At 39.7% G+C, this 60,512-nt stretch overlaps 1 long non-coding RNA gene across 1 annotated transcript; it reads left to right on the top strand.

The window, feature by feature from the left end:
• The first annotated feature begins 49,173 nt into the window (after positions 1-49,173).
• LOC146362845 (uncharacterized) lies at positions 49,174-58,462 on the top strand. The gene is made up of 3 exons (XR_014799144.1): positions 49,174-49,292; positions 57,253-57,441; positions 58,256-58,462. It is a non-coding gene; the product is annotated as an uncharacterized LOC146362845 (long non-coding RNA).
• The last annotated feature ends 2,050 nt before the right edge of the window (positions 58,463-60,512 follow it).

Raw genomic sequence — 60,512 nt, 5'->3', positions numbered from 1 at the left:
TCCCAATATGTTTCCCCTTGTTTGCTTTAGCTGGGAGCGGAGTGAAACACTAGGACCTCGAGTAGCTTCACAGATGTTGCGGAGTATTTCTAGACGTGCCAGCGTACAGAAGCTTTATCAGCCAGTGAGACACATTACATTCACCTCAGGGAGTCTCTGACAATGATGATTAGAGGTAGTTTGATTGGAATAGGCTTTAATTTTTGAGGTTACAGAACATTCTCCTTAGTTTTCCTTTTTTTTAATAAAGTCAGTGTTAATTGGACCAGCTGTTCTCTGCAAATTGGTTTACTATGAAAATAGTTGTGCAATACAGTTTTATCCCTTTTTTAAAGTATTTACAACAATTCTCATTTCAGCGACACAGCCACCCTATACTGTATGGTAAAGAAACCATGATATTATAGCGAGAAACTCCGTGATCCAACAATCCCCTGAGACTAAGCACTTGGCAATAGTAAGGAGAGAAAAAACACAGTCTCCCTTTTAACAGGAAGAAACCTCAAGCCAAATCAGGCTCTGAGAGGGTGGCTGTTTGCCACGACCGGTTGGAGCTGTGGTTTGCTTTCACAGCTTTGACAAACTGTTTCTTACTAAGCGTCGGGTCCTTAATGGGATAGTTAAATTCCAAGTTGTTCCAGCTTGTATTCACAACTTGTATTCACAGTGTTAGCCATTACTCTTATCTGTAATGATAATATTTTACTAATCAAAATCTTTGCAGAGACCTGGAAACATCTGTACGAACAGACTTGAACAAGAAAAACACAAGCAGTGAGAAAATGAGTCTTTATTTGAAACCTTTTTTTTTTTTTAAAGGCAGATAAGAAAAATAAACTACCAAAGTTTACCCACATTTCTAACCAAACTTGGAAATACTTTTAACAGTTTTCCTGGTTCCTGCGTGCCTTTTCACTAGCATTTCTGGCTACGCAGTTGAATTGAAGTGCTCAGACACTCGTCTTGTGTGTAAATGTCTGCTAACATGGAAGCTTATGACTGGTTGATCATCACTGCATCACTGATTTGCTGAACATGGCACAGATTTTCAGAAATGTCAGATATGACTCTATTTTGGTGCACGTTCTTTCAGTTATAACAATAAATTCTTTATTTTTGGTGCTTCTGTGACTGTTCATTTTACCATAGCCAAAAAATACACGAATGTAATCACACCACGCAATAAACCTATATTATCCCTTAAATAATCTAAATCGGTGAGCATCACATCAGAATCGCTTAGTCTGATATTCCTCTGTGAGTTGCGGTGATGTTTTTTGGTCCTTGGAAGCAACGCACGCGACTTTTGTGTGACCTCACCACTCCAGAGGTCAAAACCATCAGCGGTGTCAGAGGAAAACCAGACACCCAGCGAAGGTGTTAATGACTCCCTTAGCCGCAAACTCAGCACAGTGTGAGCATGCTGGGTGTCTGCACTGACTCTGGAGGACAACCCTCAACAGAGAGGGTTTCTTATGAGGTGGCAGTGTGTGTGTGTGTGTGTGTTTTCCTCGGTGTTAATGTGTTAACGCGCTTATCTGATTTAATAAACACTTGCACCGCCACAGCCCCGCTCATTTTCATGCTAAAACTTTTTTCTGACACACATGTACACACACACACAACTCTGAGCAGTGCGTAGTGCAGGTCCTAATGTCTGGGCCTCTAGGCACAGCACCGGACTCCCTTCCTCCCTGCCAGCTGCCAGCGCATGACCCCCTGATACATCCTCCTCCACATGGCCCACACAGCTGGTGCAGAGCCTGCACAATGTAGGCTGCTCCCTTGCTTTCCCACATACACACAAGCATGCGCGTGGGCAGAAACAAACACATATGTTGGTATATTCAGATAGACACAAACACACTTTCAAACACACAAAAATGCACTCACAGATTGAAAGAAACAACATTTAAACATGAATTTTTCTCAACCCAAAATCCACTAGCTTTCTCTCCCACCCACACACACACACACACACACACATAAAGATATATTCCCCTTTTAAGATTTACCAGGCACATCTTAAACCACTTACTGTCTCCCTCTCTATTTTGCGTTTGCCAAATAAAGGTGTAGAGGGTAGAGAGCGGTGCACTGGGCGCCACGCTATTGTTCCATCGGCTCTGTTTAAATACTCACACAACTCTCCTGTGTATGTCCCCCTGTCCTCTACTCAGTTCTGTCTGTCGTGTTATAAGGTGTAGGGTTTTCCATGAGAGAATGACAAATAGTTGGCCACGAAGTTGATGGGAAAAACATTGGAGGGTGATTTGAGGCAGATGATTGATTTTAAAGAGAAGCTGGGTTTTGGAAAGTGCTTTGAGTGTATTATGCTGTCAGTGGCTTTTTGAGGTTTGTTCATCACTACTGCAGAATTCAAGTAGAGTTACAACATAAAGGAGAACAAAAAGATGTGGGAAAATTCAACAATATACGCTATATGGACAAAACACATTCTGCCTACAGGACCATTGAAACCCAGGCTGTGAAGCTCCCGCCACACAGTTTTTGTGTTGATGTTAATGCCAGAGGAGCTTTGGAGCTCTGCAGTTATTGAGCCAGCAGAGCGATGACATCTCCTCAGCACTTGGAGACTGTAACTTTACGTGGCCTGAAAATTCATGGTTGAGTTGCTGTGGTTCCTAAATGCTTCCACTTTGCAATAATCCCATAAACAGCTGATTGTGGACTATCGTGGAGGGAAGAAATTTCACAAGCTGACTTCTTACAACTGTGCCATCCTGTTACAGTAAGATGCTTGAATACAGTGAGCTTATTAGAACAATCTATTATTTCCAAAATGTCTCTAAAGGGTGGACTGCATGCCTAGTTGTATGATTTTAAACTTTGTGGCAATGAGACTGAAAACACCTGAATTCAAAGATTAAATGGTGTGTCCCGATACCTTTGTCCATATAGTGTTCTTTATTTAAAGGCACACATTTTACTGTTGTCATATTGTTATTTGCAGCATCAGTCCTCAGTCTGTGGCCAGTTTAAAGCAAATGCCTGAATTTCTTTCTCAGAAGGGCTATTTTTCTTCGTGCAAATACACACACACACACACACACACATGCAATCCATCCCTGCCTCTTCTCTTGACACTATACAGAGTGGAAATTGGACGATCTGTTGGCATCATCAGCGGTACTTGTCTCTTTGTCTCACTTGGTCTCCAGGCTGAGCACTGAGCAGGTACAATTTTGGATGAAACTTGAATGATAACAGCTACAAAAGAAACTTATTCCAGTAAGAAACTGCTGTAGTGCCACTTCACTGAGCCTTTTTTATCATACTGTGTCCTTGCCTCAAACCAGCTGTGGCACAGTACCTTCTCTATTATAGAGCAGGTAGGATTCAGATTTCTAAACAAAGGACATTTGCTGGTCTTGACCTCATTTTGTTTGAGTTAAGGGCAATGCTGCTACTCTTTCTCACTTAAAGCATAAAACGAAATATGTGTCTGTGTTTCAAAGCAATTTTTATGTTTCTTTTTTTTTCATTCAGAGAAATGTTATTTGTGCACTGCAGCGCAGTCTAGTCTGTTCTTTTCAGTCGGGGCTAAAAAGTAAGGGATGTTTGCTTATGGAACAGGGCGGCCTCAGGGCAGGTTATCACAGTCCTGACTTGCAGCACGCCTGGTGGGCGTCAAAATGGTACCAGCAGGCTGAGCTGATGAAAACCAGACAGTCTGGAGCTGAAAAGTACAGCGCTAGTGGAATGAAGGGATGGAGAAAAAAGATATACAATGCAGTGCATCACAGAAAGGAGTGTTGGAATAGATAAGACCAATGGGTTTGGTAAAAGGAAATATGAGAAGCTGTGTGATAAGCATGTGGTGACTCGGAGTGAGGTAGACGAGTTGAATGGTGTTGGGAAGCAAGGCACAGTAGATCTAACAGGAAAAGAGTGTATATTTCACGGATTACCTCCGAGCTTTTAAAACGTCATAACAATTTACACACAAATTAAACAGAAAGAGTCATCAAACTTTTTTTTATTTCTTACTTATTTGAACTCCAAATGAAGAAAAGCAGCTTGAGCTTTACAAAAAATAATTTTCCTGTTTCCCTCATCACAATCAAGTATCAGCAAGAAGAGCGAAACATGCAGCTATGCTTAATTGTCCAATTTGTTGCTGCAGTATGCTGCTATTTGCGCAAACACTCTTAGCTAATGACTGGCTATGTTTACATCTCGATTCATTTGAGTGAAGCAATGTTTTCTGGGGAAAAAAATACATCTTACGATTAGACTTTGGAGCCACAGCATCCTTCTCTACTAGTTTCAGTGAATAGATTTCATGCACAATGAGCTGGAATGTTTATAAAGTTTAGAAAATTCTGACAGGTAAATTAAATACAGCAGAACCCCTCCCTAAGAAGTCTTTCAGCAGTGTATGCAAATATGAACAAAAATGCACATGGTTATCGCTGGTCCTGAAACAAGGGTGTGCTTCATCTGTGAGCAAAGGGGGAAGCAGCTGCAGTGTGATAAAATGCAGGTGTATTTAGGCGGCTGCTGGCTATCAGGCAGAGAGGTGGTGCAGACACACAGCACTGACAGGAAGGCAGGGACGACAAAGTGCTGTTGATAAGGAATGGAGACAGAGGATCATATGAGGGGTGTCTGGATTCAAGCCTGCTTGACTCTGTAAATACACACATGCAGATATACTGTATATACACATGGAGGTGTTTCCATCACTTCAAAGGATGTTGAACTGATTTACATTCATATCCTGGAGACCAAATACTTACCTAAATCTAACTTTAAACCAACCATGAACTTAGACTGCACCACAAAATTCAATTATTTCTTCTCTATGGGCTTGCTTTTTGTGTAAAACACTCATGAAAATATATTTTGTCCCCACAACATAACATTGTTTTTTTTTTTTTTTTTTTTAAATGCATGTCTTCTTTTCTTACAGACACAGTGCATTCAGAAAGCTCCACTTATTCCACAATTTGTCAGCCAGTTACAGCCTTAATCCAAAATGTGTTTAATCCTTTTTTCACCTTGGAATTCTCCACATAATTCCTTATAATAACAAAATGAAAAAAGTTTGCTTGAAATTCTTTTACATTTATTATAATATTAGGGGTGCAACAATACTCGTATCGATATTGAACCGTTCGATACAGTGCTTTCGGTTCGGTACGCATATGTATCGAACAATACAAAATTTTTAATTTATTTTATCAACTTTCCTTCTGACGATGCTGTCTGTGTTGAGCGCTCAGTGGATCTGCGCTCGACAGTGCAGCCTAGGCGGAGTAGTTGAACGCAGATTCACTGAGCGCAGGGCAAGCTAGCGAGACAGAAGTTAAGCTCTCGTTGCAACATGGCAAATTGAACCTCCCTCCCCCACCCTCATTCAGATCTGGCCTTTGGAACTATTTTGGTCTTCATGTGACATATGACCCTGAAGGTAAGCGCGTCATGGACAAAAGTAAAACAGTATGTTGGATGTGCACCGCAATGCTCAATTACATTGGTGGGAACTAGTGCGTTAGCGCAGTTAGCTCGTTAACGTGTTGGCCGTCCAGCCCCACGCACGGGGCGATCCGCGGTAGCTCGTTAACGGAGATTTGCGTTGTGGCGTTAACGTCATTTCAACGAGATTAACGCTGACAGCACTAGTGGGAACACAATGAATATGACTGCACATTCACGCCGACATCATCCTAGTGCAAAGACAAGTGGAAGCAGACAAAAACAACAAGCAGGCATGCTACAAACTTTACCCGAGTCATTTAGACAGCCATTAGCACATGATTCTCCTTATGGGGACCTGATATGTTTAATATGCTCCTGAGAGTATAGCCCAGAAGAAGCGTATAGTATAGCTTTTATTTTGGAAAGAGCCATTTCTCTGTAATAAACTCTCTTTTCCAAAGATGAGTGATTTCTCGATCAGATAGATTTATTTTTTTATTACTTTGTTGTTTCAGCAACATTAAATTTAAAAACTGTACTTTTGAGTTAAAATATATATTTATAATTTTAATAAATGACAAATTAAAAAGGCATGAACATTTTTTTATATCGAAAAAATATCGAACCGTGACACCAAAGTATCGAACCGAACCATGAATTTTGTGTATCGTTGCACCCCTAATATATCTCTCTCTCTCTCTATATATATATACAGGGCTCTAGAATGCGACCAATTTGGTCGCAAATGCGACCAAATTTTTCAGTGGTGCTGTGGAGGTATGTAATAACGACAGGAGAGGTCTCAGTGTCTCACTCCAACTTTATTCACTGACTTTCAGAACCTCACATAAAGTAAGCGCCAAAATCTCCACCCCAGCACTTCCCTTCAACTTGGGTGTGAGTGGAGCCACCTGGTGGTCCGCCACAGTGCGACTAAAAAAAAATATTTGGTTGCACCTGTGCGACCAACTGTTCGGGTAGCAAAAAAAAAAAAAATCTGCAACCTTCCTGTGGTCAACAACAGACACTCATTTTGCCCCTATCGTGGACTAAACCAATCAGAGATAGTAAGGGGCGGGACCTCTCTGATTGGCCGTGGTCCAGTTGAAAGTGCAGGTGGAAGTGGGAGGTGAGTAGCTTGAATAAAGCGATATCAATTCATTAAATCCTGAATCGACTTTTAAATATAACTGTGTTTTGGCAGAAACGCCAGATTCTCAGATTAAAGCTCACAAAACCATTTCAACAACAACCAAACAGCAGATGAGAGCAGGTACACGGATTCCACACAAAGACGTAAACACGGAGCGGAACCGACGCATCAGAATCAACTTTGTCTTTCTCGGCTTTCTCACCCGACGGCCCGTAGACGGACACGCTGTCGGAGCTTAGCGATTCTGATGCGTCCGGTCCGCGCTGTGATTACGTCTTTTTGCGCTGATTCTGAGCTGCAGGTTTTGTCTCTCTCCAACCAAAATTCACCGAGCTGAATTTTGCTGTTTTGCTTCCACGACTATTAAAATCACACTTCATGCACAGCTAGCTCTCTCTCTATCTCTCTCTGTACTTCAAGAACAGTTTCCCGTCTCCAATCTCTGTTTTCTGTATTATTCATTCGCTTATTACCCACCAGTCTACCGTTGTTTACAGCGCTGTCTTTTTCTTTTCTTTTTCTTTTTTTCACTTAAATGACCTCGGACAAGAAAGCCTATTTTTTCTGTTGTTCAATACTGAAGAAATTTAAACTTTATATGCAGAATATTGCAGAATATTTTTAAGGTTATCTGCTATAAAAAGCCAGACCAGGAAAATCTCCTTCATGTTTTTCTGTGTTTTATTCTCAGTTACTTTCACACAAAGGCATCTGCTGTGATGTTCACAATTCTGATGAAGTCAGTACTGATAAATGATCAGAATTATAATATTTCTGTCTGTCTGAGGCTAAGTTGAATCGAATCGGGACTTTGAAAACTGGAATCGAATGGATTATAGAAATCAGTGATGATACCCAGCCCTAGTGAGCAGCCTAGGCACGACAGAAGTGGATGTAGCTGTAATAGGAAAAGAACTATTGCTAACTTTTCTGTTAAGGCCTGATCCTTCTGAAATTCATAGCCAGTGCTCTGACACGGTGTCATCAATCTTTGAATGCTGAAAAAGCACAGTGTATCCAGAAAAACACATTATATTATATAAATTATTATAAAATTTGTGTGCGCCTAACTTTTGTGCCGTACGCCCATGGCAAAAAGTTAGTCTAGAGCCCTGTATGTATGTATATATATATATATATATCACATACATAAGTCTTCACAGCCTTTGTTGAATACTTGGTTGAAGCAGCTTTTGCAGCCTCAAGTATTTTTTGAGTTTGACACTACATGTAACCTTTGCCCCAGTCCAGAGCACAATGCAGCAGGTTATCATCAAGGATGTCTCTGTACAGAGATACATTCATCTTTTCCTAAATCCTGACTAGTCTCCCAGTTCCTGCTACTGAAAAACATTCCCACAGGCTGATGCCATCACCACCATGCTTCACTGTAGGAACGGCACTGTCCAGGTGCATTCCTTCAGAAATGACGCTTGGCATTTAGGCGGATGTCTTCAGTCATTGTTTCATTAGAGTATTTAGTTTCTTAAGGTCTAAGAGTCCGTCAGATGCCTTTTGGCAAACTCCACGTGGGCTGTCATTTGACTTTAACTTTGACTTTGACTGAGGAGTGCTTTCCATCTGGGCACTCTACCATACAGGCCTGATTGGCAGAGAGCTGCAGAACATTTTGTCCTTCTGAAAGGTTCAGGTTCTTGGTCACCTCTCTTACTAAAGCCCTTATGAATGATGGAGCCCACTGTTCTCACACCTTGGCACCTTCAATGCTGCTGAAATTTTTCTATACCTTTCCCCAACTTGGTGTGTTGACTATCCTTTCTTGGAATACTACAAACAATTCCTTGGACTTCATGGCTTGGTTTGTGCTCTGATATGCACCGTCAGCTATGAAAACCTTTATAAACAGGTGTGTGCCTTTCTAAATCATGCCCAATCAACCAAATTTACCACAGGTGGACTCCAATCCAGTTGTAGAAACATCTGACAGATGATCAGCGGAAGTAGGATGCACCTGAGCTCAATTTTGAGTGCCTTGAATTTGAATTTGTGGACTTATGTACATCTTACATATTTTTGCTTTTTTATTAAATAAATTTGCAAGAATTTCAAGCAAACTTTTTTCACTCTGTCATTATGGAGTGTGTAGAATTTTTAGGTGAAAACTCTATTTAATCTATTTTGGAATAAGGCTGTAACATGGAACAAGTGAAGCACTGTGAATACTTTCCGGATGCACTGTAAATGGTCATCCACACAAAAAAAGGGCCATGCTAAAAAACCATAGTGGCAACATACCAAAGTCTTCAGTCTGGGTGTTTTAGATCTTTACCAGATGAATTATGTCTTGTAATGTGACACAAAATGAACTAGTAACTCAGGTGTCTTTCTACTTAATACATAATATGGTATGTCCATCAGAGTGTGAAAGAAGTACAAGAAAATAAAAGTAACCTGAGAGTGGAGGTACTACCAGGAAAAATGGTTTTCAGTGGGTGGTCAGACTGTCATGGCTAGAATGTAAAATCAAATATACTGGAAGTAGCAGAGCTTTTGTGTCTGTACATATAGCATCTAAATACTGTTTATTCTTTAACTCTCAGATTAGGTGTGTGCAACAGTCAGTATTACCCTCATAGCTTCTTTGGTGGGGAACTCAAGCTTTCAGCTGCAGTTTGTTACAAATCACAGAGAGATGTGTGATGTCGAGTTTAACTTGAAATCCACACAACGCAGCAGAATATGAGTTCGTTTAAACTGTTAATAATATTTGCAAACATATTACATATTAATGTTTTTTGTATTATATTTACATTTACGGTTTTCACTGTGAAGTACAATTACAATTAACAAAATTACTTTTGTTCAAATCAGCAAGCTCCCACAGAAAAAAGCACCCATGAACGTGTGAGCAGTTATCTATAATAAATACATTGAATTTCCTGGCTGAAAAGCAATGGTTTCCTTATTCAGTGCATAACAGTGGCACTGAATACGACTGGCAGGAAATATTTTTCCCACTTAAATTACTTTCACAAACCACTAAAGTGCATATCACATATTTTTTCTTTCCTTTCTTCTTTCTTCTCTTTTCTTTTTTTTTTTTACATTTTGTATCACTTGCCAGGCCATAATGCAAACTGATGCAACAGATGGCTCTTAAATGAGTTTCCTACATTAATGAAGCATCCTATTGTTAAAGTTGTGTACATGCACAGAATTTCTCTGATGTGCAGCAAACACTCCCACATGAGCTTTCATTCCTTTACTACTTATTCTGGCTATACATGGGGAGCATTCCAGTCGTATCGTGGCCCATGCGAGCTGTGAAGCAGCCCAGCTTGCCTGCTCTCCATCACGTCTCTGTCACAAGTGCAGTCGGCAGCTCCCAGCTCCTAATTTGCTGCCTGGAGTTGGCGGGTTGAGGTCTGGCTAGTGTTAAACCACTGAATGATAAGATCCAGGTCATCTCCTCTTTAAGTCCTTGTTTTTCCATATGAACCAATGTTCCCATGTTTGAAACATGGGGATGACTGTTTGCAGACATATAAAGACATCTATTTACATACACATTAAGCAGGGAAAATGTGTCTGAGCAAGCATACGTGCACGTACAAACACCGACACAGGAGCACACACTCTCTTCATTGCCCCAATGCTTCCTCAAAGCAAAACAGAAGACGTTTGACTTGTCTGGAGCTTAACGCCTGCTGTTGCCTCATTTGACAATTCCTCGTTGTGCAACAGATGATCTATATATTGTGACAGAGAACACACTTGGATTGGCTCACGGCTGTGGGTTGCTAGGGGTTGCCTAGATCAGACAGACGGTTCTCCAAAAAAGATCAAGTTGGTTTGCATTGTAACTACTTTTCAGCCAACCTGTGACAGCAATGCAGCATCCAAGGCCATATCTGCATCTCTAGATTTATGTGTTCTGCTCTAGCGTTGCATTAAAATCTTTTCAGCGTGGACCTTTCACAGTTCCGCTGTGTTTTGATTTGTGTAAATTCAATTCAATTTGATCAGACAAATCAAAGATTCATCTTAAAGTCTGAAGATTTGCACATCCCCTAAGACTGCTTTCTGGCCTCTGCTGAGATACTGTAACCTCATACAATCATTTTAAATTGCACTAACATATTGATTTACAGCTCACAAGGGGGAAAAGCTCGGGCTAAAGCCAATCGGCTGTGTATTTGCTAATCAGAACCCAGAGGGGGAAAAAAAATCATGTTAGAAAAGTGAGATGGAGACGTGGAGAAAGTTGCCTGCGGCAGCACCGCCACTCGCTCACCATCTACTGACTGCATAATGCTAGGCTATAGATCTGTTTTTGCTGGCTCTGACTGACAGCTTACCAACGTTGTCAGCAACCTTGCAGGAGCTCACCACTCCTACATCTTTCACAGACCTATCAATGACCTTCAATTTCACATGCCAGACAAAAGTATCAACTGAAAACTTCCTTTTATCAGGTGTCAGTCTCAGAGTGTTTCCCCTTGGAAAAGGATAATGCAGAAAGCATAACAGGTCAGGCTAGTCACTCGCTCCCATGACTCATTTTCTGCAGAGAGGACCATCTTTCAACCCTTGTGATGTTTCTGATGAAGTAGTCAAATCCTGTTAAGTGTGGGATCTTCCCTAGCTTGGCCGAGTCTCCCTGACCTCGAGAATTCATGACTGCCACATGTAAAACGTTTTCGTATACTCCAAATCCACACAGAGCCATCATTTGTGCCATATTCTCTTCACACTACAACATAGAAGAGAAAAAATATTACACATATAGTGTTTTGCTCTTGATTTTGTTTTGGATTTTGAATGATGAAGAAACATCTGCATAAAAATAAATCTTAGTTAAAAGGATTAAAGTCTATCTTACCCCTGAATGAGAAGTCCAGGTCCTCAGAGGAGTTTCTTCACTCTCCGATGGACATCAAAGCAGATGAATGAAGGTCATCATTGTGCGCCTAGAAAATATAGAGCTCAGAAAGTCTGTCTCAAAATGCATACAGATAACTGCATCACTGTCCACCTGCATGTCGTTTTGCCCACATACTTTGTTGAATCATATCTGTCACTCCCGGCCCTTTTCCTCATCAGTGTTCAAATCCACCTATTGTGCTTTTTATAAACAGGATATCGCTTTCACTCTCTTTGTCTGCCCTCTACCTGACTTTTCTCCCATCTTCTTCTTCTGTCCTCTTCTCTCTTCCCGATCCAAATACGTCCGTCCTCCTCAATAAGTGTCCAGAGGTCTCCAATGAGGGAACACTCCCATTGTCTGTTTCATCTCCAAGCATGTCTCAGCTTGCTTGAAATCACATGAATGGCCTTAAAATTGCTCCAAAATAAAGGCAGCTACAAAAGTACAGATTGTAGTAATATCAACGATTCAAACAGGGCTCACACATCCAAGGCTGCCAGAGAATTTATTTTAGTAATGAGATGGAGAGATGCCCTGCGCATATCACAGCTTGGGCTTTGATTTATGCCGCTGAATGAGGTGATGCTGTAATTTGTGCACGAGGGGAAAACACACAGCCATTTAGTGATGGGATCCAGCACTGTTCAGTGGCACTCTCCCAGCCCATCTGGCTTCATTTACAATCCAGTTGGAGTCACACACGAACATTATACTTGGCTGTCTTCGTTTTTATTGGTCAGCCTTGATTTATGACCATCAAAGTCCAACATAATTGGCTGACACTAGATGTCTTTTATAAGTCATGTTCAAGGGGCAAAGCATTGGCGGCAAAAAAAAATGCTGGAAAATGAGTGAAAACAGAAGGAATGCATGACGTGATGCCTTGAGAAGGAGCAGCAGAGTCTCTGCAGCCGAGGTTCCACTTGTGTATTTTTATAACAGGCGCCTCCTTGCCCAGCTATGTATGGCTGTGCCAAGCACTTGTGTACACAGCAATGGCCAAGTCATGTAACTTGTAGACGAAAAACATCTTTGTAGGATAGGTTCAGTAAGTAGGGAAAACACAGAATATATGTACAGGAAATATGAACACTGGGAAAAAACATATTACCTAATGTCTAATTTATTAGTTTAACAGCAATTTGAAATCACCTTTTAACCTCTTGTTTATGTAAGGTGACATAAGTTATGACACCCCAGATAATATTAATATTATAGATAGATAGAGATTGATTGATTGGTAAATGGCCTGTATTTGTATACTACTTCACTTAGTCCCTAAGGACCCCAAAGCGCTTTACACTACATTCAGTCATCCATCCATTCACACACTAGTGATGGCAAGCTACATTGTAGCCACAGCTGCCCTGAGGCACACTGACAGAGGCGAGGCTGCCGGACACTCTGACCACCACCAGTATGCAACGGGTGAAGACACAACGACCGAGACTGTCGGAGCCGGGGCTCGAACCGGCAACCTGCCAATTACAAGATGAACTGCCAACTCTTGAGCCACGATCACCCCATTGTTTATGTAAGGCAACATAAGTTATGACACCCCAGATAATATTAATATTATAGATAGATAGATAGATAGATAGATAGATAGATGTTTAAAAAAACATGATGACTTCAAACTGTGAAGAAATGCCCCAAATGGGTTATTTGCTAGGCAATATGATGACGTCAAACCATGTGATATATTAACGAACCTTCAGAGGCCAAAGATGTACCTGTGTGATAAGTTTGGCTGATCAGCTCATGATAGTCTAGGAGGAGTTCAAAGAAAGCAACACAGACAGAAATTTTGTGTATTATGATAAGAATGTAAGAAGTATTTAATTTCCGGTGGATATTTGATTTCATGGCACAAATTACCACTAAACTTTAGTCTCAGTCATGGTATTTTACCACAGGACCAGTGCAGGTCTGTCGCACATTATTCAAAGAATGGAGGAAGCACCTATTAGCTGTGTTTCACCTATGATCCCGTAGTACTGATGGCAAATGCTCAAAACTGAAAGATAGCGCTCCAGCTACATCACTTCTTAATTAATATAATCGTACAGTATAATATACCTACTACCACTGAAAATACAAAGTGTTTACCATTGCATGCAGTATCTGTATATCTGTGTTACTAATCTTAGGTCTCTAAACTAAAAACAAAATAATACTTGGTCTATTAATATGTGGATGTTCAGGATTTTGCCCCACATTTTTACTTTCAGTTTTACTCTTACTTGTTTACTTCATCGTTGTTGAGACATGACTGTGCATGGATACTACAATGCAGTCCACAGTTAAAACCAAATCATCTACAACACAACTCAAAGGTTCTTACAGAGACCCACAAGGATTCATCACAGAGACTGATTGCTTGTAGCATAAATCAGCTGTGAAGTGAACCTGCAATAATTGACGGTTATATTGAGTGTGACCAATGCCCGTCACATTCGAAAGAATTAAAGGTGGATTTCAGAGTGCATGTTTAACTTGTGATTGCAGTTTTATGGGATGGCACATTCTTCTGGTAAACTCACCGAGGGAGGAAGTGAGATTTTGTGTTTCTGAACTTGTTTTTCAAAGTCTTTCTGTTTTTCTAGTGACATGATGCAAAGTCAAGACTATCCACATGGGTGTTCCTTCTGCAAATCACAACTAAATAGAAAGCTGCATTATGTCTCTTTCAGGAATAGAGAAGAGATTAAATGACAGAAGGAAAAAAAATATACAAAAAAAAGTAATAAGACAGCAGAATGAGAGCAGGCGAGTTCAGCCAAGCAGAGATTTTTTTCCTTCTTTTGCCTCCGTCTTTTTTTAGTTTTTGGAAGGCAGCCTAAAAATGTGCCTGTCGCAGATGTTTGGACAGAAGGTGTTTGCATGCTGTTCGTTTATACGCTGCCATACGGGACACAGTATGACCACCACAATAACCAGTAAGTAACACTCTCCATGTGCACAATTCCTCGCCAACTTCTACCTTCTGTTTTTGGAGGAATCACATACCCCCATGGATTGAGATGTACCTTGAAGCTCCTGACTTGCCCCATAACCACAGTTAATGATGCTGCACCCAGTAAATGATTTTTTGTGTTAGCTTGGCTTCGGGAAGGAAAACAAACTGTTTCATTGAGATTTCACTGAATCGCTTCTTGTGAATATGAGCACAGGTGTAAACTTCAGTGCGAGCACAGATTGCTGTAGATCGGGGCTTGTCAGAACTCCCACTCATGTAAACTTCTTCATGACGTGGTAGCTTTGCTCAGCTATGCTCTACTGCAGAAAGCTACCCGGGCCATCTGTCATTCTGCCCGTGAAGGTGAACAGACTGTGTTCCTGAACCAGTTCCAAGTTTCTCATGCTACCACTCCCACTACATATTGCAGGGGTACAGTATCACTGTCACCAGCTTTGTGCTGCATATTCATCAGTTTCAGCACTTTGTCAAAGTTCTAGCATCAACATCGCTGATGTTGACTTCCTCTCAAAAAGACACCCCAAAATACAATCCTGTTATAAAAGGAAGAAAACTGAAGTATCCCGATATGCTTTGTGAAAATGTGTTGATTAATGGTGCAGACAAGTATCAGAAATTTGCAATGTGGGGAAACTACTGTAGCAGCGTGTAAAGTGACAACTGTGCCGTACAAATCAGCTCGTATGTGTCCAGCTATCAGAACCATTTGTCTTGTGTTTGTTTAAATCATCTCCGCCATCACATGCGAGGAGAAAAAAAAACTTCACTTCATTAATGCAGCTCACTGGTACGATGGAGATGAGGCAGACTGATGCAGCTCCAACCATATGCTGTTCATTTTTTATCCTTGAGCCACAGCTTCCTGCTTTTTTTTTTTTCTTTTAGCAGAGAGAGGAAGAGAGCTGGTTTAGTCATAAATGTGTTATTAAATCTATACAGTCGCCAACAAATTCTGCATGTGGGTCCCACAATTCCCTGGACACATAGCCTCATTTTGAGGCTGAGAAAACACACAAGTCTGCTAGCAAACATTTAAAAAGTAATTTTTCTTCGCTTGCCACCAGTTATTTGCTCTTACTGCTCTGCCCGACCGCTTTCAACGAGCTGAAACATTAGCGATTTGCACAGCTCTCAGGTCTTACCCTGGCATTACTGAGTTGTGGATTCCTGGCTCAGTTGTTACTCTAACAGTTAGAAATAAGAAGACGTGAGATGGTTAAAGCAGCTGCTTCTGCTAGCACAAAAGTTCAGAGTCCTGCTCCATTGCACGTGTCCTACTTCACCTATTCATCGTACATTGTACAAACATAGAGAGTGGATACAAGCTACAGTAACAAACAGCTGGCTGGAGTTTCATATTCGCAGAAAAACCCAAGATCATAGCACAGAACACCTCATCTTACTATCTAAAAATTGCATTGAAATATTATTGTTGTTTTTTTTTTTTGTTTTTTTTTTTAAATGTTCCTTTAACTTGTTGGATTTAAGTAATGGGAGATTAAATTTACTGGGAGTCTTTGGACATTTGCCAAGAGATACAAATTTGCTGTGCCGTACACGGCACAATATGCACTACTTCCTGAAAATGAAAAATCTACTGTATAATTCATATTACCAATTTTTTTATCATCTACAAATACTGTTAGGACATATCCCCATTGAATGAAAAGGGAAATTAAAGAAGAGGGGACAACTTTTTTCTCTCGTCTTAATCAGATGGGTAATTTTTCTCATTTGTGGGGTTTGCTTTCAAAGCACTCAAGGCCAAGTTGCAACATAAAATTTGGAACAACATTAAAAGAGATTTAAAACCCAGGAATAACATGAATATTAGCTGGTTGAAACAAATGAGTTTTGATTTGTGTCAAAGAGCCTTTTTGATGAAGGTGAAGTGGTAATAAGTTCTAAAGACGAGGCTCTGGCCTCCGCGGTGTTACGTCTGAAGAGAGGGGCTGTCAGGAGAGAGCAGCTGAAGCTGAGCAGGGAACGTGGGAAGGGATGTTAGGACGAAGGAGGTCTGAAAGATAGATATGAGGGTACCAAATCATTGAGGGCTTTGAACGTGAGAAGTAAAATCTTGATTTAGCTTTAAGGTGACTTTACTGGATGATTTAATATCACTGCAGTTTTTCTTTCTTCGCAGTCTTACTGAGCTCAGCATTTAAAGAGAAAAACCTACTATATGTAACTGAATAGACTCTGCCCTTGAACAACCACTGTGTCAGGATAGCATAATTCATAATACCGTAGGTCTCTGAATATGCATGGCTCTGTTTTTGGAAGGAGCAAATAGGAGAGACAGTTACTAACATCCTTTGTCGAAGGAGCGAAAACCTCTCACAAAAACGTGTTTTCTGAATTGAATGAAAGACTTTGACTAGAAGAGTTAGCAAGTCAACATTAGGTAAGAGGTGATTTTTCAGCCTTTTAAGCAATGGAGAAAAGAGCTCATTTCAATTAATTAAATTAAGTATTCTGGGATTAAACATAAAAGCAGCATAAAGTAATATTTAGGTTTTAGCTCTGTGAATAATAACAGATGTATATGACCGCTGGGCTATTTTTTGTCAACAACACCAGTGTCATCATTTACCCGCTTTTCCATAGGAGAAGAAAAACAACCATCAGGACTGGACACATTGCTTATTTGTTTACCACCACATATTTCATTGACATGCAAATGTGTCTCTCTACCCCCACTCTTCACAAAAAAAAAGAAAGAGAGAGGAAAATCAGTTATTAAAATTCAGGTAATGTATTCCTGTTTCTGAATTCTATTTGAGAAACGTTATTAATTTCATATATCAAGTTTGGAGCGGCCATCTGTTCGCTGCGCACCGCTGCACCTCCTTCCATCTGCCCCTGAGTTCCCCACGCGCCGTTCTGCCACCGCCAGCTCCAAGTTTTTATGCACTCTGGCTTTTTGATTTGTCACTTATCGCCACCAAGGCCCATGTGACCACCTGAGCGCGCTCGCTCCAGGATGGCAGCGGCCTGACGGGGGCATTCAAAAGGATCAGCGATGGTGACTGCTGAGGTTTAATAAGTGACTTTGCTGAGCCACAGCCATGGCTGCTACCTCCTGATGCTGCTAAAGCCAACTATGGCTTTTCTGTTCTCCTTCTATTCACTTCTCCATTATTCTCTGGACCCACAGCCCCTCCTCGCTGCCTGCTATGTTTTGGGGTTTTTTTTAATCACGCTTCTTCTCCTTTTCTTCTCTTCTTTGTTTAACTCTCTTTCTCCTCCTCAGTGTTCTCTCCTCCAGCTACAACACCCCTTTCCTCCCTCCCTCCTTTCTGTAAGTGGAGGAAGCAGATTGTGCAGTCGGCACAGTGCGACGTGTCCCTGCCACAGTTAATTTAGCATCTGTGCCTTCATGAATATGAATACATTTACACGTCCAGGATATAATTAGGTGGTGGAGTGTGGAGAGGGTTCATGACACTCCAGGTGGGGAGAGAGAGAGCAAGGGAGAGAGAGGGAAAGAAACAGAAATGAGAAGTTAAAATAAATAAATAAAGAGGAGCAGGTAAGGCTACAACAATCTCCCAGGCAGTGTGACCTCTGTTGCCCAGCTAAGTACTCACATCAATCACACAGAAATGGCTACAACTGCATGACTGAGGCGGTTTACATGCCAGGCACAGAAAGGTAGATGCAGATGCAGGTTGTGGGGCCAGTAGTGATATAAGCTGATGATTACCATCAGTCTCCACGTCTTTGTGTCGCCACACTCGTATGTTTATGTGTATCTTCAGAAGCCTAATGACATATTTTAGACTTTAGGTGCAGCAATCAGACTTTATGTTAGCGCTACTGTGACATGTAAATACCCATGAGGACTCAGGGATGCTCCTTTGTTTTTTGAAGATGATATAGTCCTTTCTTTGTCCGACTGTGGCAGTCGGAGTGCACTGGCATGGGCTGCATTGTTAAATGGTTGTAATGAAGTCTGAAGCCAAAGGCAATTTGTTCTCACTGGACTGAAAAAGAAATTATCAGAGTGTAAAATAGCTCCATCAAGTGCATGCTGGTGGGGTTATATTGTTGTTTTCCTAGGCTGTTATGGTAAAGAAAATGCTGAGGTTGAATGTATAAAACTTTCGATTTTGCAGTGCTCAAAGGTGTTCACGCGTTTTGAGCAATGAACAAGAGGAAGAAAGAAAGAGTTTGCAGGGGCTTGGACGAGGGCTCTGGCTACCGCTCGATAAAGCAGAGTACAAAGAGGAGAAAATAGTAGAGATGGAACGTTTCTGAAATTGTCAAATAATTTTATGATTCATTTCTAAACATTGGCAAATAACTACAGACTGCACAGGTGCTTACTCTTGAATCTCAGGAACAACCAATGAAAGCGCAGGATAATGGTAACTGACATATAATTGGATGGGAAATAACGTTGCTTGTGACTTTTCTTAAAGTAATTTGGAAAATGACCTAATTATTTGCTGGTGAAAGCAATTTGTTAAACTACTCGTTACATTACTTTTGCATTACTTTGCAAAATAGACTGAAACCCACCATTTGTCACTCAGGGTTCTTCGCTAGCTTTGTGTTAGCATGCTACCTGAGGAGATGCTCGCAAAGAGCAGATGTCGTGTTAGCAGCATGATGCAGCAGTTTCTGTCCTGCAGGGACTTTAACTTTAACATTGTGCTCATGTCGTTTAGTGCAATAAAAATAAAATACTCACTGAAGGTGCAAAATGATCAAGAGTCAATGTCAGAATTCGACATTGAGCCAGCTGAATTCAAGTTGAAAAACCACTGAACTGCTGTTGATCATCGGTCGTGGTTTTGATGTTTGCTGACGGTGCAAAAGTGAGTAAAAATCCATTTCAGACTTCAACACTGATTCAGTGAAATTTCATAATTGAAATTCCATTGAAGTTCAGTTCATTTTTTATTCATCATTCCAACATTATTTCAATAAACATCACGGGTACAAAACCGATGAGGCTGACAGTACAACTTCGATTTAACAGTTTGAAACATTTTTTAATTAATCTGGAAAATCAGCTAGCTGTAGCACGAGTGTGCAGGAAGAAAAGAGTGTGTTTGATGTTGTTTTCCACTTCCGATCGACCTGTCATGCATAAGTGAAGATCCTGAAGAATGCAAGTAAAGATATGATTGTAATTGTAAAGCGATTACTGAGTTTATACGAGTAACACGTTACATATTATACCAACACTGCAAGGGGGTTACCTAGACAACCAAAGCCTAGAATGGAAATTAGCAATATACTGTAAAATACAAAGCAATAAGGGGAACTCTTTCTATATGGAAGAGTCTTAAGGAGACAACTGAGCTTTATTCTGAAGAATTTCTCTAAAAACAAAAGCGAAGCAATAATGAATTTTGGATGATTCACACACATGCAGTCATAAATACAACGTTTATAAATCTGAACATGTGCATTTGCTGTAATTATATATTGTCGAAATATTTTTATATTAGGTTTACTCACATGTGGCATGTGTGTACATTTGCATGAGTTTATAATGCAGATTGCTCTCATTTTATGTGTCGCTTTGTTTGTCTCAGTAAAATGAAGCTCAGCTTGGCATGTGAGTCCATAAGTCATTCACACTGCGTAATGGTTTATTTGCCAAAGCGCTGTGCTATTTAGGCACCAGGGAGGCACAGTCTCCAAAATGTTTAATGTTGTGTAGTTTAGCCATATGCCACTGTTTTACAGCAAGCATCGCCTGTGTCATTACACTCCGGTGCATTGGGCGCTTTCCATAATGGATCCATAACGAGAAGTTGCTGCAAATGAATAGCCAAACATCTTTGGGGATGTTTGTTTAACACAGGTGTTACCCTCATGCACTTAGAAATGATTTTGAGATTCTGCTAGCCTGTCAGGCAGCGGCTGGCGTTGGCGTGTGTGGAAAAGAGACTGCTTTTTTTTCACCCTGCAGTTCTTTTGTGGAGTCAGTAAGCAAGGATAGCAACTTGTGGCTTTAGAAGTCACATTTTGCATTCATCCGTTGTCTCTGTTCCAAGCTGAATGACATGACAATCAGTTCTTCTAACCAGCTTTCAAATGAGGGGATGTTTGAATTGATAAAAGAGTCTCCTCATCCATAAAACACTACATCATTCCATTATCAGAGATGTCCTTCAAAGCAAGAAAACAACATTGTCTTTAAGGTTAGAAGTTTGTGATAGAGGCTGCACACTGTGCCACTCTGTTCCTCGCCAAATGCTCGCTAGGAGACCATGCAAGGTAATTGATTTTGGATGCAGTCATGCAGTGGTAGTCCCACCAACTGTAGATAAGAAAGAATTTCAAATCAAAATTATGTCTGCACTATGCATATGAATCAGATCAGACCTAATAAAATAAAGGTATTAGCAGCGAGGGAGGTAGAGAAGTAATTAAAGCAGCTCACCAGGCACGTCTTTCGTTTCGCTCTGGAGGTCTCGGTACCTTGGGGTAAGTTAGAGAACTTGCAGCTTTTAACAGGAGGCACAGAGGTCATCTGACTTTGACTTCATGCCAACTTTTCAACAAGGGTTCATACTGTGGTTCACTGGTGTGCAACCTATATTATGTTTTATTAAATATGTTATTCCCCTTCACATCAAATGCTGTGGTACAAAATGTATAAAAAGACTTTCAACTCGGGAGTAAATAGAATAAGTATAAAACAGTTATGCCAAAAAATTGCTGCCTGTCATTTCTCTATATTTCACTTTCAAGCAGTCAGACGTTTTTAAAGCGGTCTTGAGCAATAGTTTTCCATTCTTTCAGAGGGTCTGTCAAATCTATTTTTGGACAGTGGCTGCTTTTTCACTCATTTTCAGCCCAGTCCTTGTACCTGACCACTTTCAGATGAATGCTTTTTGTTTTGTGTGTTTGTTAAGGCTCTTAATAAACACACTTAGTGTCTAGACATAAGAGATAACTTAATAAGGAACCATGTGGCACATTATTACTAGAAGTCTGTCACAAAAACACAGACTTTGTCCCCATTTCTTTAGTTACATGTGCAGTATGTCCTTAAAAATGTTGAGGAAACTGGAAACATGGATGATGCAAGAAGACATGACAAGCTTAAAAAACATATATAGTAGATGGACAGCATTTGATAGTCATGTCCTTAAGAAAACAAAAAAACAAAAAAAGAGATCCAGCAAAGACCACCATCTGATTTTGATCCACCATGCAGTACCATCTGGAAAGTGTATGGTTGGCAGCAGCTTCATTTTTCAGCATGATAATGAGCGTGACAATGATCCCAAACACGGTGCCAATGCAGAAAAAACACACAATAGAAAACTATCAATCATGGATTGGCATCTTCAGAGCCTGGAGCTCAACATTGTTGAAGCAGTGTGGGATCATTTTGACAGAGAACAATACAAAAAGTTACCCAACACCCAAACAACAGCTTTGAATGTCCTTCAAGAGGCCTGGAGAACTATTCCTAAGACTACTTATACAAATTACAAGAAAGTTGCCTAAGAGAATTCAGGCTGTGTTGAAGAATAAAGGTGGTCATACCAAACAGTGATTTCAAGCTCATTAGAATTGTACAAACTCTGTTTTCACCTTAGACGCTGTATTTCCACTTCAATAAACTGCTGCACATATTTTCCAAACAAAGAAACAAGTAGAAGCTCAAGACCTTTTCACAGCACTGTACATATCATATGTAGAATATTGCATGCAATGCACACTCAAGGTTTTTATGCATTTGATTTAAAAAAAAAGAAAAAGAAAAAAAAAGCCCACCTGGGCCTCAGCTGTATAAATTTAGTTCATGCATGTTGAATAGACTTGAAATGAATGTAGACGGGAGTAATTAGACTCTTTGTAAAATGTTGACTCTAACAGACACAAGAACACAAACATTTCCCACAGCATGATATGCCACAAATTGACAAGCAACAGTGGCTGAAATGCCTGTGTCATTTTTCACAGTTCACATTCTCTGTCACACACATTGTTCTCAGCAATCTTTTGTGCACACTACATTACCAGAGCTAGTTAATCCATTTGGAACCAACTTGGGCCTGATCTCAGTTACCAGAAAGCAAGCGAAGTAATGAAGAAAACTAACAGACATATTGTTAAATGGATGCTGGGGGGAAAAAAACATGCTGTGTTTCTTCATTTACATACGAAGGATTCTGTCCATCCGCTACAGGAACACCAGGGGTTAAACTATAACAACAACCTTTGACCTAGAAGAAGTTAAAAGTTCAAGTGCTCTTGATAAAAACAGTAGCTACTTGATCTATCCTTCTTTAAGTCTGTGCCACCAGCCACCTCTTTGTAAAACCCACTCCACACACCCTGCACTCACTCTCTCTTCCTTTACTCTCTCCTATCAGAAGTTTAATTGAACAGCCCTTTGGCTGCATGGGTTGGGGTAAATCTTTCTGTCTCTGCTATGGGTTGTGGGTTCTCTGGGGGGAAAAGGATTAACCCCTGCAAAAACTCTGTGCCCTCACACACCTAAGGGCTTCCCTTTGAGTTTGTCCCTGGATGCTCTTTCAGTATCTTCCTTGATCTGGACCTCTCTGGGGTGCTCTCTCATTCTCATTTTATGTAGGTGTGTGTTTTGGGGGTTTTTTGTCCTTTCTTCCCACCAATGTATCCGTTTCTTGTGGTTTCTGCTATCCAGCTTTCAGTTTAAGTTTTTGGTTACTCCTTTTCTAGAAAGAGGCATAGACACAAAGACATAAGATTTTATTTAGTTACTGAAACAGGTGCAGTTGAAACATAGCTTAAGACTCAGTCTTTCCAGCTGGAGGAACTAGTAGGGCAGCCAGGGTCGCAGAAATGGCAACATGACTATTTTTTAAAAACTTTTATTTAAACAGGAAGCAAAACTCTTTAAGATTTAGGATCTCTTTGGGGAGAGTCAGGAGACCAAGACAAGCAGCGTTAACATAGCATGTTTTTTATGGCTGGAGAAACTGGAGCTCGCAGTGAAAAACTGCACAGCACACGTACGATAAAACTAGGGATCCTTTTCCTGTGAAGAAGCAGTGCTAAGCATCCACTGCATCCATCCAGTGATTTTCATCTGCTTTTTCTTCTGCTATCCAAGCTGTCATGTTGAGAGGTGTGGTACACCTTGGATCTGTGACAGAATCCTGCACAACTTACATGCACAACTTCCTGACTTCCAACCTCCTAACAGAAAAATAACTTGAAAATATTACAACAAAGAAAGATCAGCAGCGTGCCAAGATGTTAGGGAATTCTTGTATTTGCATAGGTATGTACATGTGTCTGTGGATGCAAAGGGCTGCAAGTTCAATTCCTTTTATTTACATTCAGCTCAGGGTTTTTTCTCACTTTCTTTTCTCTCAGTCATTATATCGCAAAATTATATTATGAGTGAGAAAAAAGGAAGAGTATATATATATATATATATATATACACACACAAAAACATGCACATCTTATTCTGTGCGACTCTCCTTTTATCCCTGCTGGATTTTATCTGCTGGCTCCAGAATCAGTCCAATCCAATTTATTCTGTCCTTCACCCTCACAGAGTCATTTACGCCAACTCTAATTTCCGTATCATTTAATTCTCCTCCCTATCTTCATCTCTCCAATCTTCATCTCTCTCCATTTTCTCATGACACCACATTTGGAGTTAAAATCAACTCCTAACAACCCCCAAAAAACAACCAAAAACTCAATGAAGACAGCGTGGTTTATAGCTTTCAAGACAAGTGACCACTGAGAGGCACATTGGTGTCACAAGAGGTTTTATTGCTGATTTGATACTAAAAACTTCTTGTTTACCTTAATTCACTTGAAAGCTATCAATTTAGCAATCAGCTAGCATGCTTGAGCATATGGAATCTGTTTGCAGTTAAGTATAGCTCAAAGAGGGATTTTCACTTCTTTCCTTTCATAATTCTGTACAGCAGCTATCACGATGGCACATTTAGGAAATCAGTTATTTTGTTTCGTCTCTCGGACTCTAGGTAATTTAATTATCTCATTATTCATCATGACTACAACTTTTTTTCCCTATGGATTCATTATTTGCCTTTTATCCAAATATAATACACACAGTTTCCATCTGTATTTCACTTGTACTGCTATAATAACTAATACAATAAATCGTCTTCTTTTAGTGTCTCAAGATGCCGCTGATTGTACCTTTATACTGTTTAATGGTATATGACTGTAAGCTTATTTTTTTTATAAAGTACAAGTTTTTAAATGCTCCTAGTCTTGCCAGATCTTTGAAACTGGCATGCAAACTCCCAGTTTGGTACAAGTACAGCTGGTCCAAGAACATTCAGATGACCTCCAAAAGTTGCGCCTTTGTCCTGAGAGAAAATGATGTGCCAAGTCCCCTGTCTGTATGCCCTGCAAGCAAACGCAGACCTGGCAGCGATGCCAGTCCAGATATGGGTAGGAGTTCTGCAAGCCATCTGGGAAAGCTCCAGGAGGATCCTGGGAGGGCCTGGCACTCATGAATGGGTTCTGGGACCTGAAAGTGCACCATAATCATAAACACAACTGCTTGAAGAATAATGGAGCACAGACACACGCCTTCAAGTTCACTTGTTTTACTTAAGCAATGTTAAGATTTATTTTTCCTATTCAAAATATAGAAAACTCTCAAATTAAGCTTAAAAATACTAATAGAGTGGAATATTTTTTATATAAAAAAAAGAGTTGAGGCTGATTCACTTTGAAAATACATCACTGAACAAAACTTACACCCCTGATGTACTTTGGCTTCCCAGTGCACTGTGGTTGTTTTTGCTTCATAGATTTTTCCCCCCCCCCCACAAAGCCTTGCCTCAATAGATTGATCACATGAAAATGATTCAAGGGATGAAAGAGAATTTTCAAGATGCCAAACTAAATTTTTTTTCTCTTAATGGTCAATTTACACAGTACTTACGACTTTATACCGCTTTGAAGTCTTTGAAATTTTAATGATGACCTTGATTCTGGTGTGGATCAAATGCTTTAACGAGTGTAGAGTGTACATCAATGCTTCACGCCCTGCGCATAAACCAACGTTGGTTGTCCAACAATGTCTCCAAGGACTCCAGAGTGTGGTGAATATACTAATTAATCAGTGAAGATGTAAGCATTCTTTTAGAAGCCGTGTTTTAAGCAAAGCAGGCATTTGTGTTTGTTTTGCCTCGATGGTTGCAGCTCATTCAGTTTATCTGACCTCTGGATTCAAAGGAGGCATTTTTAAAAAGGAATCTGTAGAAATTGAGAGCACACCTTTACTTTCCCAAGTGTACATGCATGACAGTCTCCTAGATGTTTTCACTCATAGTCTGTTCATCTGTCCCATTAAGATGCCAAAGTTAAACTATTTGTGCATTAAATCTTAGGTTTACTCTTTCATCTCCCTCTCTCCCTCAAAGGGTATATTGATCATGCAGCTCTGTGGTCAATGTTACAACCACCCCACACCTCCCCGCCCCCTCCCACTTCTTTGCTTAATGTAGTCAATAATTGTAATGGTGTGATCAGTGCGGCCCCCCGTGAAATGGCTCCGCAGCTGTGACTGCTTCATTTGACTAGTGGGAGAGGAGAAGATCAGAGATTCAGAAGAGGGCAAAAGGCAGCAAAATTAGATTACGGGTGGCTGGATGGATGGATGGATGGATGCTGAAGTGACTGGATATTTGCACATGTGGAAGCTTGCAATTTAATTTTGAAAAGTGTGAAGTAATAGAAAAGTTGCCAGTTTACAGCATAACAGATGGGAGGATTGATGGAGTGATGGGAGCGTGGAGGCAATAAGGAAAGAAGGGTGGAGGAAAGAGGGGGAGGATGGAGGACTCTTAAAGTATAGCAGCATTCAAGGCATCCCAGTGGAAGGAGATTAATGGCGTGTGGCTCGCCGTTGTGTGGCACATTGTGCTGAGTGCCCCCTCGTAAAGCGCACCCCACACATCTGGCACTGCTGTGGCATGGGGCATCCATCCCCACTGTGTCGCCCTTTCTCTGGAGAAACTGAACTCCTCATAGTACTGGTATACTGCATGTTTATGCTGCCATTGGAAAACTTGATACTGGTAGAAAATTGGTTATAAGGCCTCCCAGTTTTCAGTGTTTTAACTACATTTTGTAATATTTTAATGTGATGAGGACCCTCTTTGTGAGGTTTTTCAGTGGATGTACCTTTGTCAATTAAAGCACTTAGTAACCAGCCATTTGGGAATGGCATTTCAGGTTACCCTTATAAAGACAGTAATACAATTATCTTGTTAGTCACTGATAGGATTACTCTCATCCTGAATACAAATGAATACAATAACATGATTGGGTACACCTGTATCTTCAATCAGCAGACAGGATTCCATCTCGTATTTTTATACTCCTTATTTACTTTATCAGAGACACCTTTATTACCATTATTGTTACGTTTCCCACTTGTAACATTCTATTTTCTTTCAGAGTTGAATGGACAACATACCACAACTAATTCACACTTTTACACAGTGCCAAGATTACATCACAAGTCTACCTTAGTTACAATGCTGTTAGAGGTTCAAGATCACAGGTGGTAAATGTTTAAAAAGCCAGTGCATGATGTTTCCTGCTTCAAGAACTATTCAGGAAGGTAGTTTCTGAGAGGATGAAGTCACTTTTCAAGTTCAGACACACAATTCTGTTTATAGTTGCTCACAAGCTCAACGTGTTGACTCTGAACAAAAGTTGTGTGACAAAACGTATAACATCTGGTTTAACGTCTGATAAATATGCCCACTTTAAATCTATGTCTAGCTCAGGAGAAGAATTTTTCAGATATGATGGATTCATAGAACCATCATATCAAGCATAGTGTTTAGACATATCCTCAGATCAGATCAGCTGATCTTAGAGTCAGTCTGGATCAGCTAGTGTGTCAGCTGAGATGCTTCTACACATCCAGCTTGTAAATCATATTGGGGGCACTAGTGAAACTGCTTTGATGTCGCTAAAATTCCTATGCACATGCAAGCTGCTTTGCAACCCACCCCAGCCCTTCATCTCATCTGTTTTGTTTAAATTACTCTCATATTCATTGTTGTCACTGATGCTTGATCTGTTTTGTACAGGGGTCTTATCACTGCTCTCATCAGCTCTAGCTTTCCAGCTGTTTGATCATGGAAGACTACGGAGATTTCAGAACAGATCTTTGCTACAAAATATGAATTAATGGAGATGAATAGCAATCTTCTTTTGACTATGGTGGTCTTGACTTAAATACAACCGAGACAAGCTAAAAGAGAAACACTAAATGCAGCAGTAAATTATTACTTTAAACCAGTTGGTAGTAAGACACTATCTCGGTCAGAATAACTGGAGAATAAAGAGGCAAAAAGCCTAGTGGGGTGACACATTTAACAATATGGTCCTGAGCGAGCACACTGGCCATGACTTCAAAATAGTTCTCTGCAGCGGGTAAAGTTCTGTGAAACAAGTATATTCTTTGCAATTAAAAAAAAAAATGCATAAAGTCACAATAAAAATGATTGACATTACTTCTTGATGATTTGCAGTTTGCACACTGAAGGCAAATATACATTTATGCAAAGATTTCTCAGCAGTCAAGTATTTGAAGGTACAATTATTACACGATATTTCATTATTTTGACTTTATTGTCATCAAAAGTGTAAGTGAAACAGCACAATTCTTACAAAATATGTTTGCAGACGTTAATTAGTTGTTCTGTATTTTATTTGTATAGCCCAATATCATATAAAGAGGTTCAAAGGTCCTCAAAAGCATAAAAACATATTATTAAACATTCATCTGAAAAATGTAATTGAATTAAATTAAGAGAATTTCTATTTTCTTTCATTAACTTATAAAAAGTTTGAAGTCATCTATATGTTAATTTAAATTAAACACAGTATCATCTGTCTCTACAGAAACATATAGCTGTATATCATCTGCGTATCTATTTTGAATGAATGTTATACTGTCTGACAAGGTTGTCAAAGGGCAGCAGGTACAATAAGAAAAGTAACAGGCCCAGAAAACCGCCTTGTGGAACACCACAAGAGATGTCATGGGCCACATTTTGCCATGATAATACAAGTAGTTTCACAAGGTGAACATATTACCCTCCATACTGTTTCTGAAAATTATTTTCTCTATTACCTTTTTAGTTGTTTTTTTTTATTGTAAATGCATAGCTGTTGCTGTTGGTACTGTATCACCAGTTTCTGACTAAGCCAAGTGATGCTTAATGATCTGAACTCTCTACAGTAGCCAAATGGCAACTTGTCATTTGAGATTTGAGTTAAATTCTGTACAAGAGGTGCTGAAATGAGTGTGATTGGTGGTGAGAGGTGAGCAAAGGGTTGCCTGTATACACATGTATCAGTGTTTGCATGTGTGAGATGGGTTTGAGGTTTTACAATACTAAAACACTTTGGATACTGAGCACAGAATGTGTGTGCCCTCGCGGCCATGTGTGCGTAACCTATCTGAGAGTTGGAGGCAATCAGTCTCTGGTGAATTCCTGTCGGCGCTGGAGAGCTGGAGCATTTGACGGATCGGCCTCCCCCACACTCAGGACGCTGCGTTCCTACACAGATGGCGTAATTAACGGGAGGCGAGCCAGGGAGGGAAATTTATCTTTGATCAGCACCTTCGCGCCAGATTGTCATCTATGTTAATATGATGATAGCATCAGTGCGCACGCGCGTACACACACTCATGCACACACAGAGGTAGAGATGGATGGTGAGAGAGTAGAGGCTAGGCAGCAGTCAGCCCTGAGGATATAGGGTTATGTGTGCAGTCACACATACACCACACATGCGCGTCCATACACACACATACACACACACAAATACAGTCTTCTCCTAGTCCTTTGTTCACAGCATGAGGCTGCGCTACCCTGCTGTGAGGAGAGCTGTGGTGATCTTTGGAGGGTGCCTCAGACAGAATCAAACGTACACACATACCACACTTCAGATATAAAATTACAAATGTGACTTCAACTTTCAAGAGAATTTCATTTGAAAAGGCAACTTCAGAACATCAACAAATCATGGCAAAAAATAACTCGATCCACTGCAAAAACAGAAATAATATCCATCAATTTTAAAAACGTTGCCTTGATATTAAGAATTTGAAAGTGGCAACCAGCTGAAGATTGGATCACACCAACACAGACACATAGAATCACGAGGTGACATGATACCAGCAATGTTGTCATGACTGGTAAACATTAAGGTGAAAGCAACACCTTAGTATTTCCACTCTGCGTTTCTACGTGTGTGTGTGTGTACATGTGCCTGTTACCATTTGAAAAGAGCTGTCACAGAAGAGCTTTGCCATGAGCGTGCTTTTGCCCCAGTGAGATATTAGGACTAATGGCGTGTAGGTGTAATGGCATGTGCTGTAACATCTGGGCTATTGGCAGAGAGAAAAGGGAGAGAGAAACACATGAAAAAGCTGGAGAGATGTGCGATATACAAGTTCCCCGGGGACTTTAAGTGCTGTGGAGGTATAGGAGGAGGATGAAGCAAGACAAGGAGTAAATTAGAAAAGTAATTGTGAGGTCAAAGCAGGAGAGGACAAGTTTAATAAGAAGAAAGGAAATTAATGAAAACTGGTATAAAAGGAAAAGGAGAATAGTCAGATGAGATGAGAGAGATGAGAACTAAGGACATGGAAAAGGAAATGTAACAAGAAGAGACAGGAAGAGAGGAAGCGGAGTTTGGAATTAGCAGTAAACGAATGAAGGGAAGACATGAGTGTAAAAGAACATTGCTGGTGAGAGTTAAAACATTTCTAAATCAACCAACCAGCAGGGATACAGACAGCAAGGTAGGGAAACAGTAAGACAAAAAAGACCGGCATTAGGGAGAACAAAGGCTGTGTTCCTCCGCCTCGCTCTGCTGCTCCCCAGTCCATCTGCTGCTTCTGCACACAGCCTCCGATCTGTTTCACACTCATTTTCAGCTATCTCGCTCCCCTCCATCCTTCCCTTCCTCCGTCTTACACCTGATCTCTCCTTCTCTTGCTATACACACATTGCAGTTTGCTCATTTTCATCTCTTGCCTTTTCCTTCATAATTATGTGTCTCTTCTTTTTTACGCCCGTGTGTTATTTATTTAAGAGTTTCTCACATCAAACGGCCATTACCTGTAGAAGACGAAGGCCATAGTGAGTCATCCGCGGAGGAATTCAGTTTGTAGTGTTTCCAATGCTGCTAACCAAATATTTCACAACATGAAAAAACAGCAGATGAGCTTGTGAAATGCATCGATTTATAGTTTTAAGGCTTATCAAAAAGATGATCTTTGTTTACAAAAACACAGACACAACTTGCTTTTTTGTTAATATTCTTGGTTGAGTTTAAACATATATAAATTGGGTGGGGTTTAATAGTTATATGTCATCCAACCTCAGTCCTGATAAAGCTGATAAGCTGAACTGTGCAGTGAGTAAACAATTCAGACGGTTTTAAAAATGATAGAATTTTGCAAAATATCTGGGCATACTTGAGAAGTTAAGCCAAATTTCCGGGGATTTAAATAGAACTTCTTAAAATCTTTGCTAAACCAGATGAATTTCACTTAGTAAGTTATCACGTTTCATATGAACAAGACAGCACACAAGTTGAAAAGTTCCCATCTAACCTAACTTTTCACTATAAACTCTAAAGCATCAAGACATTTTTTTCTACAGTATAGTTTTATGTCCCCATTAGATGTATTTTGTCAACTCTGTAGACCCTTTAAGAAGACTTTTCTCTCTTTAATTGCTATGTCGTTCCAGTGTTTTTGTGTGAGTAGGGAATGTGAAGTTATTCCAATTATATCGCAAAGATTTAAAAACAAATGTCACACTGAGAAATGTCATAATTGCTTCTTTTTAAAGCTTCGCTAGGCATTCGGATGGGAAAAAAAGACAATAAATCACTGGTCAAAAAGAAAGAAGAAAAGTAAATGAAAAATTCCAGAAAACTATAACAGGAGCAAATGCACATCAGTACCTTAAAATCCTTCTGATAAACACTTTGAACCATTTGCCTGTCGGGATACATTTGTTAGGTAATTTTCAGATGTGTTCAGAAAAAGTAAGATAAAGATCACATGTAAATTCTAAATCAATATAATAATCCCTCATTGATGTTTTAAACACAAACATGTCTTCTACAAATTTCATTGTATATAACAATATTTTGACAGGAAATGTTTTTTATTGGACTCCTGCATTTCAGGACTCCTGTATCACCAAACATCACAGTTTTCCAGTGTAACATCTGTTCTCCTAGTATAATATTGCAGTGACTACATTTGAGAGAATGAATGCCAAGTACTCACCCAACACCTTACCAAGCACCCTTAGCAGGTGTAAATCTGTGCTCTTGATTTGTATTGCACTTGTACAGTCCTGCTAGATTTGCAGCTCATTCCCACAGATTTTCTAAATCATGTGCAAAGGTCTGAGGTGGCTTCAGGAAACAAGGAGTCTCCTGCTAGACTAAATGGAAAAAAGCTGTATTGGGGGTGAAAATCACAAGACATAGAATATTCAACAATGTAAGCTTTAACACAACTATTGCAAAACACAAGGCGGCATTAAAACGATTCTTTAAACAGAGTCAGTGTAACTTGGCAACTGAAATGCTCCATATCATGTTGTCTTGAGATACATACACATACGTTCAGGGAAGCCTAGGCAAACCCAGTACATGCACCGAAATCTAGAGTTTGGATTTATACATGGCTCTTTTTGTCCGATAAATGTAGCTTATCAGCTTGAGATGGTGTTTGCTAACAAACCTTTAGTCGCACAGCTGATAGCATCATCCTTTGTAAGGAGCACCAGCTTCACTTACATCAGTGCAAACGTTTGCATGGTTTGCATTGCAATATGGAGAGATCATAAAAAGCTGTGCATAATTCAGGCTCAAAAGTGTGTGTCCATTTTCATCTTTGTATATATTTGCATGCTTTTGCATCATTTTATTTAACTCCACTTATATTTATATAAAATCATTTTACAACAGTTATTTGTCATCACTTTACATTTTAAGTTATATTACAACATTACATAGCAAAAACCAGTGATTCCCTCTGAGCAAGCACTTTAGCATTTAGTTGTTGGTCACTCTCCAAACAGGGCTGCCCCAGCCCATAATACAGTGTATAATAATGGAAGATTTGCTTTCATGAGCTAAGCTCTGGGAATGTTTGGACCTCCCATTAAGACTCAACAGGAGCTTGGCACCAACTCTGCACAGGTGCAGACTGAGAGAGGGAGAGAGAGAGAAAGAGGGTGAGTGAAAGGGGGAGCGACAATTGGGTCCTGTGAACAACATTCAACATCTGTGTCAATGGCTATTGCACAAATTTTCACCAATAAAACAGAGAGCAAGGGGAAACAAGAGAGTCAAACAGAGAGAGAGGGGGATAAGGAGTAAAGCGGGGATTCAACATCTGTCAGTGTCTGTTATATTTTCCACTAAATTGAGAGAGAAACAGAGAGAAAAGGAGGCAGGAGCTTAAAATAGCAGAGGGAGAAAGTTGGTGGCTGGCCAAGTCTGGATGAAGCATTCCACTTCCAGCTGTTGTAGTATTTGTGTATCAGAGAGAGCGCAGGAGGGGAGGCAGAGAGGACAGGGAAATAAGATGGTATTGAAGGTGGAGAATTAGAGAGTGATGAAGAAAGAGCAGAGTTAAAGTAATCACACAAGAGGTAGCAAGGACACTGTGGTCCTATAGGATAGATGTACTGGTAAGAATAAGCAAAGACACTACACGTTACATACAGTCATCTCACTCCACCCGTGTATGTGCCTAGAATATTCTGCATTCTTTCATTTTTAGAGTGATTTCTTTTCCAGATCTATGGATTCACACCTATAAGCATTTCACTATTTAGCTACTGTGATCAGAATTTGTTACTTAAATTGAACAAACCAAAGCCTTCCAAGCTGAAACCTAAGTCAAAGTCTAGTTTGACCCTCCAGGCAACAAAAGAGTTTCAGCAGCTTTGCCTTTGTTGGATTCCAGATCTGCTCTTTATGAATGCACCTGACCAAAACTTCCAGAAACCTAATACCATGCACTGCAGCTCATACAGGTAATGAGCTTTCACGCAAACATGTGCAAGAAAAAAAATGTAGGTGTGTAAGTGTGTGACAGGCACAAGGCGTGAAAGGTGTTTGTGAATAGATGAACGTCTAAAAGCATTCAGAGTGCTCGGTAAGAGTAGCGCTACATAAATGCCAGTCCAGTGATTATGTAGTTTCATGGTTTATTTACAACTCTAGACTAATGCAAGGCAAAAAGCAACAGATTGGTGTTGACTATTGATTCAATAATGAAAAAAACTGGTGAACTCAGCATGCGCATTGTGTATGCACATCTCTCCATGAATAACATCATCATTAAATGTTTAGTCAAGCTATAGTGTAAACAGTCTTTTAGATTCAATAGAAGAAAATCTTTGAACGCTACATTAATTCCATGACTTTAAATTTAATTATTACTTACTGAAAACTTCAGCCCCAAGAAGAAAAAGTGATTTATCTAAGCAAATTGTTATTAGTTAATAGTTATTTTTATTGTATCAATCAACACACAATCTGTATAAATACCGCCTATCATTTACTTAAACACCTATGACTGGATATTTCCCTTATACAAGCATTATCTGTGACTGATGTATGGAATTTTCTTTCAGCTGTAGGTGTGGAGGTGGAAATGATGGGGGGGGGGGGGGGGGGTGTTGCTTATGCTGAAATCAACAGGCTTTTGAAATTTGCCAAATTGACAAGCCTGAATGTGGACCGAACAGGTGGGAGGTAGTGCACTCTTAATGTGATTGCATGCGTCAGAATCAAAACCAAGCCTTTTACATGAAGAGCCAATTTATTTGAGATGTTGCATTTTTCAGTCAAAAGGCTCAAACGAGGCAATTTTCAAGCTGCGTCGAGGGTGTGGGAAGGGGGGTGCGAGGGTGAGTGGGTAGCCACTGCAAAGAACAAATTACCCCCATAAAATGCAAAAAGGCATACCCAACAATTTGCACGTTTTTATTGAAGTTACAACTTTTTAACTGGGCCGCATCAACAAGTCAGAAAATACCAGAAATAATGTCTGTTTCGAGTTCTCCGTTTTTGTTTGTTTGTTTCCCCAGACCTGAAGTTGCTGTTGCTGCTCGGAGTCCAAACTTATTTTCCACACTCGACCGTGATGTTGTCATTTGGTCTCAACTCAGTCTGAACAATTTTCTTTGCTTCGAGCGCCTTGCATCCACAATAAAGATTGCTTCCTGGCTGTTACCCATGCATAGAAAATGCTGCCGCAATGCTGTGGATCGCACCCAATGCATAGAAAGTAGATATGAATATTTTTTTTAGCATGTTTTGAAATCTGTCAATACCGATAATGATGCCAGCCTTTTGTAGTCAGAGAAAAGTGTGTTTGTGTCTTTTTCAGGGAAGCATAGAAATCATTTTATTTCCACCCAGAGCAGACCGATATTTGTCTGTGTAGTTTGTGCTTATATTTAAAGAACAATAAAACTGCAAAGATGAAAGAATTTTTTTTAACCAATTCCAATACGGCGGGGGAAAAAAGTTTTATTTCCAATAACTCTTGAGAAAAAATTCAAGCAAATAAAGAGAGAAATTGGTTGATGGGCCAAATAAAGGATTTTTGCACTCTGTTGATAGTGGAGGAGGATAAAAGTTTCTGTTTTGTTTAAAAAGCCAAAGAAAAAAAAATTGGCCTCATAACAACCACAAGTTCTACAAGTGTAGGAAAATGGATGGACTGATAGTCCAGAGCCATACAAGCTACATTGTATTACTTTGGGGGCATTTATGCAAGCACACAGACAGACCCGAACATGTCTCAAGTCTCACTAGCACTGCCTCCTTTTAAAATACATCTTCATTTGTTTTCATTTTTTCTCTGTGTCAGTGTTTTATTAGGATTTATTTTCCATTTAAGATGCACATGGAGCAAATGGTAAATGAGCCCCGCCTCACACTTCATCAGTTTAATACACGGCCTCTCTCAGTAAGCAAGCTCATGGATCGCGCCTCGCTGTAAATGGAAAGAACTGGCTGAGTTCATTTTATTTTAAAAAGAGAAAATCTCATGTGTTATTTTAATGTTTTTTTCTTTTGCCAAATGTACATCCACAATATGTTACTTTGTCATTTCATGCACATGCTGATCTATGCATGCGTGTTCTTTTCTAGTACACACTTCCTCCGGTCTTCTACTCAGGCTATTAACCTGTCTGCTTTCTGCAGAATATCTATAATTTGGCCGTCAGCAGCTAAAATTCTACCTGCTGGCACGTGGAGAAAGAAAGGTCCCGAGCATTCATTCTGGACACCGAAAGGACTGACTGCTAACACAGAGACTAATGTGGATGTGACGTCCTGGGTACTGGAGATTTGACACTGGGCTTAGCACACTGAGTGGATAATTGTATATGTGATGAGAGGGGTGGGTGAAATGGAAGGGTCGGTGTTTTTGCTTAACAGCACGAATGATGTAATCGTAGGCCAATAAAACAGCGACCAGTTGTGTTACTGTAAATGGGTACAGTCAGCCATTTTAATCTACCCTGTACACATTTTGTACCTTAATTAAGTTTGAATATCTAAACGAAGGCAAAGTTATTGATAAAATAGATGTATGGGAAATTATATTTGCTAATAGTAGAGCTGTTCTTTCTAGTCTAAGGAAATTAAGAGCCGTATAAATATTCACTTTACCTGCAGGTGGCACGAGTACTAAAATTACAGCAGCCATCACTGTCTTTGCCTATAGAGGACGCATCGACATGGGCACATGTGCATATTACTTTCTTTTCTTAAGGCTTGACATGACCAAAGAGATCCCCCACCATTAGGTGCTTTGAATGTAATAAAAGTATTAATTATGAGCGACTTACAGGCACAAAGAAGGGCAGAAACCTAAAGGAATACAGTACTTTAACATTACAGAAAAATGCTGTGACACCCCAGCGTTCTGCAGCATATCATTTTAAAAAGTTTGCTTTTGGTACAGGTCAAACAATGATATATAATCACCCGTGAATTCCTTCCATAAAGCTTATCAACGTCTAAGTCACAGGGGTAGCAGTCCAAGCAGAGCTGCCCAGGCCTCCCTCTCACCAGCCACTGCCTCCAGCTCTTCCAGGAAAAATACTGAGGCTTTCCCAAACTAGCCAACAGACATGATCATGTACTGGGTTTGTCTAGGCTTCTCTCAAACCACCTCACCTTCAAGGTGTCCATAAGCATTCTCACGAATGTCCAAATCACCTGAAATCAACAGCTTTAGGTCTTAATCTACACTAATGATGACCCCAAACCCTAATTCTAACCCTTGGCAATCACCTTGTTTCATCTGTGTTTTCATTCAGTTCCCCTCGTGTTGTGGCAATCAGGGAATAAACAAAAATCATCAATCTGACTGACGTACATCAAATATATATACACAGTTCTTCCAAATAAATCTTGTCCAAAGTAGAGCAGCAGCTCTACTTTGAGTTCCTCCCAAAAAACTAAGCTTTTCACTCTATCACCAAGGATGAACCGACACCCTTCAGAGGGAGTTCATTTTTGAATTATCTTATTCTATCACTACTGCCAACTCATGGCCACGAGCATCACTATCATTCCTGCCCTGATCTACCAGCCAGTCTCCAAATGTCTAATATTCACAAACAAAACTGAGAGGTACTTCAGCTCCTCCACTCACCCCCTCATCTCATAAACATGAGATATTTATGCAAAGTAATTGTCAGCTCGTTGCTAAGTTTGTGCTAAGCTGGACACCTGCTGGCTTTAACCACAAAAAGCTAGAATGATAAGATTTATGGCACTCTTGCTAGTTTATTCATGAGGTCTAAAAGCACAAAGAGAAGAAACATAGCTCACGTGTTTTGGAGACAAAAAAAAGTACATTTGGAAAAATAGTGTGTACGTTTTGTTTTGTGATAGGAAAAAAGTTGGAATTCTTTTTCTGACTGCCAAGACTTGGAAATACAATTTAAATGCTTAGAAATCACATGTTCTGACAGCAGGTTTAGGACTTTGCAGTGCAGGACCTCTAAGAAAGAGATTATATGTTACCTGACTTTCCCGACCTTTTCAAGTTTGTGTGATTTTGTGCATATGTGAGTTTATTGTTCATTGATATGTTTGAATCTGCGTTCATCATTCTCTACTCTGAAGTAGTGTGGCCATTTTAACTTTTCAGTCCATTTTTATATATTTACCAAGCTGGATTTTTCCCCAGCAACTTAAACAGCAGCAGGAGTCTATTGTGCTTTTGCCTTTGAATGGCAGATAGAAGTTGCACAAGTACATGCGCCAAAGGAAAAGAAACGCAAGAAAAACATAATCTAGGCGAAACCTTAAATTGCTGAGGTTAGTGTGCAGCCCGTCAATATGTGTAGGACTGCGTGGTTTTTGTGATCACTGTGTTTCTATGTCTCCAAGATTATGCCAAAAAAAAAGAAAAACAGTACACAAACCCATTTTGAAAAGGATGAACATTTCCCTCCTTCCTTTCAGGCTAATATGAACCATACACTCACCCACGACAGCTCGCCAAGAACAAAATGGTAATGGTGGAACATTGAGGGGGTGCTCTTGATTATTTATTTGTGTTTCAACAGGGGTAACCGGAGCTCCGTCACCACTATGAGGCTATGAGTCATAAAAGCCTGTTTATTTAGAAACCAGAACTTGCTGCTCGACAGCGCATTACATCTGGTGGCAATTATATCATTCAGCTCTCCGATCCAAGCGCTGAATTTAAGTCATATGCGGGAGAATGTGCAGCACTGTATGTGTGTGTTCATGGGTTATACATGACTCACGACACAGTTTTACTCGTGATACAAAAGCTAAACACATTTTGACTCGGTAGTTGCAAAGTCTAAAACTTCGTATTTTAGGAGTTTCTTTGAGGACGTCTTGTCTGAGTCAAGAATATTTCCAGTGGGTTTTGTCACCAAACTAACAAAGCCGAGCTGGTTTTCAGAAAAAGAAAAATGCTGAACTTTCTATTGTGACTTCTTTTTTTATGGGGGCTCCAGTTCAACAGCTGCTTCCCACCTTCACTAAAACACCATTTTGGCTCTGAGAGCGAAAACATCTTGTTTCATTTTAGCCGCACTGTTGTTGGGAGGACTTGGAGCACTAGCGCTCTCATCTTCTCTCCGCTCGTTCAGCCTCCTCCCCTCTCTCGCCTTTTCCTCCCCATAGGTCCTGTCAAACCTCTCGCTGGGGGAGAAATGGAAGGTGTGTGGCTTCTCGACGCCGTGTGTGCTTTTATGCGTGCTCGTGAATGCCTGTGCATGCACACACCTCGGAGTGCGTTCGTGTCTATTCGGTCAAGTGTGTGCATGCGTTTCAGTGTGACTCAATATGTGCCGTGTTTAAACCCACTGTCTCTGAAGCCTTACAAGACTCCCCATGTATAATTGGTGACCTATTACTTTCTGCCCATTGCATTTGACAGTTATGAATTGGAGACTGCCATGCAGACATGCTGATTAATGACAACCACAATTGGTACCTTTTAATTGCCAAGGATGAGGAGTCAGGCACTGCAGTGAGAAAAAGAGTCAGAATCCCGAGCAAATGCATACTTTTTGCACACATCTATGGCTGAAGGGGTGTGTCTGAGTCTCATCTGACTCTTTACATGCAGGTCATTTATCCCTTAAACTGACCAGTGTACGATTGAGCCAGCTGTTTGCATCCATGTGTCTGTGGGCTTTTTTTATGTATGTGAACCTAGAGGCTTAGGTCTGAAGGGAGGGTGGCAATAGTAATGTGTCTGATTTAGCACACATCTGGTCAAATGCACTCTGCATCAGAGGGGAGACTTATATTAGTACACAGCGCACACACTGGAACAGATCTCCACACCACCAATTAACCTGGTGTTTCTCAGAGCCTCTGGGCCCGACTTTGCTCCTGCCAAGACAGACGTGGGTGGCTTCTCGACCTAAATCAACCTACACTAATTGCTGGTCTACGTTCCCCTGTGTCTTTACCTTGCTGCCTATCAGCATCATATCTACATGCCTGATTTGACAAGTAGCTCCCACATATTCCTCTTCTTTAACTCAAAGGTTTCGGTGTTTCATTCTGTATTGTCAGCATGCTGCAGAAGTGGCTGCATGCTTATCTAGGATCTCTTGCAGCCGTGTAGTATTTGAGTGAGGTGAAGTCATATGTTGCTGTGTGAATGGCAAGATTAGGACCCAATGTGGAGTAATCGGAAGCGACACTGGGCTTAATATACAGTTTTATTGCTAGACTCACAGGGATCAAAAATACAAAAGGACTTTAACTGGGTAGATACTAAGAATTTGCCAACTAGGAAACTAAATGTGGAGACGCTTAAGTACACAAGCTGAACTAAATCAGGGAAAACAAAACAGAGGGAAGCAAAGCAAGTTAACAGGTGACAGACACACAAATACAAAAACATAGACATAAAAACAGAAAGGTAAACAAGCACAGAGACGGGACAGATGCAGGGGGAGACAGAGAGGGATGACAAACAGGATGACAACTGCATATTACAAAATAAGATGAAGCAGAACATAAACAGACTACTGTATGAACAAAGAATATATTAACTGCCAAACTTAAACATAAAAAATCCTTTAAACTAAAAGGAACTCACTTAAAACTTAAAATACTGGGTCAGAGACCAGGACCATGACAAGTAATGGATGGATAAATTCATGCCTCCTTTCAACTTGCAGTTGCTAAACTTTTCCTTTTCTTCTTCTTCTTCTTCTTTTTTTTTTACTGTATGCCTTTAGTGTATAGTAATTTCTGCCAGGGGTTCATGGTAAGGTTGCTAAAACTATTCATCATATTAAGAGCGACAAAAAGCCTCTCTTTTAAGTAGCACGTTGATTCAGTGGTGGAAACTGTTCACTTAGATTTAGAGCTCAGGTTTGGAGAAGAATAAGCTTTAGGATTTATGGGTAGGTGAGTCTACACTCACAGTTTTCTGCCTCTTTTACAGCTATTTTGGCAAGCTAACTTATTCTTGTCTTAGATGTCTGTGATCACTTACAGTCACTCCATCCACCACTTGCAACTAGGAATGGTTTTGTCATCAATAAGCATGTTGCCAGGAACCTCGGGACCTAGAATAGAGGTGGAGCCAGCTGAATTTATATGTAGCTGAGCTACTCCTAGATACCAGAACCTTAAAAGGAAATGTGGATTAAGTAACTGCGCTGTGTCATTTCCACAAAAGCAGCCATCTGTCTTCTTTTGGCATTTCTCTCCATGCTGACATAGGTCGTGAGTTTATGTTGTGTAAGCATGAAGTTAACGGGAATTCTGTCGAACTTAGTGCCATGACATGAATATGACAGGAAAAGCCTATAGTATCTGGAAATAACAAGAGCTCATGCAACATTAAGCTTTTTTATTGTTTTTTTTTATTGTCCACAGAAAGCCCTTCGTGCCTTTTCACCAATAGTATGATATATTTCATATAAGAACCATAAAAGAAAGGCCAAAAGATGAATGATAAAATTATACATTATCATTTACCTGCTGGGAGCATAATTATTCAAATGTGTGTGATAGGAACAGTCTCCCTGCCATTGGTCTTTAACCCCAACCCTCAGTTGAAGCTGCACTTTAAACAGCTGTAGGAGGGTGAAAGAAGGGATACTGACAGGTGGGAGTGTGGGCACCAAAGCAGAGGGAGCGAACTGTGTGAGCTGCAAATCCATCAACAATATTTCACTGAGGCTGGCAGCACTAATAGACGCATCTAATTAAAATTTTATTAAGTGTATGATTTGTGGCTCAGCTCAGGGACAAAGACAAGGGGTACTGTGATAGTCATACCAGGCAGTTAAACGTGGTTTGCAGTTCTGAGACAAAGTGTAAAGATACTATGTTTTCTGTATTGCTGGTGCTGCAGTGAAGTAGTCACTGTAATTAATGACTTGAACAATTTAGGGCCAGATTTATGCAACTGTAAAAATGCGCCAGTTAGAGGTGAAAGATCTGCAGCTGAACTAAAAAATGCACAAATTTATGAACACAGCATGCATATATAAATACTTTATACCATCATTTACTGATCCTGACCAAGTAGCTTGTAATAGAAGTTACTGCAGCGGTGCCACATGCATAAATGCACTATTCTTGTTTTTGTTTACTTCTGCAAGACAACTGTAAGATGTTTCTAGTCTAAATCATATTTATTGCTGTATTTTGACAGACATTTCCAATGTTTAAAGAGATGCAGGTATTTTTGTGCCCTCTGCAGATTTCCTTATGGACACTTTTTTGTGGAGAAGAGTGTCTGAATTGTCTTGCTTTTGCTGATGCTCCTTATTAAGTTCCCCAATCTTTGTTCTGTTTCATCAAAATACAGTTGTGGATCAGGGCTCAGCTAAAAGCATTTACAGCAACACGACAAATCCAAAACCTCGACACTTGACTCACAGCATGGTGCTTGTACATTGAATCATAAGCAGTAAATAAAAGATGGACATAGCCACTGTGATTCAGATTCAAATATCTTTATTGTCATTCAGTCAATACATCATTGGTGAACGATATTACGTGCACAGAGAAAACCAAGAAAATCACCCAGGGTCGGCTCTGACCCCATGGGTTCTCCAGGGTTAAGAACGTCCTAAAGCCTCGACCTTGAATGTCTTGTTGTTTTGAAACCAGAGATGAGCAGTAGGTGGGTCTGACAGGGACACTGAGGATAATGCATACTCATGTGGTAGCAGCTTATCAATCAGAAAGTAGGCCTCTCCTAAAGTATATCCTCCTTTATGTCTCTGATGTTAACCATAATTCATGAATTTATGATCACCTCATTGTAATATTGTATTAACTAGATCCCGACTAGAGTTGCCACTATAGCTCACCATTTACTGTGTGGCATTCCCAACCACATACTCCCTGCTTTCCTGTCTAATCTCTACACTGTGCTCACAAATAAAAGCTTAAAATGACCAAACTAAACTTTTAAAAACAAAACTATGTTTAAAAAAAAAATTATTTAAGAAAATGCTTGAGTGCGAGGTCATATGTGTCGACAGGTTGTTGTGCCATAGACTTTTTTTACAGTCAGACTAGATTTTAACAATCAGATGAGTCACCACCAGCTGGATAACAATCCAGCATTTCCAGACTCAGACTCAGATGGGACCTCCATCTTCTAACTACAGTCTATGTGATGGATATAGATATCGCCTGAGTCTTTCATGTATGGAGAAAATATCTCTCTCCCTGTGTGTGTGTGTGTGTGCGCGTGCGTGTGTGCGTGTGTGTGTGTGCGTGTGTGTGTGTGTGTGTGTACTCCCACATGGATAACATTGCCATTCTGGGCTTTTTCTGCCTCATAGACTCACAGCTGCTTTCTCCCATTTGAGGAGATTTGCCAGGTCTGATACATAATACAATCCATTTTGATGTTAATTCACAGTCCAGAAAGCTGCATAAATAAGAAGGCAGATGACATCACAGGTGCATACATAATCACACACCTATATCTCACATGAACGCAATCAGATTCACTTGTTCATGTAAAATTATTTGCAGAAATACAGCCGTGCCATCATCTGTATGACAAGGGTAAAGATAACATGGTAATACTCATAGTCACATTACAAAAAGTATAATATGGGGACATATATGTTTTATGATTAAAAAACTTTATAAAGTAGTCCCCTTGTCCACATCATTGCCTAATGTATTGCCATTAGCGGCGTATAATGAAACTGACCAGCATGGAGTCAGGTTATCCTCCATCAAACCACCTTGAGGCTGTCACAGTCCCAGAAACCCTTCTAAGTCAAGGGGACTGTGAACAGCTCGCATCAGGGGGGTCATGGATGGATGTATATTGACTCCAGAGGATGACTGGAAGGCAGAGAAAGACAGACGGGCTTTGATATGGACTCTGAACCGGTCCCTTGTCATCTACTAGATGGAGGCCAGAGAGAAATACAGGAGGGAGGAGGGGTGAAACAGAAGGAGAAGGGAAGGGGAAAGAAGGCCTGGGGAGTTTTTTTTTTAAAGTGAATATAGTTGTATCACGATGAAAGAAAGGAGGAAAACAGAAGGGAAATAAAGAGCAATGAAACCACCAGATTTTTCTTTCTTATTTTTTTAACACATTCGACGTTATGAGATATTGCTAACTGTTTATACCTGACTTGCATTTTTTCAAGCCTGAAAAAAAATATGGCATAAAAATTGGAAAATCATAGTGTTATATTTAGGCACTTTGTTGCTAGTAGCAGTTCTTTAACTGAATCTACAAAAACAGCAAAAATAATACAGTTTCACAGGCATAAAATGGTATTTTTGTGCCAACATGGTGATTCTCAAATGGCTGTTAGGCAAAAGCCTGGCATATCTTAGTATGGTGTGCAGTGTCTCCTTAAACTGAGGAAACTGGACTTGTGAAGGACAAAAGGAAAAGTGGCAAGCTGAAAAAAAAATATCTACAACTGAGGAACAGTACCTGAAAGTCATGTCTTGAGGAAATAGAAAAAACATCCAGCAAAGACCACACACTGGACCTTCAGGTGAGCCACCTACTGTTTACTGAAGCCTCATCAGAAATGGCCTCACTGGCAGGGAAGCTGTCAAGCAGCCATTCTTAGGGAAAGGAAACAGGGCAAAAAAGCTGAGGTATGGCTGAGGTATTACATAATGACTTTTCTGAAAAGCAGTGGCAGCAGGTCTTATCAAGCAGTTCATCCAAATTTGAATTTATTTGGTTCACATGAGGTCAGAAGAGAGTCAAAACAGTCAGTAATGTTGTAATGTAAAACACAGCGGAGGCGCTGTCATCACTGAATTATTAACACAGAAAAGTACCATCAAATGTTGAGCCACCATGCAATACCATCTGGAAAGTGTCTGATTGGCAAAAGTTTCATTTTTTTTAAGCATAACAATGATCCGAAACACACTGCCAATGCCGTAAAAGCAAACCTGGATAAAAAAGCACATACTATTACACTCAGTCATGGATTGGCCTCATCAGAGTCCGGACCTCAACCTTATTGAAGCAGTGTGGGATTTATTACTCTTTATATTTGCATGTTTCAATAATTCAGTAGTTGCAATTATTTCCCAGTTTTTTCCATCTAGACATATAGAAATAAGTGTGTGTGTGTGTGTGTGTGTGTGTGTGTGTGTGTGTGTGTGTGTGTGTGTGTGTGTGTGTGTGTGTGAAATGGAGAAATCTATCACTGGTGTTCTGACATCTGTTTTGGGTGAGAGAGCTAAATGGGCCTTAGATGCAATCTGTGACCAACTGTCTGTCCCAAAGCACAGACAGCTTGACTCTGTGACCAATAAGTCAGCTCCACTGAAAATATGTCATCTAGACTCGCCTGTGCATGTGTGTTTGTGTATCTTTGAGTGTGCTCTTTGTATTCTTTTATATACCCTTAGGATTCAAATCTGTCCATGTCACAATGGGTTAATTAGTGCATTTGCCCCTATCTATTATCTATTACCAAATTTCCCAGAGGAACTCACCCGAGGGATTAATAAAGTTCTATCTTATCTTATCTTATCTTATCTTATCTTATCTTATCTTATCTTATCTTATCTTATCTTATCTTATCTTATCTTATCTTATCTTATCTTATCTTGGGAAACAAGAGCGAGAAACTAAACAATTGACAAAAAATGCAAAGCTAACGATAGCGTGCCCCTATTTGACTTTACATAATATGAAATAAAGATGTTAATGGTAACGACAATAAATGTATAAAAAGCAAAGAAAAGAAGGCTTAAAACTGGAGAGTATTCCTTAAAGAATTACACATGATTTCTCTGTTTAAATGCTTCCTTTTCTCTTGACCCCTCTCGCATTTTCTCTCCTGTGCACTCATTTTCAGTGCGAGCAGCGGTGGTGGGAGAAAATGTGAGATCCAGATGTTAAACCCTCAGTGCAGATGTTCTCACTTAGATGCCAAGAAATGCTGATCGGCGTTGCCGTGCACATGCACACACAGTGGCATCAAAGCGAACTTAAAGATTTAACATAGACCCATATTTTTATGAAGAAAATCAGATATACACTCGTGCAGACAGGAGTGTTTGTGAAATTAAACCCAAACAGAAAATAAATAAATAAATAAAATGAAAAGCGCATGTCAGATCAATGTAAAACTCCAAAGCAGACCAGCATACAAAGAAAGAGGCCTAAAGGCACAGCGCTCCCTGTACATCAATGATTTTGGTACAATAACTCCCTGCTCTGTTTTATTCACTTAACAGTCACTAAGCTCTCAGTACTTACCAGAATGAAACACACGTGTGCGCGCACAAAAAAGCCTTAATGGTTTTCAAAATAGCTCCAAATATTAATGTTTCCTCTGTTCACTACTTACATCCCATGTAGCCCGTTATTGTAAAAACAAGCTGCATTTGAAGGACCTTGACTATTCTTGTCCAAGGACTTGATGCTAATGAAATGAGAGGAGAATGCCAGCATTGACCTGCTTGCATTAAGACCATTAGAGAGAAAGAAAATCTGGGAACAACCTGGCAGAGGAATCCAATTTCCAATTAAAAAAGAAATTATAGTATTAGTGCTTCAGGATTACAAAATACTATGTTTGGGGGTGTTTTACAACTTTTTTCTTCATCAAAATGATTTAGGAAATGTTACAGACTTTTTTACAATTGATGGTGTTGTTTTTTCTGTCTACGTTTATGTAAACCAAACAACAAAAGAGGACATCTTTCTCTCTCTGTCTCCACATTTTTCTCTCCGTGTTTCCTTCCCTCTAATGTGTATAGCACATCCATTTATATGTGGATTCAGAAAACAACATATTGACATCATGTTCGTGCACGTGTGTGTGTGTGGCATGCACACTGTTTGCTCATTATTTGTCCTTGTGTCCTCCCGGCCAATCGGTATTGATCGGACCATATTAAGTATGGAGAAGGCTGCTTATGGCGGCAGCCTGACTGAGTGTCAAGGGAGGCATATGGATGGAGGGGGGAGGACCGGTGTGGGGATGCATGTGAATATTGGTGAAAATGTTAGAGGGTCAGCTTAGCGTGGGAAGATGCAGAGTGGAAGGAATTAAACTGTACATGTATTAGAAGGTTCAACATTAGACTTTCTGTGTGTGTCTGTTACAGACATTCATCAGACCTTGTACCCTCCCGTGCAAAGAAACACACCTGATAGGGCTCCAACGCAAGATTTAAGAAAATCCACTTTACTATCAATATAATGCAATACATCCAGATACCTAAAGAACAGAATAGGTTGATCGCCGATGATTAACAGAAAGAACACGTATCATAATTTTTCATACTCTAACACTTTTAGTGAGGCAGTGTGAAGGTCAAACATTGCTTATGTGGTAGAGGGTGTGGTGGTGGCAGTAACCAAATAAGCAGTGGCTGAATTACAAATGACTCGCAAACTCATAAATCAAGTAAACTGTGCTTTATATTACTCTAAACATTAGTTTACCTCAAAACTATCCAGTTTCACGGGCAACAAAAATAAATGACTTCTGGGGGTCTTAGGAAGAATACATGTGTTGATATTTCATATAGTAAAATAAATGCATGTCCAAAAGAACTTAACTAGAAACAAAATGAACGAGAAGGAATGCTTCAAAGCAAAAATATAACTATGCCTAAATAACTGATGTGCAATAAAATCTCTACCTCTTTATTCTAAAACCAGCTAAAGGACAACCTTGGCGTAGGAATTCAACGTATTTTCTCTCAAGATATGTTAAAACATTAATAGTAAAATACAGTATCCACAAATGTAAACTGGGAACATATTTTGTTTCAACAATGCTGTAATTATGGACTTTAATGACTTGCAGAAACTAATATTTTATTCTTGTGATTGAGTATTTGCAGCATTGTTTTGGGTAATGAGCAGCTAATGCTAAAACTATAGTCAAATGTCTCTACTAACTTTTTATCATGGTGGGATTTTTTTTATATTTTTAGTCAGCAACACTATTTTCAAGACAAATTTCCCCTTAGGTTAAAGGTTACTTTAGATTAATGCATTTAAGCTTTATTTTATTCATTTAAAAAAAAATCTATTTTTTTTATAAGACAATTTTCTGTTATTTTTCTGGTACCACAACTACCAGAATATTGCAATTGTTAACATTCAACCTTTGTTCTTTAAACTTTCATTAAACTTATAATACGTTTTATTCTTACCATTGTTTTGTTTTGTCTTTGTTTCTGAAGTAATACCAGTCAGGCTATAGTTCATTTAACTTTCAAGTTGGTGCACAAAAACACCATCCATGATAAATTTCTCTCAGGTTAAGTTGCTCCTTATAGCCTTTGGCTAAATGCTAAAAGCAAATAAATGCAGATTGCTGTACAGTGTGAGAGGAAGGTCAGATGCATGGTTGAAGGTGAAAATCAGTCTTGAAGCACTGTTGTCAACATCGCTATTTGTACACTTGAACATGAGCTTGTCTTTGAAGAAAATGAGTCTCAGCATGAAGCTATTTATTTTTCTTGCCACGGAGAATCTCTTTTAACTTGAAAACCTAAGCGCAACATCTCTTTTGAATTGTTTATGTCTAAGAAAAAGCTGAATCTATTTATTGCATCTACTGAATCCATTTATCTCTCTCATTGTGGTTGGATTGCTACAGATAACAGCCCAGTATTCGTTCTGTTGGTTCAGGATTTGGAGTGCTGCCTGTTGGCTTGCATCAGTGCCCTCCTGTTTGTTTTCTCCACAAGAGTAGATGAGTCAACTGATTGGCAGTCAGACTACACGCTAGACGATAGTGCTAAACCTTGGCTGGGGTTAGCTGTTCAATTATTCACAGAAAAAGCAAAAGAAAGAAAGAAAGAAAGAAAGAAAGAAAGAAAGAAAGAAAGAAAGAAAGAAAGAAAGAAAGAAAGGGGGAGTGTGTGTTTCATGTGCGTGAGTAAAAGGAAAGAAATGAATGACAGAGTCAGGAAAAGAGAATAAAAGAAGATGAACAGGTGAAAAAGAACAATTCAAATGCTTAAAATCAGCTAATATAACCAATCGAAAATGTCCACTTCTTTTTATCACCCACCTTCAGTGGTGGAAGCTCTGCCTAATGCCTTAATCATGCTGCTAGCCACTGTCACCCACCACACCGTAGAAACACACATACAATAAAGCAGCACTAGCTCTGCCAACACTACACACAAATGCACCAACACACACTCCAAGCACTCCAGCATATGGGTCAGATCTAATCGCAATAATTTCATTTCCCCCCTCATCAGCTCCAAGCCAGATAGACTAAGTCCCATTTGTAACCACTGCAGCGCTACTGGAAGGAAATATGACAGATAAGAGGACTCTTGTAATAAGCCGGCTGTGTGGATCTGATAAATGAAGAGAGCTTTTGCCAGTTAGCTGAAGAAATATATTGTAGAATGGTGAAAACCCGAATGTGGTAGCTTGAGGATTCATGAAAATAAATGAAGAAACAAATTAACTTTGTTGATTAGCGGCAAGACGGAGGAAGCCGCTTGGAAACAGCTCAGTGCCACTTGGGATATCTGATATCACGGAGAAAGCAAAAACATAGATGTTTACGATACAGTAAATCCTCGTAAGCATCTTTTCAACAACAGTCACTCCTCATTCACACATGCACAAACACAGATGTGCAAGGCTAATTCTGATGAGAAATTTTAATATTTGTGTCGAGCTTGGGCCTGCGTCGTGCACATATGGTTTTCAGGGGTAGAGGTGGAGTCGCTCAAGCGGAATTTGAAACATAAATAGAACAAAGGATTGTGGGAGGTGGTTAATTTCAGCTGTTTCCATGGCAGGTAAGCTCCATCGGCAAGGCTCTGATGTTTATTTGTGTGCTAATGTTTCTCTTCACAGCATGTAAAATTATGTTTGACATGCTTTGCACAGTTCAAAAATATGCATGAAAAAGGGGGGTTTAAAAAAGAATCAGCACCAAAGGAAAGTCGCACTTTGAGAAAATTGCAGTATCACACAAAGATTTTAATGGCTGGATTGTTTAAACGGGAGGAATTAGGGTGAAATGTGGAGCAGATCGAATGTTATTTGTGCAATACTGTTCGACATCTGATCCGTTTCTCTCGTGACTGAGAATTTCAAACCTTTTCTGAAAGGCACATTCCAGTGAAATCAGGTCAAAAGCAAAGTGAAGGACGTTATCCACGAGCCGAGAAATGCTTCAGTGCATCTAAGAAAATCACCCATGTGAGACCCAGCACATAAACAGCCACCTTGTCAATCACCTTGTCAATCAGTCAGACACTAGGTCATCAACTCGGTAGGCCAGTTCTGCATTCACCCCGCGACCCAGTCATCCATCTTTGTATTGTTCTCTCATCTCCTTTATCCTCTCACCACAACTAAGCTCCACAGACCTGTAATGATCCACTGTCTCCTTCACTTACTAATGCTTGGTCGAGTCAAGCCAAGACCTCTTCCCTCCACCTCCTACTTATTTCAAGATTTGCTGTTTATCAAGGATTTTTATGTTGTTGTTCTCTTTTCTTCTGTGAAATTAGTTTGTCTTCTGAAATTTCAATAGGTTTTAGCTTTATTTGAGCTTGAGATTCTTAAGATTTTCTTTCATTAACTACTGATGTCTGTCAAACTTGCATCGTCTTGCACGTTAAGGTGCAAAATTCTCACTACTACAAATGAATAAAACCCTACCAAGCATCACCTGAACAGCAGATGTGTTCCAGGTTTTATACAATAAACATTTTTACTATTTAAGGCGCTTTCCCCTCGCTGCATATTGATTCATCATCAAAAAGGAAAAAGGAGAAATTGTTTCTGCCTCTTTTCAGCTCTTTTGAAGAAAAAAAAATTAGTGTGCTTGTGAGGCCACTGAATTGGTATAATTACATGGGTTTAAATGCAAATTTACAATGTGCTTATTAATTCTATTCTGCTCATTTCAAATGACTGACTGCACTTAATTAAATCAGATTGATTAGACCTTTTCTAGACTTTCCTTTTACAACCACATAATTATGACAAATAGAGCCACTTGACACCAAATCTACAGCAGAGGAGTGAGCTTTCTTTTCTCTGCCATTCAGCGTCTTTCAAGTCCTGCGTGGGGATCTATGGGCGGGTCACAAGACGGCACATCATCCTGAGGGAATAGTGTTTATTTATACAGCGATTTAAGGCCACTGACCTGTTGTTCACATTTTACCAAACCATTCATGAAAACATTACATCAGCCATTACCTCTTCCCACACACCACATTTCAAACACCCCCATTTCAGCCTCAGTTCTCTGGACAGACTTTTCCACTTTATTAGTTCCTCATCAGCGCACCCACATGACCTGAAGAAACGGGAGACCACACTAGTCAAAATATGTTAGTTATATGATGCTTAATCTTCCTAGGAGCTCCTAAATTGAAACCAGGCTGTCAAAATAATACAGACGATGGCAGGAATACGTATTTCCTTTAATTTGATACACTATCCCAGTCTATGCAGCTACAGTGGCTCCTTTGGCTCTGTCCTTAATAACACAGGCTGTCTGGACTCGTTGCATTTTGTTCCACTCGCGCTTCCTGAAGTCTAATGAGCACACAAGATTAGTTGTTTTTCACAGTGTCACAAATCTAGGTGTGAGACAGCACTAAGAAAATGGCCAAACTTGCAGTCGTCCTGTAAATATCATTCTTTGTCTAAGAACAAGAAAGGTGATTATGTGCATAAACTTTCTAGTATTCTTTTGTCAATGCGTTTACTCAGCTTGAATATTAATAATTCCAAAAAACCAGTGCTAATGGTGCGTTGAGCACAAGGGGAAACAGGATTAATAATTAAGAGTGGGGGAAAAAAACAATATGCAAAAAACATATTCAAAGAAATGTAATATTTAAAAAGCAGCACCCCAGGACCTGGCGAGTTAATGGCTGAAAGAGCTCCTGCTCTTCAAGTGTTTTTCTGAGCTTTGATTGCAATTTGGAGAAAGAATTATCTCATCGGGGTGCGTGGGTGGAGGGAGGTCGGATCTGACTGTGAAGTGCTTGTCATTACCAAGATCTCTCCCCTTCTATTTTCGCTTGTTCCCTTTGTCTAACTCTTTCCCCTTCTCCCCTTTGTCTCGGTCGTCGAGGTTGCTCTGCAACTGTAGCTTGGCAGAGTCAAAATATTAGTGAGTTTTACAGCACATGACACATACAGAATATTTATATAGCTTTGTGCGACCCATGCAAAGAAGACATATTTAGATAACTGTGCAAATTTACTAAACATATTTGGAAAAGAAAAACTTCAAGACTCAGACTGTAAACCTGACAGTCTATAGCTATTGGATTCAAATTTATAATCAGTGCATCGACACATCTGCGAGTCCATTTGTAGATGCATGCTGAAGCTACTTCTCTCATCACTCATGCACCCCATCAAGACAGGTTCATTTTCCACATTCCTTCTCCCTCCCTCTTCTCCATTGATTTGACAATCACTGTGTAATCTCGAGCTTAAATGACTCTTTTTAAAAATGCCGTGGGCACTAGGGTCATGATATTTCCCCTTAATTACTGTGCCACATTATCACCGTAAAGCACTTTCCACCTCTCTTGCACTTCTAATTACATTGCTCCGATTGCCATGACACATCCTTTCATTTGCCGATGCACTTTGCGAGCTTATGTGCGCGTGAGCGAGAAAGGAGTAGTGAAAGAGCAAGGGCAAAAGAGGGAGAGACAAGCAGCAGCGTGTCTTCATTGAAGAAATATTTTAAATCCTTTTTTCACACTCACAATTCTGTTTGGAAGCCTTGACATTTAAAACAGATTAATACAATTTATCTGAACCGTCGGAGATGAATAAACAGAAAAAAGTTTCAAGCAAAAAAAAATCAAAGAATAAGACCGAGAGCAAATACATACTGAGAACACAGCAGCGGTACGCCTGTGTGGTTAATTTTGTGCAAATATCAGTTGTGTATTATTGTCAGAAGCAGCAATTAATCTTTTTTTGGAGACATTTCCAACCATCAAAAGAGTCTTTTTGCTTAAATATAGTTTCCTGGTATTTGTGCTTCATTCATTAGTAGAGGGGAGACGGAAAGGGGGACGAGATAAATGACTAAAGATTTGATATTAATTTGTTGTAATGGAATCACCTATATACATTCATAAAAGAAATTGCATTGTATATAACTATATACATATATATATATATATATATATATATACATATACCAAAAAAGCATCAGAGCATCAGTATTCACTTGGCAGCTGAACGCAGCCATGCTCTCAGTGAAGTGCCACATATAATTTTGCATTAGATGTAAAAAAACAAAAGGTATACATAATCAGTGTCTTGCTACCTTCTGATGGATACAGAGAGTAAATGAATTGAAAGGGAAGTTATGCACACAGCAGCTGGGACCAGAAGGTATACTGTAACAATCACTTATACTAAATGGATGGACTGTACTTATATAGTGTTCCACTTAAAGCACTTTCTTAATATAAGCCTCATAGAACACTTCATACCAGTTCTTTGTTCTTATGCCTAAACACTGGGGAGAAACTCAGGGTTCAGTATTTTGCCCAAGAATTCAAAGATGCCGACTGCGGGAGGCTGGGATTCAACCACCAACCTTCCAATGGAGTTTTTCCGAAGGAAAAACTGAAAATAGCAATAATGATAATGCATTGACTATATTTGATATAGTGTGAAAATTAAATAAATATATATATTTTCATAATAATTTAATGTTTATATGTAAAATGTGTCTATAAGCTGGTGGAGATATATCTAAATGCATTTGTTTCCCAGATAAGCAGTAGTAGATGTTAATTTCTAGTTTGATCTTAATGTTCCTTTTTCTTATTTTTGCAATGTCTAGAAAACCCACATGGATACACAGTATTTGTTTTATTGTAACAATAATATAATTGTGCTACAGTGGGATTTAGTTGATTGCTATTTAGTTTAGCATTGAAGGGTTTTGTTGAGAGCATCTCTGCAAACTAACATGTAGTGTACCAAAGGACAATGACCCATGAGAAATTCATCTGTGACTCATATTTTTTAAGAGCAGAAACAAAGCATGAACATGAAACATCTATTCAGAGCACATATTTAGCACAGCCAGTGGCTGAAATGTGCCCAGCCTTCAGCTGAGCTCCTACGTGTAGTTTCCAATGCCAAATTTACAAAGCCAAAGCCGTGCAGACCTCCAAAAAATGATCACTTTTTAACTCCTGTGGTCACAATTAGAGAATCTGCCTCAGCTTTTTAGTCACACACAACTGCAAAGCTGTTACGCCTTGCACAATAACCGCATTGTAATGATCAAAAGCATTTTATTGCAATCAGAGATCCCTGCGCCAACTAATTCAGACCTGTTAAATGTCACCATAAAAAGTTACGACACAATGTGTGCAAGATAACACAGTGTAACTACACTGATTCAATATTTGGCTGAGTTTTCCCATTTTAAACACCCCAACTCCTACCAAAGACCCATTTTACTTGTCACTGTGTTCACAAACCATTATGAGGTCTTTTCCACTGGTTTCAGAGTGGGATGGGGGAGGGGCACAGGGGATGCAGTTTCACCAGGTGGGCTCTCTGCTAAATAGCCGCTGCTCACTTAAGCACTTATTACTTAAATCTAGCTACACAGACAGTGTTACATCTATGTCCGTTTTTGAGAGCAGGGCTCTGTGGTGTAAATTAGCCTTTTTACATGTAGTGTTTCATTTCCACTTTAAAACTGATTTTATATTATTTTGTCCAGAACTGGTCACAGGATGATCAACTCACTTTCAATGTCATACACTTTTACTGGGATCAATTCTGATCTTTTAGACACCTTTGATTAAGAGGTTAACGCATAGATTAAAATAAGTCTTTTACATTATTTTATATCATTTGATATTTTGAATAATTCAAGGAAAAACTCACTGGTGGTTGAACGGATGGCAGATTTCCATGCATGTATACAACATGATAGGAAGTGTCTAATCTTTGTGTATAATCTGTAAGCAAAGGATGACTCTAGGCATTTTTTTGTTTGTTTGTTTTTTGTTTTCATTTATTTAAAGTTTGTGTTTTCTCAAGTCTATTTTCTGTAAGATGAGTTCTGAAGGACCTTCTTGATGGCACAGTGGATGTTGGTCAGAAACACTTCATTTCCCTTCTTGCTGAGGTGAACTCCATCCAGTACAAACCTGGTGTCGTCTTAATATCTCAGGGAGGGATGTTCAATGATTAAACCTCCAAAGGAATGAACTGCCTTTCTCATGGCTGAGTTTACAGTTTTCCTTGATGTACTTTGGATTCCCGTACCTCCGCACTTGGCGTTCGTTGATGCAGGAATATATGATTGTCATGGAGGGGAACTTTGCATGCAGTTCAATCAGTTCTTGCCGCCGGCATGTGAAGTGAAGTGGTGATATTGTTGGACAACCCTTTCCTGTGTGAACACTATTTGAACCCTGGTGTGTTTCCATTGGTGGTCTCCATTTCTCTTACTCTCTTTCAAGTCAAACCTATTATACCCTGAGTCCTGCAATGTGATACATAAGTCTTCAACACTTTTGCCAGTGTGTTTGAAGTGCCATTACACAGTAAACTGATGTTGGTTTATGTTGTAGAGGGCAGAGACAAATGAGACACGCATGATCATTTATCAAATAAAAACAAATTGTGGCCTGTATACTTTATACATTGTGGCACCTACACAGATATGCACAGATAAGAAATAAATTAACGTAAAAACCAAATTAAAGTACTTTAGGTGTTGAGCCATTTACATTGTGCCTGAACAGTTTCACTGAGCCTTCACAATGATTTTAATGTGGAGTGATGGATCACCATTTCTCCTAAAGAAAGAAAGAAAAGGGTGTTGTTTCCTTCAGTGTTGATTTAACAGAAATATGATAACATAAATAATAGAAAGTAACAGAAATACTCTGACAATTGTACGGTAGCTGGAAGTGTGATTGATGTTCAGGCGGAGAAGTGCAGTGGATGTTTTTGTGGAGAGGTTTGTATGTGAATAAGATCAGAGAGGTAGTGATCGACTTCAGTAGAACAAGTGCAACTGCAGGGTGCATGGCGATCCTGGGACAGGATGTTGTCTTGGTGGAAGAGTACAAGTTGTGAACTGATAGACCAACACAGAGGATGTATGCATAAAGTGAAGAAAGTTGAGATCTTTCACACATGCACCAAAATGATGGAGTTTTTTGTTGCTCAGCTACGGCGAGCCTAGTGTGCATTACTGTGGTCTGCTGGAGGAAGCAGCATTAGAGCTGGTGATACTCTGACAGACTGAATAAAGAAAGGCTGGCTCTGTAAACAGCTGCAAACTTGAAGCTGTAATGGAGACGGGGTCACTGACCACACTGTTGGATAATCCTGACCACCCTGTGCATCACAGGACAGACACCGGAGGACCTTCTCTAACAGACTGGTACAGATACAGGAAACCTTTCATACTGTTAAATCTTTATAACATAATACATCTGTTTGACAGATCTGGCAGAGATTTTATTGTCATTTATAATTCAGTCTGGCTTTGCTTATTTAGAAATTTTTCATTGGTTTAGTCTTGACTTATTGGTTAACTTAATAGCTTAACCTGTCTTCATTTAGCTTGTCTTTCATTGCATGGCCAACATTCATTTCAACAACTAAATAAAAAAATGCAGAATCTGGAAATATCTCCACTATCTCTTCTGTGAAAGCCACAACATTTGTGACTATTCCCATTTTGTGGTTTGGTGGGTGTCAAATAAATATATATTTAAAATATAACATGACTAACATAAAACTGGATGTATTCTGCAACTGACTGTTTCATTTCTACACTGTACAGAAGAGTGTAGAAATTACCTGTAACATTTACCTGTAACATAAGTGCATGCCATGTTGAATTAAAAAGAGGCAATCATCTCTCTGTTATTGTTAATGTGCTTCAGGTTAAGTAATTGACCCAAATATGGAGAGAGTCCCCTGAACGCCGGCCAATCATAGTTGACCTAAAGATAAACAGATTAAAGCTCATTATTTTTGCACAAGGCTATTTCTTAACAACTATTAAGCAGCCTAATTAATGAGAAATAGAGTTCCTAACATGCTCTAATATTCCAAAATTCCAAGATTCTCTACTCTTACTTTACATCAAAAAAGTGTTATACAACAGATTACTTTAATTCCTTGGTCAGAGTGTCGTGTATTGTGTATCATCACTGGCAGTCTCATCTATACTGTATATCTGTATATACTGCATATACTGTTTATATACTGTTTGTCTCTTTTTTATTTCTATGTGGTTGCATTTTTTTAACATGTTCAAAATAAAGATTCAGTTCAAATTCAAATATAGTAACCAGTTATCCATCAATTGTAACAATTTATTCCAACATCTTAGCACTCTGCACGATTGCACGATTGCACATACATGTTGTTATTGTGTGTGTCATGATACTATTGTCCGTACTGTTTGTCTATTCTGTTTACATTGAGAGGAAAAACATAACTTGATGCCCAATTCCTTGTATGTGAGCACATCCTTGGCCAATAACGCTGATTCTCACTTTGATTCTGAATATGTATTTACTAAGTATAACCTCATGTCATGGGTACTGGTTGTATGCACGATACCTTCTTCATATGATACAATCCTCCACTCACCACTTTTCAGTGTGCATTTTGGCAGAAATGAATCAAGATGTCTGTGTTTGTGACTGTGTGTGTTTCTGCATCTGTGTCATTGAATTTGAGTTGGTTGTGTGTCGCTTTCAGCCTCTGATGACCTTTGCGTGTTGCTGCTGTGAGCAGAGTGACCCGGCTGTACTCATTAAAACCAATGGAACGGATCATTCCCCGCTAATTGTTTTCCACTGACAAATGGCTCCTCTGACTCCCGAAGACTGCTGCAGGGACCCTGCCTGCCTAAAGCATACTCACTTCACTAATGAGAAATGCCTGTCTGTAAGTATTTGTGTGTGTCTTTGTGTGTGCGTGTGTGTGAGAGAGAGAGTGAGAGAGTGAATGTAAATGTATGTCTGTAAATGCACAAAAGTGTGCATTTGTGTATACGATATTCGTCGTGCCTGTCTCCCTCGCTGTGCACTGCCATGTGTAAAGCCGGAAACACTGCTACATTAGGCTCAGCATAAGCCATTAAGGCATTTTTCTCTTGTCAGTCACCCTAACACCGAGATATTATTAACAAGTAAAGTCTTGTATCTAACTGCTTAAAAAGTCAAGATTTACAGTCAGACATTTTTCATGCAAGGTGTGGATGGCAATCATTTTAGTACAGCAAAGGTAATTTTTCCCTTATTTACACCGTAGGTAAAACATTTTCACCATGGCAGCTTTAACAAAACCAGCCAGTCTTTCTGCTATCACATGGTATTTTTAATTTGTTTCAGTAAATATACAAACCATCAACTGTGTGCAACACATTCACGTAAACTAAAGGTAAACTCAAGGACAAAAGATAACTGGCACTTAGAATACAGGAATTTGTTTTTATTTATAATCTTAATGGCAGGACCAAAATTGTTACAAAATACTATTTTGGAAGAAAAAAATCTTTCCTGACAAGGTTTGTTTAGCTACAGCGCTGTGCCACAAAATGACAGTGTTAAGGTTTAAAAGAAGGGCGCAGGAGGGGTTCTATAAGGCCACACCTGGTGCTGCTATTACAGCACACACACACACCTTTATTTCTCTCTGTTGTCCCTTTCTCTGGTTCCACCTGTTCCATGGTCCACTGGATGACTGTGAATCCTATTAGGGGACACCCTTCAGCACCCCAGCCCCTCCCCAGCTTCACTACCTGGCACTAATCCATCAGAGGGGCAGTCAGGCTGTGCACCACTCCTCCACCACCCATCCCTGATTCCTGCCCGTGCCCAGTGCTGCAGCAGAAGCCCCAGCTGGGGGACCGCCAAAGCTTGGTCGTTATCAGATGACGGATAGCTTCATATCAGGTGGGTAAAGTGCGCTAGCATTGGAGAGGGCCATCTGGCTGATGATTTGGGGGAAGTTGGGAAGTCGAGTCTGCAAGTGAGGTATAGCAAGGCAGGTGATGATGATAGATGGGGCTGAGAGCATAACCGCCAATCACGGTCTTCTTTGGTAGCTATACATGTGTAGATGAAACAGTTTTACTACTAAGACCATGCAGGCATGAACAGTAGCACTGTAGTACTATTTATATTGTGTACAAATTTCTGCTTTCTTCTCTCCTTTCATTGCACTGACTGCTGCTGTCATGCAGTGTCAACATTTCAGAAGTTTGATGAATGTAAGCACAGCAGAAGTGTTATTTAGTAAGACAGTACAAGAATGGGAAGTGTGATGAGGACACTGACACATCAGCTGCTGATGAAGGCGTTATTGCTTCAGCTTTAGCATCAGTCTTGGATAGTCATCTTCTATGATGATTAAAAATACATTAAAAAGATATTTATTCACAAATATCATAGCTAGGCTCTGTTCTGACTGTACTCAAAATCTTTGCGGTTGTCCACACTGATATCTGCAAAATGGATTTGCGTGTCCAGATGCACCAAGTCTGTGTGGGTTGCTGTATTAATGATATAGAGATCAGTGAAAACAGCTATACTGGTAAAACGGTTTTCCAGAGGTCCTTCCATCATTTCCTCTACAGAAGCTGCTGTTCTCCGTGCTGTTCCTCCACACTGCTGCTAACAGCAGCTTTGATTCTTCTAAGCACTTTATGGTTTTGTTGTGTATTACATTTCAGGTGGTTTTCAGTCTTTCTTTTTTTTCCACAAAAAAAAAATTTGAATGGCTGCAAATTTGTGATGTTGTAACCGCTGGTGTGTCCAACAGCCAATGAGGTAACCATAAAAGCAGCTTAAGAATTACAGGGGTCAGCATTCAGAGATGTAAAAATGCATGTATAGCATTTTTAGAAATTACTTTTATGTAACTGAAAACTATGAGTACGCTGTTATCTTTTGTATAATTTAGCTCTGCATGTCCATTAACTATTAATGCATAGTTTTTTGAGTTATGGTGCCCATAAAATTTTAAGGATAGGTATCTAGGTTTTTTTGGCTATACAAGAGAACTTTTCATATGAAATGTGTTGTAAAGTTGTCATTGAGCGCATTTGCAGTTGTTAAAACATGGTCCTGTCCTGGCAAATGAATCCACTCCATCATCCCAAGAGTAAAATCCAGTCTAAACTTTCAGAGGTTTTGCTCGCTTAAAAAAAAAGCAGACATTCTGTCAGACCCACTGATGAGGAAAGCAACAGAACATTTCTCGCATCTTGTCTCTAGTCTTAGCTGTCGAGTCTTCTTTTTTCTTTCCACAACCAGAGGGAACACAGAAGTGACAAGAAAAGGAGGAGATAGATGTAAAGACAGAGAACGTGTGGTGGCAAACAAGCAGGGAGATGTAATCTTTTCACATGCTCAGATCAAGTGCACTTGGAAAACAATAGAAACTCAAAGGATTGTTAGCCCAGGCAGAAGTATGTATCTGCCATTTTGGGCACTGATGCACACAAAGACAATACAATGATGCTAGCAGGATAACTAAAGGCAATTTAAAGTCCAATAGGCACTCACCAATTAAGACTTAAAAACTGAGCATACACATACACAAAATTTCAACCAATTATCACTTCGGAACAAAGCAGACTTCAGCCTACTCAGTGTGATCTGTGTCAACCATCAAACAAATTCCAGAAGGGGGAAAAAATATCAACTGACACAGGAGCAGGAGAGGCACTCTTCATGCTTACTTCTCATCTGTTGTGTCTATGTGCACTGTCTTGGTTGACTCCAAGGGAGTTGAGGGCTAGGAGGCTAATAGGCTGGTGGCAAGCAACTTATAGGCATCTGGGGTTCTGGTTAGTGGGTAGTTGGCTCAGAACATGGATGAGGCTTGTAGACTTGATGACAGTCTGCTAATGTGATGACTCAGGAGTAAGACCAGGCAGAAAACTAGTCAACCGCAGTAAAGTAGTTTTTAAGAATCTCTCATTTCCAGCCTTTACCACAGCTGACTAGTGT

The sequence above is a fragment of the Perissodus microlepis genome, chromosome 22, assembly GCF_051167445.1.
Source record: "Perissodus microlepis isolate ML-2025 ecotype Zambia chromosome 22, ASM5116744v1, whole genome shotgun sequence".
Classification (NCBI taxonomy): domain Eukaryota; kingdom Metazoa; phylum Chordata; class Actinopteri; order Cichliformes; family Cichlidae; genus Perissodus; species Perissodus microlepis.
Note: the sequence above shows the minus strand (reverse complement) of the source record. Positions and strands in the feature narration are given on the sequence as shown.